At 39.0% G+C, this 72,089-nt stretch overlaps 2 protein-coding genes across 4 annotated transcripts; one reads left to right on the forward strand and one right to left on the reverse strand.

Moving 5' to 3' along the window:
• Positions 1 to 18,627: 18,627 nt before the first annotated feature.
• trhd.S (tumorhead S homeolog) lies at positions 18,628 to 30,900 on the reverse strand. Of its 3 annotated transcripts, none has more exons than XM_018237289.2 (4): positions 30,791 to 30,900; positions 24,708 to 25,081; positions 21,527 to 21,863; positions 18,628 to 19,606 (listed from the first exon to the last, which is right to left on the reverse strand). In XM_018237289.2, the coding sequence occupies exons 2-4, from the start codon at positions 25,062 to 25,064 to the stop codon at positions 18,837 to 18,839; spliced, it is 1,464 nt and encodes a 487-aa protein (XP_018092778.1). In that variant the 5' UTR covers positions 25,065 to 25,081; positions 30,791 to 30,900; the 3' UTR covers positions 18,628 to 18,836.
• Positions 30,901 to 30,953: 53 nt separating this feature from the next.
• Positions 30,954 to 58,420, forward strand: wdr75.S (WD repeat domain 75 S homeolog). Its single transcript, XM_041579107.1, has 21 exons — positions 30,954 to 31,456; positions 33,305 to 33,434; positions 34,165 to 34,230; positions 34,744 to 34,834; positions 35,547 to 35,671; positions 35,966 to 36,036; positions 36,203 to 36,319; positions 37,310 to 37,398; positions 37,868 to 38,026; positions 38,327 to 38,386; positions 39,075 to 39,175; positions 42,712 to 42,893; positions 43,505 to 43,668; positions 45,398 to 45,578; positions 47,316 to 47,410; positions 51,329 to 51,424; positions 51,788 to 51,957; positions 52,522 to 52,581; positions 52,850 to 52,996; positions 54,352 to 54,443; positions 57,829 to 58,420. Exons 1-21 carry the CDS (start codon positions 31,371 to 31,373, stop codon positions 58,028 to 58,030), a joined length of 2,484 nt encoding a protein of 827 aa, XP_041435041.1. The 5' UTR covers positions 30,954 to 31,370; the 3' UTR covers positions 58,031 to 58,420.
• Positions 58,421 to 72,089: the final 13,669 nt, after the last annotated feature.

Consider the following 72,089-nt stretch of genomic DNA (forward strand, 5'->3'; position numbering starts at 1 on the left):
CTGATACTTTTAATACTTATTTGCATGAAATTTCCATTAAGGCATAGTATGTACCAGGAGTGCAAAGCACGATAAGCATCCAAAAGTCTTTGTCATTGTCCTGATAACATATGTCAGCTGGTGACTAGTGATGGACAAATTTATTCGGCAGGCATGGATTCGCAGCGAATTTCGGCACTTCTCCGACTGCAAATGTTTTCGTGCTGCGACAAATTCGCTGCAACAAAAAAATTTGTTACGCATCAAAATTGTTGCACGTCAAAATTATTTTGATGGCCATTAAATTTAATGCATTTGGACAAAAGAGTTGCGCGTTGAAAAAATCGTCACGTGCATAAGAATTGTTGCGCGTCAAAATTATGCGGCGCCCATTGACTTAAATGCATTTGGACAAAAGAGTCACACGTATAAAAAGTGTCTTTCGCATCAATATTGTAGAGCATTAAAATTATTTTGACCCCATTGACTTAAAAGCATTTTGCAAATTTTTCACCCTTCTGCGAATTCTTTTCCGAGATTCAATCATCACTACTGGTGACCCCTTTGTCAAGGTATGCCATAAAGAAAACCCCTTTCTAGCTACAAGACGGGTTGAAACAGATTAAAAAATGTAGTGAAGGTGGTAAGATTGAGAAAAAAAACTGTTGTTTCTTCCTATATTTTATAGTGAAGGTACAGTAAATCAAGATACTTTGCAGCCACTTCTTAGAGCAATGCAGAGAATAAAGGATATAACTATTACTATTACTTAATAAAGAACATGCTAAAACACTTGTCCAGACTGGAAGGGTCTAGGTATGATCCAATCTATAAGCAAATAATATAATTATAAAAAGTTTGCCATGAAAAATGTAAATGTTTATTTTGAAAGTTGCGTTTTTATTAGCATTTAATGGCTTTACATTTGAATTGGGCCCCTCCTGTACATTCCACAAGCAGAGGTCTGCTAAACCATTCGGCGCTCATGCATGATAAGAATTTTACTGCACATTCTAGATCTAAAACAGACCAGCTGGGAAAAGGCCAATGGAAAAGCATTATGTCATCAGGGGGTCTTGCCTGCTCACAATTATATTTCAATTCACTCACAAAGCAAAATTATTCTTAATACACACAGATAAACTCCCAAAATCTGCATTTCAATTCAGAAGAGTTATTAAAGAAAGATGTGGAATGACTGCAATGAAAAAATTTGTGGTTCCCACTCTTTTAGATTAGGGGCAGCGCCACATGCAGGGAGAAATGCATTGAGTATTTAAAATCACTAGGGAGATGGAAATCTGTGGCATACTACCGGTACATATGGCCAGTCATTATTTCCTGCTGTCATTGGAGGTGTGGGTTTTTAAAGGAGAACCAAACCCTTGCTAATAAAACCCTCTACCCCCCTACCCTACATAGACCCCCTTCCTGCTCCCCCCAGCCCAGGTGGTACCTTTGGTAAATGCTCCTAACTCTTTACTCCAGTGCAGATTCAGGGCATTGGAGTTCATGGGAGACATCTTTTTCTCTTCGGTAATCTTCGGATCTTCTTCTGGTATTTTAGTTGTCGCGAAACAGCAGACTGCTCCAACTGCGCATGCGCCGTTAGCACTACCTAGGGATTGGAATAAAGAGCTCTGGGAAAAGGGACATCTCATGTGAACATAACTGTGTTTCCCATCCGGAGTGGAGAGAGACTACTAGTTACTAGACAGGTCTATTGGGGAAAGAAATTTACTAAAGGGTGAAGTGGCTAACACTGGTGAAAATTCGCCAGCGTGACGTCATTTCGGCACTTCGCCGATTTACTAACGGTAGCTGGCGTAATTTCGCTGGCATAAAGAGCGTTACTACGCAAGTTTTTAATTTTACTGACCGTTACCTCTATCTTCAGACTTGCCTTCGCCACTTCAGACCAGGCAAAGTGCAATAGAGTAGATAGGAGTTCCTCAAAAAAAAGTTGAAAATTTTTCTAAGTCCCAAAAAACACTGGTGTTTTTTTCCTATTTAAAGGGTGATAGACTGAAAAAGATTGTATATTTTTTTTTGGGGGTACCCTCCTTCCCCCCTACATTTGCTTACATATGGCACCTAAACTATACTGTGGGCACATATGTAGGGCATTATAACAACTTTATATAATTTTATTAAGGTTCCCTGGCCTTGTGTAGTGTAATGTATTTGCTGCAGCATATACGGCCATTGTACTTTAACTGCATGCTGTATGCTAATTAGCCAACGCTAGCGTAACTTCGAACTGCTGAGCATAATTTCGTTGGTGTCATTTCGCCAGCGTTTGGTACCCAGTGCGCAAATTTGGATCTTCGTCAATTAGCGTTTTCCAGGCAAATTTACGCCTGGTAAAGTGTTGCGATGTGCACAAAAACAGCTCTGGCGAATTATTGGATAAGTTTGCAGTTAGACAGGTTTCATTTAGAAAAAAAGGTTTAACTCAATAAGACATTTATTTTTTTCTATCACTATGTATTACTATGTTACTTGTGTAGCCTTCGAGAATCTCTTTTTTAACTATAGTAATAAGAGTCAGAAGGGCTCACTTACAAATGTAGTGCAAATTGTGCACCTTGGAATGTTTTTTTATCCACAATACAGCATTTCTTCCTATAATTCCCAGCATAACAGCAAACAAAAAAAAAATTAGCAACCACATTTTTGTTAGCTGCTTTAAAAATCTTACAACTCCCCACCTATGGACCAGGCAGCAGCTACAGGTTTCCCACACTGGCCAGGTGATGAATGCTGAAAATTCAATTTACTAGTCTTTAGACTAGTTTGGACAGTGCATTTGCATCAATTTTGTGTGCAACAATTTACAACACTTTTGAGGCATCAGTCTTAAAGGGATTCTGTCATGATTTTTATGATGTAGTTTTTATTTCTAAATTACACTGTTTACACTGCAAATAATTCACTCTACAATATAAAATTTAATTCCTGAACCAGCAATTGTATTTTTTTTAGTTGTAATATTGGTGAGTAGGCAGCCATATCATGGTCATTTTGCCTGGTCATGTGCTTTCAGAAAAAGCCAGCACTTTAGGGTGGAACTGCTTTCTGCCAGTCTGTTGTTTCTCCTACTCAATGTAACTGAATGCATTGCAGTGGGACCTGGATTTTACTATTTTACTACTGAGTGCTGTTCTTATATCTACCAGGCAGCTGTTATCTTGTGTAAGGCTAAGGGCACACTAGGCGATAGCGCCGCGATTTGACTCGCGGCGACTTTTCGCCGCGACTTTTAATCCGCAATCGCTGTGGAAACTTTTGCGCTGGCGTCTATGGGGAATCGCGAGCGTAAAAACACACGCGGCGATCTTTTTTCTATTGTCGCTCGAAATCGCCTCGCTAGGCGATTTCGAGCGACAATAGAAAAAAGATCGCCACGTGTGTTTTTACGCTGGCGATTTGTCGCGATTCCCCATAGACGCCAGCGCCAAAGTTTCCACAGCGATTGCGGATTAAAAGTCGCGGCGAAAAGTCGCCGCGAGTCAAATCGCGGCGCTATCGCCTAGTGTGCCCTTAGCCTTAGGGAGCTGTTTTCTGGTTACCTTCCCATTGTTCTGTTGTTAGGCTGCTGGTGGGGAGGGGATGATATCACTCCAACTTGCAGTACAGCAGTAAAGAGTGACTGAAGTTTATCAGAGCACAAGTCACATGACTGAGGCAGCTGGGAAACTGACAATACGTCTAGCCCCATGTCAGATTTCAAAATTAAATATAAAAAAATCAGTTTGCTCTTTTTAGAAATGGGGTTCAGTGGAGAATTCTGCTGGAACAGCACTATTAACTGATGCGTTTTAAAAAAACATGTTTTCCCATGACAGTATCCCTTATACTTAGGGGAAGATTTATCAAAGGTCGAGTTGAATTTTCGAATGAAAAAAATTAGAATTTCAAGCTATTTTTTGTGTACTTCGACTAGGGAATAGTCCAAATTCGATTCGAATTTGAAAAAAATTATAAAGAAATTTGTCTTTAAAAATCCGACTTCGACCATTCGCCATCTAAAACATGCTGAATTGCTGTTTTAGCCTATGGGGGACCTCCTAGAACCTATTTAGAGTCAATTGGTGGACTTTAAAATCTAAGGTTTTTTTGGGAAAAACTATGAATTGAATTTGATTGAACGCACTATTACTTCGATCCGTACGATTCGAATTCGACCGAATACGGACCTATTCGATCGAAAACTGATCTATTCGATCAAAAAAAACCTTTGACTTAATTTTTGTTGGTCTTTAGGCAATGATGCTGGAATTCTGGGGGAGGGGCACCCTGCTTTGTGGTTAATAACATGATGATTGGTGCAAATTTGCACCGCAGGCAATGCACAAAGAATCAACTATGGGAGTTAATGTCTATATTTTCTAGGTGCAAGTCATACATATCTGCAGATACAACACTTTAGAGGAACCCTGTGATTACTGTCATGTTTAAGCTTACAGAAATACTTTATATGGACTTGAGTACCATTGTCAATTGCATGAGTGTGCACCCAGTTTTGTGCCACTCTTAGCTCTGTGCAGATATGCTTGCTTCTGTAAATGAGTCCTAGGTTAGTAAAAGTGTGGTTGTTAATGATTATAGGAATGGTAAAAAACAGTGGTCTTCAATGACTAACATTTTGTAAATTTTCACCAATGGAACCCGAACTATTGGCAAAAATGTATGCTCATTGTCTTGACTTAAGTGTGAGCTTTGCCTCTAACAAGACCTTTTCCTTACTCTGGCTAGTCACACTTTTCTCTTCCTTTCATCTATTTCAGTCTCCCATTCCACAGTTTCTTTCTATGTTCACTTGTGTGGGTTTCTTCTTGAGATTTATCTGGAATGTGGTTATATTTTGTGATTCAGATTTCAGGATCTGTTAACCTCGTATTTGGGAAGGCTAGCTTGCTATATCCCAATAAGTTATGTTGGACAAGGAAACAGGAAAATTGTATCATACTTACCATGATTTTCCTTTCCTGTACTACTCCATGTCATCAGATTCCCATCCCTTTTTTCAGTAGTTTCTGGAAGTTTTTCTCCAGACGCTAGATGGGGGGTGGGTTTTTAAAGCTTTGGGAAGGGTCCGCAGTGGAGCGGGGCTGTACCCATAAAGTATGACATGGAGTTGTACAGGAAAGGAAAATCCCAGTAAGTATGGATAATACAATTTTCCCTTTTTATTGCATTCACCTTTAGCGACAGGAGTCAGATATCAGTAGATTTTTTTCAGCATTAAAAATCTATATGTCAGAGACGTAATATTGCAACTTTCATTTTTTTTTAGATAAATCTTACAGTCTAAAGCTGCAAATAGGTAGGGAAGAATTATATGGGTAATGTCATGGAAGTGCCACAAATTCCATATTGCAAATATGTTTATTACGCCTCGTAATTTAAAAGGATAGAAATGTGAAAGATGCATCATAAATAATAATAATGACTACAGATTTTTACTTGTGTGTCAAAATATATTGTATTGAATATATTAAGATTTCTATACATTGTATGCCACTGCTTTTAACATGACATAATTCATTTAATATTTATTTTATTACCTTCAGCTAGAACTGTGGGGATTCTGTTCACTGCCAAACAAAGAAGAACAAATTAAATCAGAGAAGTACAAGGCAGAATTGTTCCATGGAAAACAACTGTGTGGGAGCCAGTGATAAATTCACACACTTGGTTCATTATTTTTTATTTTTTGCTTTCTGTCTATATGCAAGTAAGACTAGTCTGTGTTGTCTATTTGTCTGACAGAATAACACCATCACAGGAAAAAAAATTTATTTTCTTCTTTTCATTTGAGTGCATACTCAACAACTCTCAAATTAAGGATAGCCATAATCTTTTATTTCCTTAATAAATACTTTTTATAAATCCATTTTTCACATAATTTTTTAAGGGGTCCTACACACAAAAACTGTTTTTTTACAGTGAAAGGAAAATGTAATTCTAAGCAACTATCCTATATACATTTAATACAAATTATTCAGCAGTTTTAACATTATTTCTAAATATAAACAATATTTAAAGCAATATACAGCTGTGTTTTTACATTGCCTGTTCTCCTGGCTCTGAATCCTTGAACTTTGTTGTGCCAGCTAATTAAAGCTGATTAAAAGACTTAAGGAAAATGAATCATGTTACATTATTTTAAGATAAACATTGCTTTCAGATTTTTTTCTATTTAATGTTGATATCTGACATAGTGTCAATATCCCAAGTGCCCTCAGTCATGTGACTTGTGCTCTGATAGACTTCAGTCACACTTTACTGCTGTGCTGCAAGTTGGAGTGATGTCGTCCCTCCCTTTCCCCTCCAGCAGCCTAACAACAGAACAATGGGAAGGTAACCAGATAACAGTTCTCTAACACAAGATAACAGCTCCCTAGTAGATCTAAGAACAGCACTCAATAGTAAAATCCAGGTCCAACTGTGATTCCTTCAGTTACATTGAGTAGGATAAACAACAACCTGTCTGAAAGCAGTTCCATCATGAAGTGTTGGCTCTTTCTGAAAGCACATGACCAGGCAAAATGACCTGAGATGGCTCCTACACACTAATATAACAAATAAAAAAATACACTTGTTGGGTTAGGAATTAAAGAACCTTATATATTTTAGAATTAAACTTAGAAAATAAAAATACCATTAATATATACAATAATTTAAATGTATAGGAAGTCCCTGAAAATATTATTGACAAAGTAGCAGAAGATGTCTGAGATACAAAGCCTGAAATGCATCATCTAAATATTTAGGGCGGCAAATTGCTGAACAATACGGTCTAGGGTAGAAACATCTCTCATCTTCTTAGAGGCTAATGGTCAAATGAGAAGAGGAGCTCTTTCCTACATTTTCCACTATTTAGGTTCCTGAGGGCAAGAACAGGAGAAAATGCTTGTTATCTTTTATAACACAGTCTCTCACACCAACATGATTCAGTTCTCATTTCTAGGCATTCGGTTGCCTTCTCAAAGAGCTTGGTGTCAAAAGGGGAAGTAAATTTTCCTTTCACGCACAGGGGGGAGCCCAGAGGTGTAGAGAGCACATCTCTTTTACTGTAGGTACAGTCTGTCAACACTATTGCTGTAGAGCAATTACCAGGCTGAGAGAGAAAATTAACACTTTGATTATCAGGCAAACCTCTGCAGAGTATAACATGCACCTGAAATCCACACATTTCTGTTAACTTTTTACACATGCACTGTGATAGCAAAGACTCAAAATCTCAGGAAAATTGAATTTATCATCTTAAAATCATTACTAACAGGAAGATTGGGACATGAGCTTTTTAAGCTAAAAACATAGAAAAGAGGTGGTTTTCATTAAATGTTATTAAACCATTAATTTTAGTGCTTAGGAATTGCTTAGTGCTTAGGAAGCAGAAGAACATCAGAGCAGCCTCTTTCTCTCTCCTGACACTTCCTTGACTACTTGGTGGTCAGACTTGTGGGAAACTGACCAGCAGGTGGAGCTGTTGTAACAAAATTCATAAGCCTCCCCTAGCCTTATAGAAAATCCACCTATGCATTTAGGGGAGATTAGGCGCCCGAAGAAGAGGCGATTTGACGCTTAGTGACTAATCTCCCCCAGTAGCAGTGTGTGCCACTGCCCTAATGGAAAAATACCATGGATCTAAACTTATGGGAAGAGAAAATAATTGTTTCCCTTTACAAAGCAGTATCTAGAATGTACAGTGTAGCTTTGGTATTTGGTATTATAGCTTCATTGTTTTTGGACAGGTGATCTCAGCGGAATCTCACAGACCATCATTCACACAGACCAACCAGAAATGATATTTCTACCTGGCAAATAATTTAATGTATGTGTAGTAGAGTAATAGAAAACCAACCATCCTAACAGTCATGACATGCTGCTGATTCTGTGTAATTGAATCATTAATTGAAGCTTGTTGAGGTCATTTATTCTGTGAAAAAACATGATATGGGGATGTTTCTCATACTATGGTGTTGGGTCTATTTATCACATACCAGGGATCATGGATCGGTTTCAATACATCAAAATACTTGAAGAGGTCATGTTGCCTTATGCCAAAGAGGAAATGCCCTTGAAATGGGTGTTTAAACAAGACAACGACCCAAACACACCAGCGAACAAGCAACATCTTGGTTCCAGACCAACAAGATTTACGTTATGGAGTGACCACTGACCAGCCCAATCCCGCACCTTATGAGCACTGAGGAGGAGACTGAGCACTGGGGAGCTGTGCATGCCACCCCTAATGCTTTGCCGCCCTAAGTCCGGGCCGTTGTGGCCTCACCACAAATCACTGCTATTTGTTGGAACAGTCTAATATTCCCTTTTCTTCACTTTCTGTAAAGGAATAACACAAATTTCATCAAATTTTCTTCATTTTTTGTCCAGTGTTCCCAATGCATTTGTGTGTATGTAAATAAAAAGCTATTATATGATTTGGAGCTTTTTTCACTTTTTAAAACAAACTGCTATTATTCTGAACACAACTGTAAGTAATATGTAATTATTTCAGTTGGAAAATGCTACACATATGTTTTGTCTACAAGGCTGTTTAACCTAGCACCTATTATAAATATACAGACACATCTGGCCATTAATCACTCTTTTCTAATACTTCATGCTCACCTTAACTCCTACAGTAATGCCTATTTGTATCCAAATTAAAAAAAATCCTAATCAATACTAATTATTTTAAATAAAATTGGAAAAATCGATTTAACATGTATGTACAGTCTCTGACACAATAATGTAATATTACTTTTAACCATACTAAGGGGCATATTTATATTAAGGGCCTGTGCCTATAGCAGCATGGTTTTGGCTATTTTTTTACATTTTTCGTTTTTGTTTTAAAATCCTCCTGCCCATTGCCACGGATTCCATAGGAAATCCAGTGACGGAGCTGATGGGGTGAGGGGTAGGGGGGCCCAAGGAATTGCACAGGAGTGATGTCACTAATGCAGTGTGATGTCACATGCACAACGTGCTGACATGACTTACTCGTGTGACGTCATGTGCACGACACGCTGACGTCATGTGCACGACGTAAGGGGCGTGTCTAGGTCTGTTGCCTAGGGCAGCATTGAACCCAAATACAGCCCTGACCATACTGTAAATGAATTTAGATTTTTTTTTTTATTCATTTCGATTTTAATGAAGATAGAGCAAATCAGCATATTTTGTAAATGATATTTAAACCTTGCATGTGGCTTTAAACCTGCAATCAAATGCAAGTTGATACTAGGTCTGGAGAACTTGTTTCTTGGATTCTGTGCACTGTTGAAGAACTGGAAACCACTGTTTATACAATCTGCCATTCCAGCTGGCTTATGTCATAAGAAAAGGTCATGCAAACTGCGTGGAAAGATGCAAGGTATTTTTTGTGTTAAAAAAAAAAAAGAAATACTCTTGACAATACAACCATCTAGTGGTGTTTTTAGGTAGCCTGGTGTATTTACAGATATTTTTCAGAAGAGAGAATTCTGCTTAGATTATCACACAATAGCATTAAATGGGTTGGGCAAAGGAACATAGTCACAGAAACAGGGGTCACAAACTTAGATAACGGTTACCTCAGTGATTGTGTCATTGATATAAAGAAGCTACATTTTGTTATGATTTCATGTAGAACACTTTAGAAGCTACTGTGTTTATCCAACATTCAAGGATTTGGCAGGAAAGAGAGAGAGAGAGAGAGGAGAGAGAGGAGAGAGAGAGAGAGAGAGAGAGAGAGAGAGAGAGAGAGAGAGAGAGATCGAGATCTTGCAGCTTTACAGTTCATTGAAACCTGTCAGGTTCATAGGAAAAGAGGCGATTCACACTAATCTAACTTCCAGCCAACATGATTATGGACATTTAGAAATTCTTATGCAAGTAGTAACACAGTCTACATACCTACATATACAGTATATATATATATAGATATATATAAATGTGTGCTTAAAGCGATACTGTCATGGAAAAACATCTTTTATTCAAAACACATCAGTTAATAGTGCTGCTCCAGCAGAATTCTGCACTGAAATCCATTTCTCAAAAGAGCAAACAGATTTCTTTTTATATTCAATTTTGAAATCTGACATGGGGCTAGACATTTTGTCAGTTTTCCAGCTGCCCCAGTCAAGTGACTTGTGTAAGATAATTGGTGGGAGATGGAGCACTGTGCGGCACGAGGGATAATAGATGTGTTCTGACCATTTGTTTGTTACACTAGAGAAAGGGTCCATGTCATCTGAAACATGTTGTGCAATAATAAATAGCAGCATAATTGTGCATTTTGTGGCTTCCTTCATACTTTATGTTTGATGAATTCTGGGTCTTTGCTGTGTGACCTTTAGAAGATGAGCCTACTACACAATTGATATTGGGGATATACTGAAGAATACCTGTATTTCTGTCTTAGATTATCAGTAATTAGTTTTAATTACTATAAAAGGGGGAGTTAATTTCTTAGAGTGAATTAACTCTAGGAGGCAAATTTACTTACCTCTGAAGTTGCCTACGCCGCATTTCGCCAGGCGTAGATTTGCCAGGGCTGCGCAAATTCACGAAGATCCCAAGTTGCGCACAAGTTACCGATCGTTTGCAAAGTTGCGCTAGCGATGTTACGATCAGCAGTTCGAAGTTACGCTAGCGATCAGAAATTTGCATACGGCGTTCAGCTAAAGTACAATGGCCGTATGTGCAGCAGCAAACACATTACACTACACAAGGCCAGGGAACCTTAATAAATGTTTTCAAATGCCCTATACATGTGCCTACAGTATAGTTTAGGTGCCATATGTTATCAAATGTAGGGGGGAAGGAGGGTACCCTAAAAAAAGATTTTCACTCTTTTTCAGCCTATCACCCTTAAAAAAGTAAAAGATTTAGAAAAAAAATTCTATTTTTTTTTAGCAATCCCAATCTACTCTATTGCACTTCGCCTGGTCTGAGGTGGTGAAGTCTGGCGCAACAGGTAACGTTCACGAAAATCCGCAACTTAGTGAATTAGCGTAGTTACGTCCCTTCGTCAGAGCGCAACTTCGCCTAGCGTAAGGGTACAAAGTAGCCCTACAGTAGGTGCACTTCGCTAGCAAATTTACGCCTGCACCCGTTAGTAAATCGGCGAAGTGGCAAAATGACGTCATGCTGGTGAATTTTCGCTAGCGTTAGCCACTTCCCCCTTTAGTAAATTTGCCCCTAGCTGTCTGTATAGTCGAAACACAGATGATCGGTCATACTACATCATTATTTAATGCTTTAAAGCCTGTGAAGAGAAAAAAAGATAAAATTATACTTTATGTATTTGCTCAATTACGGAATCACATGACTGAAGAAAGTAGATAAGCCCATGTGCCCCAGAAAGTTATTCAGAATTAAAATGTACATTTGTACTGCTCTGAAAGATGAATTAATCATAGTATCCTAATGTATCTTTCTGTAATCATCCGTGACGTTCATCTATATGTTTGGTTCGCATTCATCATCAGAAAGACAAGTAACGATTTCATGAGGCTTGCTTTCTGAAGGGTTACACATAATACTTATTTGTTCTGGTCTCTTCTGAATATTGGTCTGTCTTTTCTTTGGTCGGCGGTACTCTGTAAGGGACATTACAGCTATATAACTCTTTCTTTTCTATTCCAGCTGAGGCATGTTTGGCAGCAGTGTTCTTTTAGACTTCGAGGATGATAGAAACTTTTGTCACAAAACTTGCATGGTTATCACCAGAATGAATTCTCTCCTGTTTAAGAATTTCAGTGACTTGGACAAAATGGTGCCTTTTTAGATGGTCAAAGCGTTTGAAGCCTGCGCCACATATTGGACACTTGAATGGTTTCTCCGCACTGTGAATATATTTGTGCTTGTCTAGATCTGATGGGTATTTGAAAGGTTTGCCGCAGATTGTACAGTTTCCTATATGCCAATTTTTTTTTTTATATTCCGGGAGTATTTGCTGATGACGATTACATTTGTGCCCATCTTTAAATCCCTTCTGGCAAACAGAACACTTGTAAGGCCTTTCCTTTGTATGACTCCGCATATTATGCCTTAAATGGGAGGGCCACTGAAAAACTTTTCCTCAGACAGTACATTTTGGGGCTGATTCACTATGGGTCGAATATCGAGGGTTAATTAACCCTCGATATTCGACTAGGAATTGAAATCCTTTGACTTCTAATATCGAAGTCGAAGGATTTAGTGCAGAAAATTCAATCGGATTATTCCTTCGATTGAACGATTAAATCCTTCGAATCGAACGATTCGAAGGATTTTAATCCAACGATCGAAGGAATATCCTTCGATCAAAAAAACTTAGGCAAGCCTATGGGGACCTTCTCCATAGGCTAACATTGACTTCGGTAGCTTTTATCTGCCGAACTAGGGGGTCGAAGTTTTTTTTAAAGAGACAGTACTTCGACCATCGAATGGTCAAATAGTCGAACGATTTTTACTTCGAATCCTTCGATTCGAAGTCATAGTCGAAGGTCGAAGTAGCCCATTCGATGGTCGAAGTAGGCCAAAAAAAACTTTGAAATTCGAAGTTTTTTTTACTTCGAATCCTTCACTCGAATTTAGTGAATCAGCCCCTTAAAATGCTTTCCTCTCTTGCTAGAATATGTATCATTCCCATTACCATCCATCTTCTTATCTTGCTTATGCAACTACGACAATGGAGTAAAGTGAGGGGGTTGAGTCCCATTGGGTTGCGTATATAGATTATCTGCGTATGCATTACTTCTTAGATCGCCACATTTTTTTGATATTTCACAAACGGAATGTGAATCGTCTCCTTTCTCATTAGCACTGTAAGAAACTCTTCTGCTATCGATCAGTAAGACCTCAGCATTGTCTTCTACACATGGAGCTTTTTTTCCACCCATCCATATTCATTGTTTTCTAGAGTTCAACAGTCAATCTGAATTAATGAAAACCTTCATTCCACTTCATCTAGAGCAGTGATCCCCAACCAGTAGCTCGTGAGCAACATGTTGCTCTCCAACCCCTTGGATGTTGCTCTCAGGGTCCTCAAAGCACATGATTATTTTTGAATTCCAAGCTTGAAAGCAAGTTTTAATTGCATAAAAACTAAGTATAGTGCCAAGTAGAGCCTCTTGTACACTTCCACTCCACATAGGGGCTACCAAATAGCCCATCACATCCATTATTTGGCGCCCCAAGGGACTTTTTCATGCTTGTGTTGCTCCCCAACTCTTTTTATATTTGAATGTGGCTCACGGTTTAAAAAGGTTGGGGACCCCTGGAGTAATCTAGAGCAGAAGACTTGCATTGTGATATGTTTTACCCTATATTTATTTGCATTAACAGGAATTAAATCATCTACTTTACTCACTTCTTCTTCTGCATACTTTTCATATAACAATATATAGTATATTGAAGCAAAATATTACATTGTCTTTAAATCTTTTGTTAAAGGCCTCCTAGACTTATCTTGTTTATCTTAACTTATCAAGTGGATCACAATCAAGCAGATTTACTTTTCATAACATATAGCAATATCTTATTCTTGTTGGTAGGTATTGATAAAACAAGATTTTACTTATTCATTAACTTATTCATTAACAATCACTACTAAAAGGATAAAAATGAAGAGCAATTGAAAAGATGCTTAGAATTAGCCCTTTATGTATCTAAGTGATCTAATTCATGGGAATTATGGGAAGCATGGAATGATTAAAGATGCCAAGGCACCTTCTCTAGCCTTCTACTTTCTCTTTAACAGTGGTCTTGAGATGAAATGAGATACATTATCTAAAATGGCACGAGATAACGCAAACATTGCAGTCATTCCGCAATGTAATGCAACGAGAAGGATAATTATAGTACAGTATATGTTATCTCTGTATTTCCCTTAATAGTAATGTCAGTATAAGCATTGTGACAGAAATATATGAATACATGTGAACATTTGAAATAAAATATATGCAGGCCAATTTCACCCTTAATAGCATTAAGTTACAGTCAATACTTGGATGGAGATGAACCTGGGTGTACTAAACCCAGCTGTAGCAAGCAATGTCAGTCACCAGCAGGAAGGGCCAGCAAGGCATTGTCCTGTTTTAAAAGGGTTATATGTTCTCAGGAGAAGAGGGTTGTACACATTCTTGTCAAAGTATTGGTAATGCTACATCTAGAATATGCAGTGCAGTTTGGTCACCAATCCTTAAAAAGGATTATATAGAAATAGAGTCCAAAGAAGAGCTACTAAGTTGATAAAAGTAACCGGTCTCAGGTATGAGGAAATAAGTTAGGATTGTTTTTGCTGGAGAAGCGGCACCTCTGGGGGTATAACTATATAAAGGGACCATACATTAAACTTTCTGATGCTTCATTCACCAGTAGGTCCTTCAAGTAATTCAAGGCCATCCATTCAGATTAGAGAATAGAAGGCTCCATCTTAAAGGAGAAGGAAACCCCCTGGGCGCAAAAATCCCTCCCCCCTCCCCTGTGTTGCCCCCCCTCCCCCCTAGCCTACCTGTCCCCCCGGGCAAATGCCCCTAACTTGTTAGGGGCATTTGCCCGGTGGGACAGGTAGGCCAGGGGGGAGGAAGGAGGGGGCAACACAGGGGAGGGGGAGGGTTTTTGCACCCAGGGAATTTCCTTCTCCTTTAAGATGCAGAAATTGTTTTTTAGTTAGAACTGTGAGGTTGTTGAATTCCCTCTCTGAGGCTGCTGTACTGGCATATACATTCCAAAGTTTCAAAAAAAGGTTTGGCCTTTTTAGAAAGTGTGGAAATACCAAGTTATTCCAATTAACTCTAGTACGGTGTTGATCCTGGGACTGGTTCAATTTCACTTAGCAGTCAGGAATTTTTCCCCTATAAAACAAATTGAAGAGGCTGCAGATGGGGGGGGGGGGTTGGGGTCCATCTCTAAAGGAAGTAATTAGGCAGGCTGAAAATTGACATTTTTTTAACCTCATCTACTAGTACTACATTACTATATACAGACAATTACTATATAGAGACCTATTAACACACTCGCATACATAAAAATATATCCACACACACCTGCAAATAGCTATTTCTAATGCTTCAAGAGAAAGTTCAAGTCCAAGAAACTTCTAGTTCTTTTCTATATAAAAACATAACCCCACTATGTGTCTATAATGTTCTCTAATGTACTTGTAAAGAATAAACAGATACCTTCTCAAGCGCCTTTTCTCCTGGGAAAGCAACCCCAACTTTCCTCATACTCTTCATAATCTTTCCACATAGTTTAAATATTCTATTACTTTTTACCTATTTAGTGGCACATCTTTTTATTGTTCATTAATATCCTTCTTAATTACTGGGGTCCATACTCAAAGTAAGGCCTTACCAGAGATCTATAAACATACAAAATTATTCTCTTCCTTCAAGTAAATCAAGTAATTCAAGTTTTTATGCATGACATTAGCTTTAGTAGCCACTGACTGACATTAACTAGAGTTTTTTTTTTTTATCAACCATAACCTCAAAATCCTTCTCAATACAAGTATGGGACCTATTATTCAGAATGTTCTGGACCTGGTTTTTTTGGGATAATGGATCTTTCCGTAATATAGATCTTTGTACCTTAAGTCTACTAGAAAATCAAGTAAACATGAAATAAACCCAGTTGGCTAGTTTTGCTTTCAATAAGGATTAATTATATTTTAAGCTGGCCATATACGGGCCGATAAAAGCTGCCGACAGACCGAGTCGGCAGCTTATTGGCCCGTGTATGGGGGCCCCCAACGGGCTTCCCCGATCGAGATCTGGCCGAAAATCGGCCAGATCTCGATCGGATGGGATTAAAAATCCCGTCGGATTGTGGCCGCATCTGTTCATTGATGCGGTCCCGCGATCCGACCGCCAGTTTGCGTTCGCTAGGATCCGATCGTTGGGCCCTAGGGCCCACGATCGGATCAGCCCGATATTGCCCACCTCAAGGTGGGCATATCAGAGGGAGATCCGCTCGTTTGGCGATAAAATGTAAGCTTTTTAACCTTTTACAATCTGACTCCGATCTTACTACTGTGTCCAAGCTTGTGCCAGCCTCCTTTGATGTTTCCTTGTGTTTGCTCCCTTTGCTGAAGGTCTGGGGTGTGTGCACCCGGGCCCACCGTGCATAGCGGTAAGCTCATTTAACAGATTTAAAATATTGCACATACTGGTTACACATTTGCATAGTTTGTCCATTTTCATGGTATAGCTTTTTTTTCTGTGCAACCGTAATGTAAGTAGTGGATATATATTTATGATTGGTAAATACTGTATTGTCTAGGTATTGGCAGGTATTCATTTATAATACACAAAAGCCATGAATATCCTGTAAATTATATCCTTATAAACGGTGAGTTCTGATGTCATCAGTTATAAACGGTGAGTTCTGATGTAATTTCTGTCACATGACTCACTGAAACTTGTGTATTATAATAAATAAAGTACCCCCTGTTGCAAAATATGAGGATATTAGAAGTTACCTCGGAGTTTCATGACCTGTATAAAAACACTCGGCCTTCGGCCTCGTGTTTTTATATGGTCATGAAACTCCTCGGTAACTTATAATATACTTATATTTTACAAGAGGGGGAACTTTATTCACTATATATGCATCAATAAAATTAAGTTCTGTATTCATGTTACATTTAAGGGTTACTTTGTGGAAATTCATTTAAGCATATAAATAGTTATTTATTTTTTGTAGGATTAATTGAATTTATTGCTACTTAATTCTACAGAGAAGTGGTAAAAGTACATAAATCTTCTTCCATTTGCTATACATCAACATGTATATGTATTACCAAGGATTCAGCGCGACCCCCATTACTCATCAGAGACATTTCCGAGTATGAAGCCAAAAAGGAAAAAAAAAATCTGTGAAACAACATGTTATAGTACATTAATTCAGAGTTGTCTAACTGGAGGTTTGTAAATCTAACCTCATATGTCTTTAGTAGGGATGCACCGAATCCACTATTTTGGATTCGGCCAAACCCCCGAATCCTTTGCGAAAGATTCGGCCGAATACCGAACCGAACCCTAATTTGCATATGCAAATTAGGGGTGGGAAGGGGGAAAACATTTTTTACTTCCTTGTTTTCTGACCAAAAAGTCACGGTGCCTGCAAAAAGTCACATTTCTCTCCCCGCCCCTAATTTGCATATGCAAATTAGGATTCAGTTCAGCCTGGCAGAAGGATTCGGCCGAATCCTGCTGAAAAAAGCAGAATCCTGGCCGAAACCTGGATTCGGTGCAGTCTTTAGGCTTATGCAAATTAGGGGTGGGAAGGAGGAAAACATTTTTTACTTTCTTGTTTTCTGACCAAAAAGTCACGGTGCCTGCAAAAAGTCAAATTTCTCTCCCCGCCCCTAATTTGCATATGCAAATTAGGATTCAGTACGGCCTGGCAGAAGGTGCAGTCTTTAGGCTTAAAGTGATATTGACACTAAAAAAATATTATTCAAAATATTAATGTACATCAGAAGTTACCTATAGCTCATGTTAATCGTTTTTCACGCATAGGGCTGCTTTTATAAGTAATTGTTACTTGAAGTTCCTAAAACGGACTGTTTTGCCAACCTGACTCAACATCTCAGAGTTTCTAATGCTAACAGACCACTGAAGCACAAATATGGCAGCCCCCTCAGAGAGGAACATGGGGGATCAGATAGGTAATCTAAAAGCATCTGTAAATACTTTTATGGCAAAATTATAGATAACATGCAAAGACAATATTATGATAGATGTAAAAAAAAGGTTTAATTTCTGGTGTCAGTATCTCTTTAAGTGTCATCATTTTAATAGAATCGATCACAAAAACATGCAGGTTGTCAACCAAATAGCCCAATACAAGGAAAGAGTTGAACATTGCTAGACTAGTTAAATTTTACATATTTCTCTGTATACACCTAATCTTTTAAAGTAGACCTGTCACCTAGACACAAAAAGCTGTATAATAAAAGTCCTTCTTAAATTAAACATTAAATCCAGTTTTTATTTTTTATTAAAGCATTCATAAGCTCATTTAAAAATCTCAGCCGTCAAATATTGCCTGCCCCTCCTCTATGCCTAGGCATAGAGGCGGGGCAGTCAATTACTTTCACTTTCCATTCAGCACTTCCTAGATGTCACTGCTCTCCCCACATTCCCCCGTTCTGTTAACCATTTAATTGTGTAGCCAGGGCATGGGGATGGACATCAGGTCCCCCATTCTGGTGCACAAACAAGATTCTGAGATGATACAAGGCTTGTCTTAATAACAGTGTCCACAAAATGGCTCCTGCCTGCTTGTTATAATTATGAATTCCCAGACTGCAGGAAATAAGATTCAAATAATTTATATAGTGGAATTAAAGTTCATTTTGTTTGACTAATATGATAAAATAGGATTTCCAATATTTTTTTTGGTTGACGGGTCCCCTTTAATTCAGATCATAAGCATTGCTAACTAGAAATTAAAAATTAAGTCCAACATAATTAAAAGCTTAGTTGTTTAAGTAACTATTATTCTTAACTTTTTTTTTCTCAGAAGCTAAAGGCATTTACTGCACATGTAAATATCTATATATTTTTTTTAAGTCCTGGAAAAGCTAACAGAGCAATTTCTGTTTATTATGACTTTTCACCGGTGGCACATTTTCAATAAAAATAATGCTCGGTCTAATGAATTAGCCTTTTTAATACTTGTAATTCAAGAACAAGAAATATATACACTGTGTAGTTAAAACAACTAAGAGTAATACAAATCCTAGAATACCTCAGAGTAACTAGCCATCTGTGTTTCTACTGGCACTGTACAATTAAAAGACCAACTGATGAAGTCATGTTATTGGTCATAATAGTGTAAAGTAAGAAAAACATTTTTTTTTTTTACTTTGCTAGTTTTTTTTTCACTGTGGCTTGTTCTAGACTACTGCTAGGTCTAGATCTTAAGGCTCTTGCAGTATTTGCAGTATGTATCTGCCCCTCATTTATCTGTACGAAGACCCCATTTTCTTCTGATTCAATGTCCCTGGAATCAATAAATTCAGATGGATCGTAGGATTGTGCTCTTCTTTTAACAGGCACCTTTGATATTTTTTGAGAAGCCCCCCTGTCCAAAGTAAACTGTATGGTTGCATTAGGTACTTGTGTGTTGATTTGATCAGAGACATCACAAGTTTCTGTTTCTGAGCTGCTGCAACATGGGTATTTCGGGACTGAGGGATTCCCAGAGGGGGTACGGGAGTCTTTACTAGGACCTGATAATGACTCTGAATTTGGTGCTCTGTTGTGAGAAAGTGTTAACATATTTGTAGCAATCAAACCAAGATGCTTTTCAATAGATGACGCTATATGTCCCAAATGCATATCAATTGATGACGCTATATGAGACAAATGCATGTCAATTGATTGCTGTAGGCCGTGTGCGGATTGGCTCATCTCATTGCGTAACAAACGAATTTCTGATATGAGTTTTTGTTGGGTGATTTGGCTAGCCTTGAAATGGTCTGAGAATTGCTGGTTGTCACCCCTAATCTCTCTGTGAAATGTTGGAAATGTGCTTTGTTGCATTGTTGTTTCTGTCACTTCTGTGCATTGCTTCTCCTGCTCCACAGTGTCATCAATATATTCTTCTGTGTCCTGGGTAGTTGTTATGGCTAAAACATTAAGTAGACAATAAAAGAGTTAGCAATTACAGCAACTACCCGCCATTTGTGAAAAATACAATGAAAGGTGGCACATTATATGAGATGTGGATAAGCACTAAGCCAACATGCTTTACTGCATCTATTCCCTTTAATAAACTGTATATCACACTACACACAAGTTTATAGCCTGTACAATTTTTCAGCAAATGGAACTATGGATTATGTTTAAGTTTAGCTGGTTAAGTCTGCAGGCAAAACAATTGGGTAAGTGGTCTAATATTTTAAATAGCTGATATATATTTTGTTAGTTCTTGTGTGCACATAACTAGTGACAGCGAGGCATTGTCAAGTACTTGCTGTGACTATGAAGATTTTCATAGTCATAGATATAGATTGACCTATACTAGATATACTTGCTGTGCTTAACCTCTAGCTATCTGTGTCAATTATTCTGATATATCAATGAGCAACTACAATGTACTCACATGATAACATGCATGTTATGTAATACACAATGGCTTGCAAGTACAGGTATGGGATCAGTTCCACCGGAAGCCCATTATCCTGAAAGCTCCGAATTACGGAAAGGCCGTCTCCCATAGACTCCATTTTATCCAAAAAATAATTTCCTCTTTCTCTGCAATAATCATGTCCCTTGTACATGATTGAAACTTGGATATAATTGATCCTTATTAGAAGCAAAACCAGCTTATTGTGTTTATGTAATGTCTACATTATTTTCTAGTAGACTTAAGTTATGAAGATCCAAATTTCCTTATCCGGAAAACCCCAGGTCCCCGAGCTTCTGGATGACAGTTACCAAACCTGTACTTGCATTTGTATTTAGATTTGCTGAAATCGTACTATTTGCTGAAATCTGCTTATTTTGTGCTAAGAAATATGACAATATGAACAGTTAAGACAATAAAACAATTATAAAAAAGACAGTTTAATTGCTACAATAGTTGCTAATCTTCCACAGACACTGCTGAGAAATGTATCAACTAAATGTAGCAAATTGTAACAGTTCAGAATCCGCACCTGAATTACTGAGCTGCCAGATTGAAACAAAAAGGGAGAACATTTAACTGTAAACTTCAATTTTGGAAAAAATGGTAAACGGCAAAACATAGAAAGCAATTTATACCCGGTGAACAGTCTGAAAACAACAGAACTGAAAACAATGCACAAATAAATTGTTTACATTTTGCATTTTATATGTAATTAATGCATATCTGCCAGGCCCCCATTCAGAGGACAATTTCATCAGGCCCAGAACAACAGCACCAACTCTCCCCACCCCGTTGGCAGCCTTAATATGAACCTCAAAGGAGCTGTAAGGACTGCTGAATAAGCAAACCATTAAAGTTAAGTATTAAAGTTTATGCTATTCTAAGCATCATTACATTCAGTATTTTACTTTTAAAATGCCAAAATATTATTGGGGTGGTTCACCTTCAAACAACTAGTTGTTTTCAGATAGATCACCAGAAATAAAGACTTTTTCCCAATGACTTTTTATTTTCTGTGTGTGACTGTTTTTCTAATATTGAAGTGTAAAGTGTAATTTTTCACCTTCTGTAGCAGCTCTGGGATGGGGGGTCGCTGACCCTGTATACTGTACTAAATGGATACATTTAGCTGATACATTTCTTATCTTTGTCCCTGCTGAGCAGAATCCCTGAGTTTCATCACAGGCAGCTGTTAGAATTGATACAATAGTTGCTAATACTCCAGAGAAGCTCCTGAGAAATGGATCAACTAAATGTTGCACAATTGTAACAGTTTAGAGTCTGCGCCTGAATTACTGAGCTGCCAGACTCAAACATTCAACTTTAAATGGCTACTAGTCCTAGTGCATTTAAATGATACCCTATATTATATTTCTGCCGATAAAATGAGCTAACATAAAACAAAAGACAGAATTACCAGCATTTGATGTAAATATGGCACTACTTGTGTCCAAATCTGAAATCCCCTGGATCTGATGGGGATGTATAGTCTCCTGTAACAGCCTTTGGTGGTGAGGGGGTTGGAAAACCGGGGACACAGCTTCAAGATGGTGGCCAAATGGTTCAAAGACACTTAACTTCATCTTGGTGCGCCGCCTGAGATCATGCCACCTCTTCTTTATTTCACTAACTGTCCGGGTGGTGACTCCAATGGCATTGACCTTTGCCACAATACCCTCCCAAATTTTGTTTTTGACAGCTGTAGGCGTCTTTACACTGAGCTCGCCAAAGAGTTGGCTCACATTATCATGTACCTAATGGAAAAGAGACAATATTTATATGTTGAGGTTTATTATTTTCTATTCATATTTACACAGAATACAACTATTCCACTTGGGTGTTTTCAAAGCACATCCATGTATTGTGCCCTTCAAGCATAATCTTGTTTTGGAACCAGCTTTCTAAAAGAGCAAATACATTTTCCATATTAAGCTTAAAAAAGCTAGAGATTAGGCAAGCCATTGCAGTCGTCTCCCATGGTTCCATGTGTCGGTAATAGACATGATCCCATATTTTAGCAGAGAAATAATCAAAACTGCCCTATCCTGCCTAAAATTCAAATTAATGGCAGATGGGTTGTTTTGCAACCTGCACTAAACCTCCTCCAGTGCGGGCGACAAAGTGGCATAATTTACATTTCCACCAAGATTAATATACATTGCTGGCTGCTGGAAAAACATACGCATCCCATAGTTGCCAGACGTTGCCTTGCTAAAGGCAAATCTTTGCCTACACTGTTAAAGGAACAGTTTTGTGCAAAAATAAAAACTGGATAAATAGGCTGTGCAAAATAAAAAATAATTCTAATATAGTAAGGCTGAAGTGAACGGATGTCTAATGTAATAGTCAGAACCCAACTTCCTGCTTTTCAGCTCTCTAACTCAGTCAGCGACTTTAAGGGGGGCCAAATGGGACATAACTGTTCAATGAGATTGCAATTGATCCTCTGCATTCAGCTCAGATTCAAAAGCAACAGTTATGACCCATGTGGGCCCCCCCCTCAAGTCTCTGATTGGTTACTGCTGATAACAAATCAGTGGAAACCAAGAGAGCTGCAAAGCAGGAAGTAGTGTTCTGGCTATTATGTTAGACATCCAGTCACTTCAGCCTTTATACGTTCCATTTTTGGCTAATTAACTATATTAGAAACATTTTTTATTTTGCACAGCCTATCTATTTACCCAGTTTTTATTTTTGTACTAAACAATTCCATTAAATATCATCCCTGCACCACCTAGTGGCAGATGTGAGGACTTGCATGATATTGAAATGGCTATTTCTCCCAGCACAGAATAGCCGATAATGAGCTTTGATGACTGACCACACCATTTAAAAGACAAAACAGTTTGAAAATACAACTTTAAAAAGACATTTCCAAGGCAAACTTTGTAATAAAGTACTAACTATGCAATTAACATGTAGTCACAACAGTATACATTTTGCACTAATTACAATTAACAGAGAAACACACCACACAAGAGTGTCAAAAATATGCCCACCATCAGTTTATATTTGGCACAAAAATATCTAGAAATTGTGTTATAAGGGCAATCTGTGCTTTCTTTTTAAAAAGTTATGATCGGGGATATTCCTTGTCCATCTGTGTTACATAAAATGTGTAATGTTGACTTGAGTAACATATACTATAAAGTGGTTCTTTTTCACTCATGAAATTCTCTAGTGGAGAGGTTTCTATATAAGGTTAAAAAATCCCCCCACTTGTCTGATTGAACACAGATGTGTTATTCAAATTACAACATACGATGAGTTAAAATATATAATTTATCTTGCTTTATAATTTAAATTGCATTTAAGTTATAAAATGTTAGTCTGTCACAAGAAGAGCCAGCAATGAACTGAACACTGGGGCTGTATGTAGTGTGTGACCTGCCCCAGACCCTGATGGCACAGTGTGGTCAGAGGACAGTGTGAGAGTGGAAGAAGAATCTCTCAAACATTTTTCAACTTCCTTTGATTTTTAACTTGGCTCCCTAGCCTCCCCAATGGGAAAATGATAAAGGTGCAAGTTCAGGATAAAAATAGGAAGAATGTTACCATATTTGAAAAATGCATTAAAGACTGCATTATTTCTCATGAATAAGCAATGCAAGCTGACTGAGAAAAAACCCCACAGAATTGCATTGAAATCAGCTTTAAAGGGAATTGCTCTGTTCATCATAGACAGGAGTTATCTTGTAGGTATTATGCAAATTAAAAGATTGCACATCTATGGTCGGCCAGTTGTCTCCTGTGTGGATTTAATTTTGTCCCCACTTTCTCTTTTATGGATAGAATAGTGTAAGAGAACATATATACAGCTGATTATTAAGTAAATGTTATAATTTGAAATTATGTATTTATATGGAGAACCACTACACCTCTATTCCACACTGCTATATGTAACAATAATTGGCTAAAAAATAAATTATTGGAGGCTCTCAAAAAAAATTGTTGTACAGAGTTTGAAAATGGTTTTAAATGGTGTATAACTGTTTAGTAAAAGTTATTTTTGCAAATAAAAGGGATGATTATGGGGTCCAAATGTGGCCCTGTTCTACATGCATATCTTTATTGTCCTTATGACGTTTCATATAATACAATGTGCTCCTTCAGGTATTGTTTTATCTACACTTTTTTTTTGTAAGTTGTGGACCACATCACATTGGACCCATCAGCAGTCTGGTCAGAAAACTGGTCTGATTCTTGACATTATGGGTATACTTGGCAAATTCACAAATTGCATTTATTACCTTTTAGTCCTACTTGGGAGTTACAGTAGCCATGTGACCATATTTCACCCTAAATGTGTCCCTAAAAAATACAGCAGTTATATTACTTTCTAGGACAGACATGCAATATATCTTAATTCATGAGCAATTCGATTTTACGTTTGAACATACGAGGTGCCACAGATGACTAGAAGGCTGTGCAGTGTAGTTAAAACTGGCAAAACTGAATAAAAGAATATAAGCAAAAATTAGGTGTGGTAGTAAGAAAGTTAAGTAGAATAAATAAAACCGCTGTACTTATACATATGTTTATGGACTTCAAACCCATTATGTAGGCAATAAAGGACTAGTTTGAAAAGAAAAACTCACCTCTTGTACTAAAACATTTAACTCGTCATCTGAGAAGCGCATCTTCCTTATTCTTGGCAAAGATGTGATTGGGCAGTGAACCCCATCTGTCATAAAGGCATCTTCATGTGCATCAGTTTCCAATTCAGAGGTGTCATCTGTTTCATGTTCAGAGATGTCCTCGATCTCAAATTTGAGTATGTCCTCTCTTGCAAATCTATGTAAATCATCTGAGTCCAGAGGTATTGGGGAATGCTCACATTTAATGGGTTTCTCAATTAGGAGATCTTGGTGGCTGGTATTCATCCTTCTTTTCCCACTATTATTATCAGAAAAAGTAGCAGCAGTGTCTGTAGAGCCAGGAAGTATTCCCACCATTTCTGCTAGGGAGAAGGCTGCAAATGTAAGATACTAGGTCAAAGAATGTTTTTCAGGGGATGTGGATAACACCAGAGTTTCAGGAGCAAAACAAGCAACTATAATGTGGCATTACATTATAGGAAATTTTACACCATATAGTAGCAGAACTAGTAACATCATCTCCAAGACTCAGGTTCAACCTTTGTTTTCTAAATGAGCCTGCTAGTTGATACAGGAGTAGAAGAAACCCCTATCTGAAGCCTCTTCAAAATTAAGAGAGGGAGAAAATGCCTTCCTGTCTCCAAGTAAACAAACCCTGGATCACCTTTGAACAAAGAGTTAATTTCAGTAACCTTGCACTTTTTCACTTTCCATTCTTTTCTTCAAACTATCTAAGGACTCATTGGATGCTATCTTTGTCAAATATATATATATATATATATATATATATATATATATATATAAACCCACATATTCAAAGAACCTGCACTCCCATATAAAACTTCAACAATAAATAATTGAAGTTTTATATGGGAGAGCTGGTTCTTTGAATACGTGGTTATATAAATTTTAACCGTGCACCCCGGCTTTATATGCCAAAATAACGGTTGCCTTTGAGTGCGGATACTCAATGGACTGTGATATTTATCTCAAAACAGCAAGGGATCCGCACTCATAGGTCTTGTGAAAAAAAACAACGTTTAATTCTCAACGTTTCGGCTCTTAAGCTGGCCATAGATGTTGAGCTTTTTAAAAGATCCGATCCTCATCGTGAGACCACGATTTTCTCGGAACGATCGTACAATCGTATTAATTGACCATCAACTAAAAAGACCAATTTGCCAGGAAAACAAAGGGGAGCTGCCTGCTTGGCCCTGAAAACATAGATAGATTGCACTGGGACCGACAAAGATTTTTTGACCTGGCCGATCAATTTCCTGACAGATGAGGGCTGAAAAATCGTAAGATGTACGATCATTCGAATCACACTAACTGTGCAATAATAACAGCCCAGACTATTTCAACATTCACACGTCTATTGTCCAGGGACTCCACAAAAATACACCAGACTATTGATAAAGGACACTCTAACCTGACGAAAATGGAAAAAGAGGCTATTATAATCAGACAAGCTGACAAGGGAGGTGCCATAGTTTTGCTTGACAAGGACTACTATGTGACTGAGATCTTACAGCAACTGGGGGATGCCAATACTTATACTAGACTGTCATACGACCCTACCAATAAGTATAAACAGAAATAAGAAAGTCTGATTTCCATGGGAGTGATGGCCGGGTGGCTATCGCAGAGCACAGGGCAATTAATGGGGACAGATTTTCCCAGAACTCCATTTATATACACTATACCTGAATTTACATAAATCTTTGACAACTCCCCCAGGATGTCCCATTATCTCGGCTACCAGGTCACTATTTGAACCAGTAGCCAAATTTTGGGATTATTTTTTACAGCCAGTGGTCGAACAGGTGGGGTCATATATCAAAGACACTAAACACTTACTGACTTTGTTAAAGGATGTGAAGGCACCATGGATGTCTCTAGTTTGTATACAGTCATTCCACACATTGAAGGCATAGCTGTATGCAAAAAGGCACTGCAGAGGCACCACCAGGGTCCGCCTACGGCGGGTTTTTTGATTTAGCAACTTGACATGGTACTATTGCATAACCATTTCATGTTTCAAGATTCTTTTTTTCTGCAAATGTCAGGCACCATGATGGGTTTGAATGTATGAGACCGAGTACTTACTACCTATGGGTGGTAACAACATAATTTTCTATAAACGCTACATAGACGATCTCTTGTTACTCTGGACTGGCATGACTGATGATCTTATTACCTTCAGTGAGACTTTAAACAGACTTGACTTTCCGATCAAATTGACAATGACTTTTGCCCTACAGAAAATCCACTACCTAGATCTGACGATTTATAAAAATAATGAGGGACTAGGCACTACACTGTATAAAAAACCTACAGACAGAAATAGTATGATTTATGCAAATTCCAACCACCCCCCACACGTCTCGAGGGGTCCTATACTCACAGTTCCTCAGAGTCATTAGGAACAATACTGATCACACAAATGCTGAACTACAACTCTCAGAGCTAGCTGATCAGTTCCGAAACAGGGGATATTCTGCCAACTTTATTGAAGGTCAATTACAGCGTGCTAAGAAACTCACTCAAAGTGACTTATTATAAGACCAAAGGGTTCAAAAACCACAACCAGAGTTGATCTTTACCACACAGTGGACCACGGCAAGGGCACAATTTAAGACTGCCATAACCGGAGATTGTGAATACAGACACTCGTCTTTCTTTTTTGGATAAAAAAAAAAAAGACCCCTACTTGCGTATCGAAGGGGGGAAAATCGAAGTGATCTCTTGGTTGTTAAAGATGTACTGGCAGAACCAAAAAGTGGACACACCTGTTGGATATACCACTGAAAAAGGGTTGCTTGTCATGCAACGGAATGCTACAGGGAACTCACTTCACACACCCTAGAACGGGGCACAAGTACACCATCAACCATAGACTAACGTGCACCACAGACCATGTAGTGTACATGGCACGGTGCCCGTGGCTTACAATACATAGGGACGACCACTACCACTTACCGGTAGAGGATGAACAATCACCGAAGTGCGATTAGATTGGCCCTGTCCTCAGGCAAAGCGGCCCAACCGGTGCCGAAACATTGGCTCAAACACAAGACATACAGTTTCGCCAAATGTTAATAGATCATATACCAGCACCACAGAGGGCTGGAGATAGAGACCTATTATTAATGCAGAGGGAGTCCATGTGGATCTTTATATTGGAAACTCTGGCTCCAAAAGGGTTAAATGAATCCCTTCTGATGTCCCCTTTTTTCTAACCAGGGAACCCACATCATAGAGTGGATGCCAGTCTTGCTTTTTTTTGTCTCTTTTTTTGCTTTTTGAATTGATCATACTTTCTGGAATGAGTGAATATGGCTGTAAATCACCACTTAAGTTGGGTTATACTGATCATTGGTTATAATAAGGGAAGGCCATTCAGTGTGTTTCTCCCCCCCCCCTATTTTATTCCGTCTAGACATAACTTTCAGTCTCCCAACAGGATTGCCCCATGATGGAATTTTAAGGCAAGACAGTAAGGTCAGTAATAAATGGGATAGCATAAGTAAGACATCTACAAGCCATATGGAGTGATGCCTTATTCTTTCACATTTTTTATTTTATTGATTATTTTCTATTTGTTAAAGTTTTTAAATTTCTTCATTTTTCTATTTGTATTGTTTTCATTTCTTACAGTTTCTAAGATTTCATGTGGTTCCTCTGGTTTTTCTTCATTTCTTCAGCAACAGTTGGCTGTTCTTTTGTGGCCTTTGTTACAAAACATTTACATTGTCAAGACATTGAGCAAATTTGCTCCAATACAGTTGTATCTATACAAGGGACTTCCATGATTACAACGATTTCTTTATCTTTATTTGTGTGGAACTATATCAGGCCAAATGCAAGATTACTATAATAGTTGTATTTGTTGGTAATATATATATATATATATATATATATATATATATTGAAAGACATTTTTATACAATATTTCTGTAGCCGTTATTTCAGTGGTTTTTCCCTTCGTCTGCTGGGAGGTCTAGTTCAGCTATATATGATGGCCGGCCCCACACAGGGTCTCGGACTACGTCTGGTGGAACCTGTAATTATGGAAGGTTGGAATATATTAAATCTTGGATGCTGCAACACCCTTTGCAATTTATGTATGATTTGTTGGGCTATATGCGCTGAAAGGCTTCAAGTGTTCTGCTGTAATCCGTGAATATCTCTCCGTACTGTTAGTTCTTAAAATGTACTTCACTTTACCTACTGCTCTGCAGTGTGTGCGGTTGGATACAGAAGCACTAGTTTTAACCCATAGGAATTGTGGTGAGAGGCACCGCTGTGACATATCGTGCACAAAGAAGCCTGTAAGCTACGCGATACGTGAGCGATACTACTTGTTGCCGTAACAGTGCAGATTAGAGTATGGTGATTGGGGTCGTGACAGTGCAGAGGTGTGTATGGGCGATCAGTAGATGGAATGTTTTGCGTCCCTGCAGGTAGCGCTAATACATACGTTTTTCTCCGTGCCTCTAGTGGTGGCGACAGATCTCGATATTTGTAGCCGCATGCAGTCTCCCGGCAGATGACATGTGAAGGTACCTGCCCTGCACACCAACATACCATCAGGGGGTGCCTTTGTTTTTAATTTTATGCTTCTTCCTAATCTTTCACAGTCGTAGGATATTTGTGTAATTTTTCTTATATACACTTATTTCACGCTGAGATGTTTGCCCCTATCAATTATTCATTATGGGGTTATAGTTCACGATTGATTTGATTGGGTGAACTACACATATGATGTAATAGGCTCACACACGCCCACTGCTTAGCATCTTTTGAATCGCATTTGGTGCCTTTTCTGTACACCTATATTTATAAATATGTGTGTTTGTGGTTTGGCTTACACCTCCTGATGACGGCTCATGGCTAAGAGTTTTTTTTTTTTTACAAGACCTATGAGTGCGGATCCCTTGCTGTTTTGATATCATTACTGAGTGAGTGTGTGTGTGTATCGGGCTGACCTGAAACATACGGATCGGGCTGGCTCCTGCACAAAAACCTCGACCTATCACTGCCGGCTATATACTCGCGCGGGTCTACAAATAGAGGGGGAATGGCAGGTCAGGTGTGAGTTGAGAGGGGACAGGTAAGGATTGGGTTGAGAATTTCCGAACTTTTTATCATTTAAAAGATAGGACAAATTTGGTGATTGATGTACAACAAAAAACATAATTAACTTGGGACAAATTGTACAAAGTTTCAAAATCATTTGTTAAAGAAGTGGTAATAGTGGTTATTGTATTAAAAACTGAAAACACAACAATATACTTATTCTTATATAAAAAAAATATATTGTGTTTTGGATATAAGTGTGGGCAAATTCAGCAGAGATCCCTGGTCTGACTTGCACCTGACTAATTAATTAAAAGAAATTAATTAAAAAATCTGCATGGTTGTTTGTATTAGAAACAGAAAAAGGGTTGCTTACATGTTAAGTTTACTAATCTTTGAAGACATTGCTGGTTGTGTTAAGCTTGAAAATGGCAGGCTACTAGAAGCTGTCAACTTGACTTTTCCCCCTTATAATTTTTCACCTTAATATTTATTTTAAGAGGACAGTATAGACCTTTGCAATGGATAGTGCCTAAGCTTGTTGCCATTTTTTTAAAATGGGAAAATATCTATAGTTTTTGTTATTCTGTGCTCTAAACAGGGCAACATTTGAAAATGAAACCAAAACCACATTCTGCTTCCTGATCCCAAAGAGAAATTCCAAACAAAGCAGCCGCAGTCAGTTATTTGTTTAGATAAAGAGCAGCTCATTATACAAAGGCGCCCCAGTTACTACTGGTGTGATGGACTACTGGTATTGATCTCTGGGACCAGTAAGTAGACTGCGGCTTTAGGTTTATTGCTAATTTCAATGGAAATATTACAGTATGTTAACAACAGGTATTCCAAAACCAATTGTCTATTTGACAAATATATAGTGACAAACAAGCCTGGGAATGATCGGCTGCGGCACAAAGGTGACAACACAGTATAAAAACATAAACAAATGCCTCAAAGTGTAAGTGTTGAACCTTGCTAAAGCTCGCCAGCTTGCCACTCACCTAGCTGTTTCACCTTCTAGATATAACATCTCATACCTGGAGAATACAAGCACTCGGCGTCACCTGTAGCCAAAGTCACGTGTTGCTAAGTGACGTCAACTTCCGCCTTTTTTTTTTAATGGAAAGGCCCCCCCCTCTCATTTTGGGGTTTAATGGAAAAATCATACCACAAAATAGGTGCATCTCATGATTGTTTGTAAAGTTTAAGATAATCGTGCGTTTAAAATATAATACAAGCCGCTTTTGTAGTGGAAAGAGTTATAGTCTGTGTGTTCCTCCGATATATATACATCCTTATTTAATAGCTAATGCTTTATCGGTTAAGAGTGATATCCAATACTTTTTTTTTTTTAAACTACTACATATTTTCTTCATTTTGGAAACTATGCCGCCGGGAAAAGTTTTTTTTTTTCATTGTCCAGAAACAAACATGGCGGAATTCTTCCATACCACCAAGTTGGACGCTCTGCACCGCGCATATCTTTCTCTATGGTAGGTCGGCGGTTCCGGCTACGCTGTTTCCCCACGTGTGCTGTACTGGGGATACACGGAGGAGGGTGGAATCACATAGGGGAACATCATGGTGTCCCAGTGTCAGATTCGCGTGGTTCGTTCCGGGGGAAGTAAACTTGATTACAGACGGGCTGTGTTCTCTGCAGATGGCAAGTAAGTTGAAAGATGACAAGTTATTTACTCCACCTTCTGAGTTAATATTCTGTCATGTGTTGCTCACCTTTTGGTGTGAACAGAGTCCAGGAAAGCGTTTGAGCCGAGTTTAACAGCACTTTTAATGCGACTTAATTCTTATCATTAAAAAAATCTAAGACCATAGACTGGAAAACCTTTTTGTTTAGGTTAAACCTTGTGTTGAGAGAGAGCATCGGTTACATTGAACTAAAACACAGGGTTGGGCTATGCTTAGTGGAAGGAATGAAGGGGCAGTTTAGTGGAACTACAGCTCACTTAAATAAAACTGACAGAAGGTTCTTGGAGCAAACAAAACAGAACTGGCTCATGAGCTCCAAAGAGGCAATGAAAATGTAAATGGTAACTATCAGGACAGTCCTAAAACAGAGACAGCTAGGGAAGTTTATTGGTCACCAACTAGGTTGTCTGTGCCTCATGTGCTTTGGATCCCGTACAGTAGAAATGGATCACGGAGAATAATCAAAGCCTGGTTCCCTACACGGTACTGCGTTCTATTCATTTAGGCAAGGAGAGTCTAGGGGGGCGCTGCTCCCTCCTGTTATCAATCATTTTTGGAGCACAGGCTGCTCTTTCTAACTAACACTTATCCGTCTCGGTTTCCTAGAGTGTTATTACATGAAATAAACTGTCACTGACTAAAGCCTTGTTCAGGGGGCTTCACTTCATTAAAGGGGTTGTACCTTATGGCAGAACAGATTTACTAGGGCCTTGTTGATTCCAGGCTCAATGGAGATTTCACCTGGTTCAACACGCCAAAGAGAAATGACCACCCCTTTACAAACACTATATTAAAGTGTGGCAGAAATTAGTCATAAGCCCATGGACCAATGATACAAATGTGTAAATTAGTAAATGGATGCAAGGGCTTTCACCCAATTACTAGGAAATAAATCAGGGTAGGGATTTAAAGCCATAGGGTGGGTACTGCTCATAAAGATCCCTGCAATACTTTAATGGATAACCATATCACCTGACCCATGTCTTATTGTTCTGCATAAACCAACCAATCTATTAATCAGGTCTGAAATCAGTGCTGCCTTGTTGTATTCCTGCATTAAAAATAGAAGCAGTAGAGTGACATTAGAGGGTGCTCCTCAACTTTCCCTATCTCACTGGTTCAAATAAGAAGCATAGAGCCTGAAACATATAGGAGTGGCCAGCACAAATGCATCTGGTTAAAATGACAAACATGGAGATTGGAGTTTTAGGAATATTTTGTTACAAAAAGAAAACATGGCTAGTTAGGCACAGAAAGGGAACACCAGTAACAAGGTTCCATGGAACCTCCTTTCTTGTAATCAAAATGCATGCCCTTGTCTCTGAAGAACCTACTAGTAAATAAAGCATTAGACCGTTCATTATCTATTATATAGTTTGTTTTTATACATAGTAAACAACAACTACAAAATTAAACTAAGGTCTCTAAATACACAAGGGTGTATGCCATCTGATTGTGTACACTCAGAGAAGGTTTTTTATAAATGTATGATGTTGCTATAGCAGAATTTCAGTTGTTTGCTATTCTCTGAATTGCTTTCTCTAGCTGTTGAAACAATGTAGGCAGAAGCCACCCAATTATCTGACCTGTGAAGAAGCCTGCAAAGCATTGTGGTTAGTGGCAGTCACAACCAGCAATGCAGAAAAAGGCAGACATTCTGCTTACTTTAATTACAATTACATTTATAAGCAACATTATTAAAACACTATATATTAAAATGCTGTTTAGAATTACATTTTCTTTCATCCCCTTTGATATTTTGCAACTATTTTTCTGTTGAATGTTGTTTTCTTTCTTTCTTCTCACAGGTACCTCATGTGTGTTTCTGGTGACTTTATTAAAGTTTATAGTACAGCAACTGAAGAATGCATACATGCTTTGCAGGGTCACCATAATCTGGTCACTGGCATTGAACTTAATCCAAAGAACCACCTCCAGGTAGGCTTACAAAATACTCTACTGGTGTAAAAGAACTCTGAAAAGATGCACATTTTTAATAAACAATTATATGGTGATAAAGATACAGCCACCAAACATAAAAGTTAGACTTTGGCCATATAATACAAGAAGACCTATGAGTGTCCCTTTCAATCGACCTTAAAGGAGCAGTAATGTCAAAATATAATGCAGTGTTGCCCTGCACTGGTAAAACTGCTGTGTTTGCTTCAGAAATTGGTGTTACTGTTCCTTTAATGGCATGTTGTGCCTGTTCAATATCATATATATGCTGATAAGGCCTCACACAAAATACACATGTTGTATTCACGCCTATGGTATTTTTGAAGTATATTTGTAAATGGGTGAAAGAGTTCCCTATTTGAGAAATTTGCTTTTAAAAATACCATAGGAATAAATCGAAGGTGAGTTTTTCTGGAGGTTGCCGATTCCTCTACCACCAGGCACCAGGACACGCTGTTTTGGCCTTGTGGGGTGTGCAGTTTCTCCTATTGGCTTGACTCTGCAGTGCATAGCGGCAGTAAATCCTGTTTAACTAGATGGAACAATTTTAGCAGACCAAGGATGATTATTTAGTATTCCATCACATCACTAACCAACTTTCCTTATTTTCACAAATGATTAGAAACCTGTAACTGTCTGTCTGTCTATGCAGCAGTTCTATTCAATATATGGTGTATTTTTGTTTACAATATCTGCTGGTGTTTTTCAGCTTTATTCCTGTTCATTGGATGGCACTATTAAACTTTGGGATTTCATTGATGGCATTTTAATAAAGGTACTGTAAGATATGTCTGTCTTCCAGCTGATGTTGAGTTGACTGCTGTAACCACTGCTACACCCCAACACAATATGCAAATATTTTAAGCACCTACACCACTATTGCAACCATTGGCAATATATCTTCCTTCCAGCTGCCTAGACCCTCTTGTTTGGGGATGTTTCCCCAGTAGTAAGCTGCCCCAAGAGAGTGATAATTATAACTCATTCCCCTTTTTCCCCATCAGTCCCTGTCATTCACATCCAGGCCAGTAAAAAGAGAGGGCTTGTGATGGGTGCCCTGCCAAAGAAAAAAGAAATCTGAGTCATTGCCCTGTAATTGTGAACATCCAGAATCTGGGTTATAGGAGACATACTAATAAACACATTTTCAGTTTAGCAGAACACAATGGCATTTGCTGATTATTTTACAACTATAAGCTGAAGATTGCCTTTTCTACATAATAAGCAATTCATCTACTATCTCACCCTGCACTTGATACAAATTATTCATTTTCTTTTTAAATTACAGACTTTTTTAGTAGGATTCAAATTTATTTCATTATATGCTTCTGCTACGGATGAATTGGTTTTTGCTGTGACTTTGAGAGATAACTCCAGAGGTAAGTTACATATCTTACAAGCTATATTTGTTGTGCTTGAAGTTTTTCTTCCCTTGTTATCATGCAATCACAACCTCTCTTTTCAACATTAGTTGACTTTTCAGAGCGATTTTACTGACAGTTCGTGTAGGGTTTTCTGGATGAAATGAATGAACACAGATCTAAAGTTCTAATGGCTTGATGGTAACTGGTTACAAGGTCCAGGGTGGTTCTTTCACACCCAATCTGCTAATTGTTGTACAGCGCACACTATGTTGTGACTGCACTGGAGGATAGCACAGACAACCCCAGCCTTAGGGCAAGGGCACATGGAGCAGGTCAAAATGCATGCTGAAGAAAGTGGATGATTTACCCTTAGTGCTATAAAGACTTCAGAGATGTACACTGTGAGTTAAGTGCATTGCAGGGTCATTAATCATTCGGGCCAATTGCAAAGCAGCAAAGTAAAACTTAAATGATTTAAAAAGAATGGATGTTAAAAAGGCAATAAACAATCACTTACCTTTGCACCCATGGTGTACAAATTGCACTTTTTTAATGCAATGCCCATGTTTTTTTACACACAGTAATGGCTTTTTTCCCAGACTTTCAGTGGTGTTGTGTTCATTCGGATGAGTCACACTTGACACCATTGTGGACATTTTGTCAAAATTGATGCAGTTGCTCTCTAAAGTCAGTCGAAAGCTATAACATATTTCTATTTATTCTGCAGCCAAGTCACAGCTGGTTTCTGTGAAACTACCCAAGTCAACAAGCCAAGAATGTGAGGCTAAGGAAATCTCTGTGATATTTGACGATGTCAGCCATTTTCCTAAATGCACAGCAGTAGGAAGACAAGTGAGTGTACTTTATTGAAGAAAGTTTTTACTCTCCCAAAATTATATTATCTTCTAGACAAATGTCGTATGGAGAATCATAAAGGCAAATATTTAGTCAAGTCACAGCAACAAATAACAGTTAAAAAACCCATTTGTTGTATATAATATGACCCCTTGGGCCATCAATATGATCATAATAGGCCCTATCCAGGCCTATCACTTGATTCTTTTCATACTGTATGATAATCTTATTTGGAAGACATATGAGTGCAAACAAACACACTTTTCTAAGCAATGTCTTTTTTTCATGCAGTGTCTATATGTTGCCTCAGTCAAAGGAGTACATCTCTCCATCTACTACTTCAAAACAAAAAAGATTTATCGGTGAGCTATATATGTGTACATATGTATATACATTTGCGTTCCATTTTTCAAAAGACATTTCTGGGAAGATATATATATATATATATATATATATATATATATATATATATATATATATATATATATATATATATATATATATACGCCTCTGCCCTTTGTTTTCCAGGTTGTCTTTAAAGGCCACATCCAAGAAGGGAGCTAATAATATTTTTACTGTTGTGGCTTGTCATCCGACAGAGGACTGTATAGCAACTGGTCACATGGATGGCAGAATACGACTCTGGTAGGTATTGGTGCAAAAATCTTCAGAAACCTCGTAATATGAGTAGGTATCTACATTTAAAGATTGAGTGGATTAATATTTATCTGCTGCCAAAGTTTGATCATCTCCCAGTATTTTAAAATCAGACAGTTTATGGCATTATACCCTGTATATACGGGTGTTTTTTTTTTTTTTTTGTAAATATCCAAGGCACCTGAGGCACAAGGCCCACAGCTACTAAATGTATGGTAAACAAAAGAACAAATGTCGGGCACCAAGTGTAGGCTATAAAAATATTTTACAAATTGTATTCATTAAAATACTGCTCACAAGTGGGATTTTAAAAGGGCATATGAGGCAAATGACCTTTTCCTCGGTGTGCAGGTAATAAGCTGCTGGATCCGGTTACCGGTACATTGCATGTGAACATTTATTAGCATACTCATCAGCATTTATCGTAAAGGTGGCCATAGATGCACCAATAATAACTTACGAAACTTTTGTTTCCTATGATACGTGGTGTGTGTGGCTGGAGATATTGGTCGGCTCGTCGATTGGGCTGTCTGAAAAATTTTTTATCGGGTGCCTTTGAAGGCACCCAAACATAGCACACTTAGCGCTGAATCTACAGGTTGAATTCTATTGTTTCTCTATCACATCTGTATCGAAAACAATCTTTCCTGCGACCAGTAGTCACAGAAAAGATCGTAATTGTCACATTTATGGCTTCCTTTAGTCCTGCAAATGTAGCCTATATGTGAGCCTTTCTTCTCCGCTGTGCACCCCTATTTCTTTTGTTCACAGAAGTTACATGCCTGCCACTCCCCCCAAATTTGCACCCTAAGCACGTGCCTCTTCTGCTTCCTGTAGATCTGCCCCTGAATCCTACTAAAGCTTTCAGTGGAGTACAGAATAGTGATTTGCAATGTTATCATAACAATGTAAACAGCTTGGCTTCAGTTGATTTAATGATAATCCATAATTTGCTTTTCTCTTGTTTTTTCTGGCTAGGAGAAATTTCAACCATAAACAAGAATATACCTATTCTTCTCTGCACTGGCATCATGATTCTGTTATGGATTTGGCCTTTTCTGCTCAAGGTCTCCTCTATTTATTTTTTCTGTGTTCATTAAAAATGAGCGTTTTTTTAAGTTTAACTTAATTCCTGTGGTCACATATGTATTAAAGGGCATCTAATGTGTCTGCAATATTTTTAGTTGTGTTGTAATCTTTGGAGCATAGGGCTGCTGTATTGTCTTCACAGGCAGCAATTCCATACAGATTAAGTCACTGCTGTCCAACTCTCACCAAACTTACCTTAATATTGACCAAAAAAAGCAACTAGAGGAATATCTGATATTTAATCTCCACAGGCTGGTAAACTGCTTTAGTATTAAAGGGAAAGGCTGCTAATGGATCTTTTTTTTTTTTTTTTGATCGGTGATTTTTTCCGAGGAAGCTATTGGCTTTCATAATTGTGTTTACCAGTAGGCAACTGCATTTTAATGTGTTTGTAATTTATTACTGTTACGAGTACATGGTTATAGTTTTCTGTGTCCCCTGATGTAGGCACTAAACTTTTAAGTGGGGGTGTTGAATCGGTGCTCGTGCAGTGGCCTTATGGCTCAGAAGAGAAGAAGGAATTCCTACCCCGTTTAGGAGCTGCTATTGAACACATTGCTGTTTCTCCCCATGGAACTTTTTACTGCACATCTCATACAGATAACAGTAAGATCAGACTAATTGCTCTTCTCTACCCTAATTTCTTTAAAGGGAAACTATTATAATTACCTTTTTTTAACAATTCTGTTAATTTCATTACATTTAATATCACAGTCTTATTTTATGTCAAACCGCAGTATTCAAGCATGGTCCGCTTTAGTCATCTGTGTGTGAAATTCCTGTAGGTTATTGCATTTACACTTTGGTTTTAAACAATGTGATTTGATTATTGTTTAAATTATAAGTTCTAGACAATTTTATCAAAAATTAGAAATGAATAATACAAGTTTTATGTTCCATATGCAGAAATCTCAATCATTGATACCAGTTTAAAGGTTTCAGGCATAATCCAGGGCTTACTTAAAGGTATGTTCATCATTCTTTTTTTTTTTTTTTTTTTTTATACATGTAAAGTTTTAAAGGACAAGAAAGCCAATTTTTACTAGGCTGTGCCAAAAGATTATCCCCCCTCCCATTGAAATAAATTAGTCAATTGTTTCTCAGACCTGTGCACTTTTTTGTAAAGCTGGCCATGAGTGTCATGGTCCCATTTTACTTAACATGCCAGGTATCTGTGGTTTGGGCTTGTGCATGCACGCTATAGTAAAATGTTCAGATTTCTCTCTACTTTACATTCACATGTTTTTGTGGACACCTGGTCAATTGTACGAAAATGTCCGTTCACTGCCATAAAGACTTCAAAGGAAGGCGGAATGTTTGCTGTGCTTACCATTAGAAATGTTTACACCTGTACTCCTTGAGTGTAATTTTTCTTGTGTTCATACAAAGTATGATAGTATGACATAATTGTCGCATTCAAACAAACAGTTGTCTGCAGAGATGGCATGTTCATTAATCAAGTGCACCAAAATTCTCTGGAGCAGCAAATATAATCCTAGCTTTAATTTTGTAACTATAAAGAATTTTTGCTTGGGTTCTTTGGGTAACTTCAGTGGTGCCGATTACCTACTATGTTAGTAAATTGTTTTTAAGTGTTTTCAAATGAAAAAGCAACCAACATCATGATATTCATTTTAACTGTTTGTGACTTTAGGAACTGTGGTAAGGACTGGCCTAATTGTAGATCCGAGAAGCAATGGCAAACCAGGTCATCTCCAATTTTATTCCTTGCATAATGACAGGCACCTCTACAATGTAAGTTATTGGCCAACTGACTGCAGCAGAACATGCCATTTATTTATAATTAAAAATGTGATTCTCCCCTGTGATTTATTTTTTTAATTTTTTTTACTCTCTGCTTGAAAAAAGCAAATATCTTGTTACGTATCAATTATTTATTCAGGTTACTGGTTGTGTACTGTTTTGTACAGTGAAAAGGGATGTTTTGTTGGAGGGATTGGGTCGTGAGCATAATAGTACCATTGATAAAAGAAATGGTTGTTTCTTTTTCTAGTTCTTCTTTAAGAAAATAAAATTATTGGTGTCTGTAGGGGGTAGAAAATTATGTATAGAATCTATTTTACATTTGAAGAAATCTGCAAAGTCCTCTTGACTATAGAAATGTGAGTGATTCAATCTGTCAGGGATGTAGACGGTTGTTGAATATAGCTAACCAGTGTCATGGATTGAGTTTATTAAATCTGTGTGTATACTAGTAATCTTGCTTAGAGTGGGAGAGGGCAGAATTGAGGTATGACATTAGCTGTATAGTGGAAGAAGTCTGCTTTTGCAGTTATGACTTTTATTTCAGGGCTGGAGGTTATGGACATAATTGTGATGTGGTTGGAGAGAGGCAGGGCATGGGGGTTAGTAATAGAGGATAGAATGAGTAAATAGGGATTGACCAAAGAATCCGGATCAGAGGAAGATCCCAGTGAGGGTAAGCTAGTAGAGCAGATAAGCCAACAGTGCGAGTGTTGGTAATCTGTACTTTTTTTGCTAAAGGGTTATCTTAATTGGAATTGTGTGAGAGGCTCAAGGACACAATCAGAGAGTGGATGAAAAGTCTAAATTGCATACACCTTACCAGAAAGAAACTGAAATGAGGGAGGTTAAGTGTTGGATTAAAAACAGCAAAATGGGTGGGGGGGGGGGAGAGGAATACAAGCACACCACCATTGCTAGTGGAGTGTTAGGTGTGGAAGAAGGAGAGATCGCCATAAGAGAGTGGCCTCAACTGCATTGTCCTTCGATAGAGCCAGGTATCCATTTAGACCACACAGAGGTAGCAGTATTGTTTATACAGGTGCACAGAGATAGCTTTGTCCATAGCGGAGCTGGCAGTACAAGTGCCTGACACTTTAAGCCTCATGTGTCAAACTCAAGCCAGGACCGGCCCATGAAGGGATTATCTTTGGCCCGCATGATAATTTATAATTATTATTAGATCTGGACCGCCAGTATATTGCCTCACAGTGTAAACTGCTGGCACACAAGCTGCTTGTGACAAGCTGAACAGGGAGTCCACACTATTAGAACTGTAAGTCCCACAATGCACTGCTAGTGCGACACAACGTCAATCAAAGGCACGGCTGTCCCTGTTCCACAACTTGTGTATGAGCATCTTACCTGTGGAGCTAGCGTTACACCTCTCCCTGAAAGCTCAGAGCCTGACCCCAGACATAGATGAACTTGTATCCAAGATGAGACACCTAGGGGGTCATTTACTAAACTCCGAATGCAAAAATCACAAAACATTTGTGATTTTTTTTTTTTTCATAAAATCTGACTTTTAAAAAAAAAAAAAAAAAAACAACGCAAATTTTTCGGAATTTATTAAACCCTGATGATGGAAAAGTCAGAATCTGAAAATTCTGTGTTTCTGGCACTTCCCCAGAGTGTTTGGGTGTAAACTACAAAAAAATCGTGAAAATCGGATGAAAAAGTCAGAACAATTCATGAAAATGAATGTGTATTTGCGTTTGACATACCTGCTTCAAGCTATAACTGGTACATTCTGACATCAGAACAAGTGATTTATAAGAATGAAGTAGTATGCATAATAGTATTACTGCAATGTAGATTAACTTCAGTGGCTGTTCTGCTGCTCTTTAAACCAGGCATCAGCTCCTAAGTGTATGCACCAGTACTATATAATCCACCACGCAAAGCAGGATTGAGTCATTGTAGGCTTTCAAACTGTGTAGGTGTGTGTAATGAATTATTAAAAGTTTGTTTTATTGCAAATTAAGTCACTGTCAAGCAAAGAATGGCTGCTTGAACATATCATTTGGTGGACTGCTGCGGACACTGATCCACTCAGCTTGAACAAAAGCACCCTTAAAGGGATAGTTCCCCTTTAAATTAATGTTTAATATGAAGTAGACGGTAATATTCTAACAATATTTTGTTCACCTTTAGAATTATATATATTTTTGTTCAACTCTCCAGTTTGGACGTTGCGTTATGGTTCAGTTTATTGAATCAACCAAGCAGTGGTTTCAGATGATTTGTAGATAGCATGAATAGAAAGATAAGCAATTAAAAGTAAACAATAAAATTGTAGTCTTATAATATTTTTGGCCACTATCTGTAACACCCCTTTCATTAGAGTAACATGGTCTCATTTTAATTTGTAGAATCCATTATGTTTGTATAAGGGCAAAATATTTTCCTGGCAGTTTAGCTAGCTGAATGAGCTACTTTAAAAAAAGAGGTACATTTTCCTTTTAATTGGGTAAAAATAATACTTAAAATTAAAGACTGCCCATTGAATCTTGCAGCTTTTTCCGGTCTGACAAGTAGTCCTTTGTGAAAGTCTACTGTATATGTATCTGCTGTATTCTGCCATATTTATAATGTTGGTTCCTTATCCTGGCCCCCTTTAAAGGGGTACTCTGGCTTCCAAACATGCCTTGGGCATAGAGGCAGGCAGATAATTACTTTAACTTTCCATTCAGCACTTCCTAGATGTCACTGCTCTCCACACATTCCCCAGTTCACCATTTAATTGTGTAGCCAGTGCATGGGGATGGACATTGGGTCCCCCATTCTGGTGCACAAACAAGATTCTGAGATGATGCAAAGCTTGTCTTAATAAGTGTCCACAAAATGGCTCCTGCCTGCTTGCTATAATTATGAGTTCCCAGACTGAAGGAAACAAAATTCAAATTTATATAGTGTAAGTTAAGTACATTTTGCTTGACTAATGTGATAAAATAGGGTTTTGTACAATTGTTATGTGTGACTGGTCCCCTTTAGCAGTTCTTCTCTTTCTGCATCATTTGAAATCCTGGCAGGGAAGGAGGGACTAAACACTGATGTTACAAATTGTAACAACTTCCCCACAGCTTACAGACAACATGCAGGAACTACATAACCCAAAATGCATTGTAATGTTCTGTTCCTTATTGAAATCACATGTGCAGGGAATTGTGGGGTTTGGAGGATGCAGGTTGAGGACAGATGGCTGTTAATACAAAGTAAGAGTAGTCAGACAGATCAGCAGGGGGCTAGGCTTAGGGAAATATCAGAAACCATTAAAAATCATGAAAAGTCTGCATATTTTTTAAATGATGTATATTGCAAAAGTTGTTTGAAATTATGTTTACTTTTCAAAAAGCTTAAGTTATGTTTTTGTAGAGTTCCCCTTTAAGTTTTGAACTTGACTTGTCCCCCCTACTACATTAATTTCAAATGATGATGTTTTCAACATCTTTTGAATAAATCAATTGTAAAGATATTCATTTTTTTTTTTTTTTTTTTTTTTTTTTTTTGGTCTTTGTCTCCAGCTTGACATAGTGCAACAAGAGTTCATCCATCAGGCAGGGCTGCAGTACATGGATTTGGTAAAAGCTGCATTCAGCAGCACAGGAAGATGGTTAGCAACAGTGGAAGAGTTACAAGGGGGAGAAGATTCAGTAGACCTTGAGATTCAGATGAAACTCTGGGAGTACCAGGACAAGTCCCAGAGGTAACTACTTGTTTTGTTTGTTTTTGGATGCATCTGAGACCTGGTAGGGGCAATCTTAGGCAATCGCAATACTGAGGAGTCCTGAATATGGGACTGAATTTTTATCAAGGGATTCCTGTGGAAAGGGATACAGTGTCTAAAAACATGGATGTGTCAAAGGCTGTGGATTTTGAATATTTAAATATATAAGGACTAAGGAATTAGATGCCGCATTGTCGCTGACATCCTTGGATAAGGGAAGTGCATGGCATTTGGAACCCTTAGTTCAAGGATTATCCAGCCTGCCTAGTAATTTGTCTAGGCATTCTTGCTAGCTCCCTCCATATATGAGATGGATGGGTGGAAGAAGAGTATCTGAAGATTCCTGAACTTGGGGAGGGACATTCATTAGAACAGGCAGTTCAAATTGGTTACTTGTAGGCTAGGAGAGGAATTTGCAGCAGGTTGTTAAGCTAAAATGGATTTAGTAAAACAAAAACACCCTCAGTCACAGTGGAGGTAGTCTATGTACCTGGTACGATCCTTTCAGGAATGCTTATTTATACATTTTGTAAGAACATACTTATTAATTTATTATTGCTTACCTAGATTTTGCTTTTGTTTTTTAAAAGTTTTATCCTGAACACCATAATTAGCAGACCACATGAAGATCATATCACATCTTTATGCTTTCGGGATGAGGGCAGTTCAGAGAAAGAGGCTCCAACATTGGTAACAACTGGGAAAGATGCCCTATTTAAAGTCTGGATACTGAATAATAACTATGACATATACAGTAAGTTATCACCTATAAGATCACAACTTTATCAAAATGGTCTAAATCCTCACCTCCACCACCACAGAAGAGAAGAAGAATGAGTGTGGTGCTCATTCTTCTTCTCTTCTGTTCAGGCATGCTTTCCAAACAGTGTTTCCTACAAGGCCACTAGAACTCATTGAAACTGCCTTAGTGGTGTATTTTTATAGCCGAGACCTTGGCAAGTAACTCTCTTGGTTCTTTTTTATATTGTGGCAAACCAACACTAAACCTTGGCTATAGTGAGTGCAAAGTGGCAGAGCAACATCCCACTCATGGATGAGGAAATGTGGACTGATGCCCTTGAGCAAGTTCCTAAAATGTAATATTTCACCTAGAGATCAATGATCTATGCCCTAAATGTAACATATAGGTGGGTTCAGCTGAGTCATGAATTCCATGCATGACTGATTATAATGTCTTCGGGGCAGGGACCTCATTCTGTGTATTGAAATTCCTAGCACTTTTGTGTTAGTTCGCACTGTTTATAATAAATGGTGCTGCTGTTTGTCTTGTAAAGCACTATTGGTACTATATAATACTATACAATAAAAATTAGGTATTCACCGAATCCAGGATTCAGTTCGGGATTCTGCCTTTTTAAGCAGGATTCGGCCGAATCATTCTGCCTGGCCGAACTAAATCCTGATTTGCATATGCAAATTAGGGGCAGGGAGGGAAATTGTGTGACATTTTGTCACAAAACAAGGAAGTAAGTGTTCCCATTCCCACCCCAAATTAGAATTTGGTTCGGTATTCGGCCGAATCTTTTGCAAAGGATTCAGGGATTTGGCCGAATTCAAAATAGTGGATTCAGTGCATCTCTAATAAAAAATACAGTATATAAAAAAAAAAATATGCTGTCTGTTTAGTTGCAAAATTCCATGGCAGCCATTCCTGAATGACAGTGAAATCTAAGTTTTGTTTTTTTTTTTTTTTTTTTTTTTTTTATAAAGTCCTCCGACTTTGTTTGCCTGTATTTTACCTTGTTTTTTTGGTCCCACCAATTTGCAAATGGATGCCTATTCCTGGTTTTGCTTGCTTTTCCCAGATATTAAATAAAACATGTTTTAATGTCCCCAAAATGGCTCAATGCCTATTATTATTGGTGAAGTAAAGAGGTTTAAAATACTATCCAGATGCATATTTTGCCATGGTTTTGTCTGTATATAGTCAATTCCAATTAGTCTGGAGTCATGCGCAAATCATTGCTTTCGGATGTGCATGTGACTGTCAGAGAGTCATTATGCCCTTATAGGGTTACATTTATGCTGCGCTGATTAACCCTTGTTATTAACACAGTAAATATTGCATTTAAAAGTAGACTCCTCTGATTATATTATTTAAGTACTTGAAGAATAATCTTTGTGGCTGGCTTCACTAAAACAAGAAGGAGGTGCTTCAGCCTGTATTCTAGTTAGGCATAAGATTTTTGGAAAATGCCTACAGATAAATGCACCTGGCAGCCCAGTTTGAGCGTCAGTTAAGGTGATATTTGGGTTGAGAACTTTTTCCTGCCCTATATATTACTGGAACTGTGGCTGAATGATTTATTCACCCATATTTTCCTGTTGTTTGCTAAGGGGCCCTGACCCAAAGTTGGCTTCCAGGAGGTTTTAGTGAAAGTCTGTCAACCACTGGCTTAGGGGAAACATTGTTCATTCCTAGCTATGAAAAAACTAACCACATTTTTATTTTATTTGTACAGAGCAAAGTAGCAGCTGGTGCTGTGATTTTGTTGGCAGCTACCACAAAAACCAAGCCACAAATTGCTGTTTTTCTGAGGATGGTTCTCTATTGGCAGTTAGCTTTGATGAGATCATCACTGTTTGGGAGTCTAACACATGGGATCTCAAACAAACATTCTGCCAGCCACCTGGAAAAATAAGGTAGGCAACTGTCTCTTATCCTGTTTAAAACTAATGCAGACACCACAGGACACAATAACTATGTCCATGTACCTGTTTTTCTATTAAGGGCAAAGAAACTCATGGGCTAATGTCACCGTGTAGCTTAGGGCTTTTCCTTCACCTAAAAATGTGTCATTAAAACATCTGAAATTGACCCTCCCTCTGCAGCCTATACAAAAAAGGCTGTAATATTTATGTTATAATAGGGTTGATGTTCGTTACGATCCCTGAATTTAAGGAAGGGGTAAAAGTCCCAGAAGCGTTGTGTGTGTCATAAGTCTTCTAAATGGATTTCTAAGTAAAAAAAAAAAAGCAATTTCTTATTGATTGTGCATTTTAAATATGGCCAGTGTGTGAGAAAAGGCAAGTGACCTGTTTCCCCAGTTGCAGTAACCCATAGCAACCAATAAAATGTTTATTTTAAACAGGTGAGCAGTAAATGCTGATGGGTGCCAACACCTGGGCCTACTGCCTTTTATTACTCTGCCTGTTAACAGTTTTGCTGTAGGTCAGAAATGCTGTAAGCAAATATTTCTAAGTACAGAAAATAAAGTGCTAGAATCCTCAAAAATTCATTGAGGAGGGGGATTTAACAGAAAGAATAAAATATAGTATAGTATTTTTTAAAAAAAATTTTTTGTTTGTTTTTTTAAAAAATTGTTAACACCCACCGTGATTATTAACAGTGATAATAGTGTTCTTTTATTTAACTTAGAAGAAGAGAGCCCAAAAAAGTGAAAGTTGTGAAATTATGGATGAAAAATAACAAAAAAAGAATAAAAAATAAAAATAAAATTAAAAAATTAAAAAGAGTGAAAAAGTGAATAGTTCAGTGAATTAATAGATACCAACGATTTCTCTCCAAGTGATAGTGAATGCAGTATTATTCGTTACTTAAAACACATTCAATTGTGCAGTAGGTGAATATTAATGTGATTAAAGAATATTTAGTGTGGGTTCAACTTCCCCTTAGATTTTTCTCGTTTTAAGATCCACACTCTATGGATTAGAGGAAAGGTAACATAGAATACTTTGCCACAATTCCGGTACAACCGGTTGTGCAGCTCACTCACCAAATGTGAGTTAAGGGAGAGCGTCTGATAGGTCCTGTTCGCGCTGTTTCCACTCTTTTTCTGCTATCCAGGTTGTTGTAAGAGGGATAAAAATAGAGAGGGGCATGTGCAGGGATCACTTTAAAACAGTTTAATAGAATAAAAATACACTCACAAACACGATCGGTAAAACTGCAAAAGGATTGGTAAAAGTCCCGCGAAAGTCGCTGTGTCTCCTTGGCGTCCCTCGGAAGATACAGACGTCTCTCTGGATCGGTTACTCCTGCAAAAGGTTAGCGTGGTCCTTTTCGCTTACGCGTTTCGCCTGGCTGGCTTCTTCTTCGGTGTCCGGATCAGTTTTAAATCTGAACAATTTCGAGTTGGCAACCAGGGTTAAAAAAGCAATAACAAATAAAACCTAGAAAGTGTGTTTTTTTTTTTTGGTTTTTTTTTGGAGTTACTGTATGTTTTATGAAGGCACACTGTGCTTTAATTAAGTAAAATTGTAAAACTTGTAAAGCAACAATCCCATCAAACAACCAACATGTATAAAGGCTGTGATTGCACAATTGCCTATTTTAGCTGCTATACTAGTGCTATATGTCCGTTATGTGTTGTTCATTGTTGGATGAAGATTGAAATTCCTTTTTGCTTTGATTGGCAGGAACCTATGCTTTGGAAGAAAGAGTTGCTCTAAGTATCTTGTTGCTTCCACAAATGATGGCTTTATATGCTGCTGGAACCTGCTTACATGCTCATGTAAGAAATATTATTTGTTTCTCTTTTGATAAGTATATCCTTTCTTAATTATTGGCCAGAGACTCTCCTGGTACCCATGATAGTTGCCTTTTACTGTCAAGCAAAATAGAAAGCTCCCCTTTTGAATGTTTATTGCATGCTGTGAGCTTTTTAAAGGAGAACTAAACCCCTCCTCCTAAAGAGAGTCCCCATCTAATAGCCTCATTCACACCCTCCACACTTCCTCCCTGCATAGTCTACTATTTAGAAAAGTGCAGAGTAGCAAAGTGGAGCTCACGGTATCTTTGGATATGTTCATTCTGCCTGCACTACATTTTTTCACGCATGCACAGTTGGAGCTGTTTGGTATATGCACCTACTGCGCATACATCGGAAAACTCCATAAACAGCTGAAGGGAAATAGAGGATCCGAAGATACCAAAGATGGCGCCTGTGAGCTCTGCCGAGCTACTCTGCATGGAGAGGTCTGGGACACTTTTCCAAATAGTGGAGGGGACGAATGGGGCTATTAGATGGGGGCTTTATTTTGGAGGGTAGTTTAGTTCTCCAAGTGCACAGCATTCAATAAACATACACATACATGGGGACTCTCTTTTGGAGCGAGGTTTAGTTCTCCGCACAGTATGCAGTAAACATACACAAACTGTTTTAGCATACTAGTTAAATTGTTATTCCTACTGATATATTGGCTGTAGTTCTATGGGAAACCAGTTGCCTCTGACCAAGTTTAATTCAAAGTTTGAAATCAATAGATGTTAATGTATATAAGATTAGCTGGTGCTTTCTAGCTCCGTAGCATCTGAGTCTAATATGCTGAGCATACTGGTAAAATGTTTTAGGGTTTCCTTTTATTTTTCTTGTTAAAATAAAAAATAGTGCCAATAACAGGTGCTAGATGAACAGCACCTGATTTTTTGATGTTACAGATCCTTTAGATGCACTCTTATGATTAACTTAAAATGTTTACTATATTTTCTTATATTACCGTTTATGAATATATTGTTTTAATGTGTGAAGCAGCTGTACTAGTGTAATCTCAACCTTTGAATAACACAAGTTACTGCAGAACACTTACATGACTTTATGAAGCAATATAATCTGAACAGTCATTTTTGTCAAAAAAAAAAAAAGCCATGCTTAACCTTTCCAAAGGCCAATCTTAAGCCTCCCTCATCACCTTACAGTAGGCTTCCCTTCTGGATTGTGGCAGTGTGGGTTTCCTTGAAAGAGTTGGTTGTTTTGGCAAATATTCCTATTAGTCTGGCATTTCTGAAACTTTCTGTAGTACACAATAATTGTAAAACTGCTGTTTTTGTTAATGGAGTACTTGTTTGCTTTCTTAAAAGGCGGCGTAGCCAACGTTTTCAGTCGTGCTGCCCTTACCTCTAATTTTGTAGATTTGTGCTTTGCAGTGTACACATTTGTAACAAGCTTGCATATACACGATCTTGGTGCTGGATTTAATGTTTTTTCCTGCCAGAATTGAAAACTATTAGATTTCACTGTTTTTTTTTTTTTGTAGTTACTTATGTTGTCTGCTTTTTTTAGTTCCCTTCATCTGCATCCAAAGTAATCATGTGCATTTTCTCTGCTAGTTATGGCAAAGTAGGCAACTCCAGCTTGCCTTCATATTTACCCTAACCTGCTAACAGCCTTTCCACATGAAATAAGTAGGCTTTGTTATTGTTGGGAACCTCTGAAAGGGAGGTAAAGCCGGATGAAGGAAAGGTGTGGACATTTTAGAAAAGTATAACAGTGTTCTCTCAGAAATCAGGTTTTCACTTCCAGATGTGATGGTTATTTATTGGATACCACAGCAGTTTCCTGTTAGAAGTTCAAACTTATTGGAGGTACAACAAGGTGATGCTCAGTAATCCTGCAAAAATAATGGCAAAATGGAAAGGTATACTAACCACTCACTTAATGAACTCCAACTTGCCTTCATATTTATGTATATTTTCCCCAAACCCATACCTAATCTGCCAACAGCCTCCCCACTTGAAACAGAGAAACTGTTATTATTGGGAGCCTTTGAAAGGGAGGAAAACACAGACGAAGGAAAGGTGTGGATGGAAAAGTAGACCAGAGTGCTCTGTTTGGTTTTATATTTTATTTTTTATTGGATTCTGCATAGAACTTGTTGAAGGTACAGCAAGGAGATGGCCAGGTGGGAAATAATGACCCATTATGGATATAAATGTATTTGTTCTTCCACATCCTCTCATACTTTAAAATGACAGTTTTTACTAATTTAATAGGACTGCACCGCTGTATTTGGTTTTGTATAAAAGTTTTTCTTGGCACTCAGTGCACTGACATCATAATCTGGCAGTGGGGGAAAACCCCAAAATCTGGGGAGCACACTGAAAAGCAAAATAGAAAGGTAAACTAGCCATATTCTTATGTTTGTGGAGCAGCAGTGGGGATTTTCAATTGTTATAGTGCAGTAAATTCAAAACAAAGCGGTACACCAAAATTATTCTAGTTTTTAAACTGCAGCCTGCTGCCATTTAATTTTTTTTTCGTCTTCCCGTTGATTCTCTGCTTTTCTGAACAGGCACAATATAGAGGTCCTTCTGTTATTTTTGTACTGCCTACAACTTCTTTAGTGTGAGGGATTATTGACACCAGTGCTCTGCAGTGTTAGTGTAGAATACAATATGCTATCATATTCTAAAGGCCATTGTGATTATAAATATAAACTGATGCAATGTAAAGGTTATGTTTGGTAAAACTATGTTCCCACCACCAGATTCGTGTGGCTAAATCCATCAGGGTGGGGAGTACCATGCTCTTCTGAGATCAGCAAATGTGTAGGTCTGTCTGTGCGTGACCCCATCGCCAATCATGGGAAGGGTCAGGCAAAGGTCTGGTACTTAGGCCATAGCCAGACCTAAATTGTTGCTTTTGGTTACTACAATAATTACCTGGTACAATTGCTGCTGTCTCTACTGGAGTCTATTCTTTTTTTTTATCTTCGTTTATATAACTATTGTTATCTTTGATTCACATTCTCTTTTTAGTGAAGATGCTGATTCCTAACTGAATTATCAAAGCAAATGCAATTGTATCTTGCAGCCTGACTAATTCTACTGTAGTAGTTTCTTGCATGTTTGGCATGAAAGCTATCTTGTCTGAGAGTGCTGGGCATTCTTTTGCATAATCTTTATATCAAACCGTGATACCAGAAACTGGTCACTGAGCAAGTTGTTTGTCTATTTAACATTGGGTTTCAAATGTTAAAATGTTGGAATTCTGCTAAGCCAAGGTCAAAGGCAGTCCAGAAAACCTGGATGTGATGTGAAAATTAGGGATGCACCGAATCCAGGATTCGGTTTGGGATTTGGCCAGGATTCTGCCTTTTTCAGCAGGATTCGGCCGAATCCTTGTTCGTAGCCGATCCGAATACTAATTTGAATATGTTAATTAGGGGCATGTAGGGAAATAACGTGATTTTCTTCACAAAAGAGGAATTTTTTTCCCACTTTTTCCTTTCCTTTTCCGATTCGGATTCAGTTCGGTATTCGGCAGAATCTTTCACCAAGGATTCGGGGATTCGGCCGAATCCCAAATAGTGGATTCTGTGCATCCCTAGTGAAAATAGACCAAAGGTTTTTGGATAGACGGCGGACGAGAATTCCAATTGACGTCATTTTGCATACCATAGCACCCCTGAAAATGGCATTGTCAAATACAAAATAATTGTGCGTGTCTGAACATGAATGTAGTGGGTTGTAGTACAGGAATGTTTTTAGCTTCCTGAATGCAATATAAGATTATTTTCCTCCGAATTTCTGGTAAAATGCCTGTATTTAATACCATAAAGTTGCGTTGAAGCATGCAGTTTACAGAATTTACAGATGCAGAAACTCGCACGAAAGCAAAACGTTGATATATTTGAATATAAATCTTTTTCAGTGGAATGGAGAGCCCAGTTAGATGCTGCAGTTCTGCAACCTGACCCTCTTTCAGAAAACATTGCTGTGATTTCATGTCCTAAAGGAAGGTCAAACTGTAAGTCGCAAGCAGTTGAATGTCTATAAAGGTTTTCATTCATATATTATGTGTGTGTGTGTGTGTGTGTGTGTGTGTGTGTGTGTATATATATATATATATATATATATATATATATATATAATTCATATGTTTTATTATAGAGAATTTTAAACAAAGGGGTTCAAGGGTAGCAATCAGGAATCAACATATCGGTATGGCACCTATTATCCTGAATGCATGGGACCTTGTGTGTGTTTTTTTGTTTTTTCAGATAATGGTTCTTTCTGTGATGTTTGTGTATGGAAACAAGGGGTTTAAAATGCAAAGAAGTTAGTAGAGAATATTGGACTGCTTTTATTTATAATTATTTTTTCTCTTCAGTGTTTCTGTTTCAGCCCTCTGAGCCCAGACCATTTTATGCACAAAAGAATATTTGCCGGGCAGCGGTCAAATGGGCTGTGTTTGTGCCAAAGGAGATGCCAGAATTTGTAAAATCAGAAAGCCACCAATGGCTGAACAAATCCCAACTTTATTTCCTCACAGAAGACCAGGTAAATTGTTTTGTAAATTTTGAATTATCCCTTCACTAGACCCTGCTCATGAGTTCTTCAGGCCATAACATTATGAACCGATATTATTAATGACATTAAATATTCAGACTGTTTTAAAGCTATGAAACCTTGGTAAGCTGCAGACTTCAAGTGTCCACCTGTATAGGTATGGGGCTTGTTATCCAGAATTCTTGGGACCTGGGGTCTTCTAGATAACTGATCTTTCTGTAATTTGGATCTTCATACCTTAAGTCTACCAGAAAATCATGTAAACATTAAATAAAAAGCAATAGGCTGGTTTTGCTTTCAATAAGGATTAATTATATCTTTGGATAACGTACAAGGGACTGTTTTATTTTTACAGAGAAAATGGAAATCATTTTTTAAAAATCTGGATTATTTGATTATAATGGATTCTGTGGGCGATAGCCTTGCTGTAATTTTGAGCTTTCTGGATAACTGGTTTCTGGGGTAATGGACCCCATACCTGTATTAAGAAATCACCCACTGTAATCTTGCATTTAGAATACTGTATAATAACAAGGTGATATTTTGTCTTTTAAGGATCTGATGACGTTCAGCTCAAAATCTACAGAAGAAAGGCTGACACCTTTAAGCAAACAGGTAATAATACTTTATGCAGCTATGGGCTTATAAAGTTTGAGCTTTCACCTAAAATGATTGCTTTTTTTTTTTTTTTTCTGTCAAACACATTCTGCCGACTAAATCACTTGTCAAGTCAAGAACATCTTGTAAAAAATGTAATAAAAAGTGATGTTCTGCCTTTGATTTTACTGCTTTTTCTTGACCTTTCCGTTTCCCAGTACTAGACTCAAGATATATACTCTGTAAACGATTCTAAAAAATTTATATTCTGTCTCTTTCGCTTCAGTTGGCGGTGGAAGAAAGTTTGCCTGTCACACCTTTTCACCTACTACTTGGTAAAAAAAGGCAGGAGGAACGAGAGAAGCTGGGTGCGCAATCAGTGAGAACACCCCCCAGCCTTCATAGAGTTTATCAAGATTCTGCAATAAGAGAGGTAAGTGTTCTTAAAGGTATATGTTCACCTTTAAGTTACTTTTTGTATGTTATAGAATAGCTGCTTCTAAGCAACTTTTCAATTGGACTTCATTTATTTGTTTGCCTTCTTCTGACTTTCCAGCTTTCAAAAAGGCCAAAAAACAAATGCTGTCTAAGGCTGCAAATGCACTGTTGTTGCTACTCTATTTCTTTATTACGACCTCTCCTATTCATATTCCAGGCTCTTATTCATACCAATGTATGGTTGCTGGGTTATTTTGGCCATAGCAACCAGATTGCTGAAATCGCAAACTGGAGAGCTGCAAAATAACTCAAAAACCATATATAATAAATAAATAATTGTCTGAGAATATCACCATCTACATCATACTAAAAGTGAATTTAAATGTGAACAGCCCCTTTAATTAAGTGTGTTTGTATTTTGTATCAAGTCAATACAAGTCTGCTTTAGCTCACTATTTTTGGCTGCAAGTGTGTGGTGAGTGCTATATGCCAGAATTAATTTTTTCATCTTAATATTATTCAGAAACCCCATTAAGCTACAAGCATTGAACATTGTTGTACTTCTGACTCTTTTTTCACATGTCTCTGCCCATAATGCCTTATGTGAGAGTTAAAGGAGAACTAAAGCTTAACTAAAGAAGTAGACTAAAAATGTTGTACGTCATGTTTTGGGCTTCTGTACCAGCCCAAGGCAATCACAGCCCTTTAGCAGGGAATATCTGTGTCTCCAAAGATGCCCCTGTAGCTCCCGTCTTCTTTTCTGCTGATTCACTGCACATGCTCTGTGCTGCTGTCACTTACTGGGCTTAGGGACCCACTCACAATATACAGTACACATAGAATAGAAATGGCACAATATAAGGCTGATTCGTAATTAATACAGATAATTACTACATGGCAGCACAGAAACCAGTGCAACTAGCATCAGGATTTAATAATTAGCCCTAATAATAGCAGCTTATATTACAGACCAACCTCTTTTTCTGCTTGATAATTTGTGACAACCCCTAAGCTTAGTTTCTCAACAGCTGCTCAGAGCGAACTGAGCATGCGAGTGTCACAGACACTTTCCAAGATGGTGACCCCCTGTGACAAGTTTGAAGTCCTGGATCATTGCTGCTATTGACAAGCTGAAACTTTAGGCTGGTGCAATAAGTTCAGTATATAAAATGTAATTTTAACCACATTCATTTTTAGGGGTTAGTTCTCCTTTAAACTCTAATTTTGTGTATTAAGACAGTGCTATGTATATGGCACAATGCAAGTAAATACCTTCTGTTGTCAGAAAGCTTTACACTGTATGACTCTCTATAAATTGAAAAGCTGATTTTATTTTCTGTTTTCATTCAGGTTCTTCATACACCAGCTCACGTTTTGCCACCAGCATCAGTATTGTGCGCTGTATTTGTAAACTCTTTACTTATCTCCAAAAAAAGCCAAAGGTACTTTTTGCCATCTATGACTTCTATGTAGCCAAAAATGCTCCATGTACATCTAATTAGAATTTAATGCGAACTTGTAATTGTAATGTTTTGTTTCTGTTTCTGAAATGCTAATAACATGTAACAAGTGTTAGAATTCTTAGCTTCATACACACCAACAAGAAAGTGCTTAAAAAGCGAGAGAGCTCACAAGGGAACACTCCCATAGTGTATCATCAATGGTATAATTACAAGGATTCAAAATCCTGTTACCAATTATCTGGGAATGTGAGTAAAGTGTATCAGGTAAGGGGCCAACACAGTGCTCCCCCTCCTGCCTATATACTCACAAACACAATGTTAAGAGTCTCTTCTCAAAAGATAATTTGATCCTTCAGTGTTTTAGCAATTGCATCCCATTCAATTAATGTTTAGCAAAAAAAAAAAGATACAATCGTGCATTAAAACTTCTAATGATGTATAGAAAGTAAAAACAGATGTCTACCCACAAAATGGATAAAAGTACAAGCAGTAAAAATATCAAAAGAGAAGACGCTGACTGCTCCTGGCTTCCAGGGCGTTTCATGAGGCTCTGACCCTCTTGATCAGGGAATAGGCATGTCAGCGTATGCACCGGCTTTCAAGCACAAACCGTTACCCCCTGACCCTGGCAACCACTTGATATATAACAATAAAAGTGCACACTTTCATAGAAGTGCAAATGGTTGATAGAAACTTACCCCCAGCAACCCCTGTAAATGTATTCCATGTACAATAGTGACACATAAATGTGAAAACTAAAACCAAATTGTGTATACTCAGAGCCAAAGCTCTCCAACATTGCTATCCTAGCATACCTGTCAATACCAAAAGATAAAAAAAATGTAATGTAGTTAAAAACAGTTAAATTAAAGGGATACTGTCATGGGAAAAAAAAAATTTTCAAAATGAATCAGTTAATAGTGCTGCTCCAGCAGAATTCTGCACTGAAATCCATTTATCAAAAGAGCAAACAGATTTTTTTTTTATATTCAATTTTGAAATCTGACATGGGGCTAGACATTTTGGCAATTTCCCAGCTGCCCCTGGTCATGTGACTTGTGCCTGCACTTTAGGAGAGAAATGCTTTTTGGCAGTTTATACCTTCTCAATGTAACTGAATGTGTCTCAGTGAGACATGGGTTTTTACTATTGAGTGTTGTTCTTAGATCTACCAGGCAGCTGTTATCTTGTGTTAGGGAGCTGATATCTGGTTACTTTCCCATTGTTCTTTTGTTTGGCTGCTGGGGAAAAAAAGGGAGGGGGTTGATATCACTCCAACTTGCAGTACAGCAGTAAAGAGTGATTGAAGTTTATCAGAGCACAAGTCACATGACTTGGGCAGCTGGGAAATTGACAATATGTCTAGCCCCAAGTCAGATTTCAAAATTGAATACAAAAAAATCTGTTTGCTCTTTTGAGAAATGGATTTCATGGCAGAATTCTGCTGGAGCAGCACTATTAACTGATTCATTTTAAAAAAAAAAAAATTTCCCATGACAGTATCCCTTTAAGTTCCCTATTAAGACCACCAGTTACTAAACAATCAAACTCAAGTCCCATTAAAAAAAAACAGGCCCGTTGGATCACCAGAATGGTGTTCTACAACATGTAGGGGTCACACTGTTTTAACATGCAGTTCTATCCGTCCAACATATTTTAATCCACAGGGACAAATTAACAAGTAGACCACATATGTGGTCTTACAATAAATAAAATGTTTTGCTGTAGGCAAATCATACTCCTCATAAACCCTATTAGGTGCAACTCATTTACAAGTTCCACATCTGCATTACCAAAGCAGAGAGTGGGCCATTTTGTATTATAAAACCACAAAAAAAATACTCCTGTCTGTTACCTAAGCTCAAGTAAATGACTGCAGCCCAGATGTGTTATCCTTGGGCTGGTACAGAATCTAAAAAGATAATGTAAAGCATTTCAAGACCCTTCTTTATTAAGCTTTAGTTATTCTTTAAAGGCGTTAATAGAATCAACCATTATCACCTTGCAGGGTATTCTGCAACCTTACTGCCCTCCAAATAAAATGTCAGCTCCTCCAGTCTAAGGGGGCTGCCACTTGTTCTTTGATCTTTCTTATTTAATTCCCTTACCAGTTTAGCTATACATTTCTGCACTCCATTCTTTTAAAGGAGACATATAGGATAATTGAAAAAAACCTAATTTTTGTAGGCAATTATAAGTAATATATGGTGTTGCTTTTACATGGTGCTAAGAATTAATATCTTTAAAAATAGCCCCTTTATTTGAGCGCCCTATAGATGTTCTCTGATCCCTGTCTGTGTTTCAAATGAGGTGTGGGAGTGTCCTAATGGTCCCTGCCAGAAGTACAGTAGGAGGGGGACAGCCAATCACAGCCCTGCAGTCACACAAGCACAGACAGGCTTCAGTTCCCTATCAGATCCTGCCAGCTGCTGATTGGTTCCTGTCCTACAGTGCAGCCTGGGAATTCAGGGAGCAGGAAGTGGAAGAGAAGGGAGGGATTATTAAGGTTTTTGCAGAAATATTCAATTAATCAGCCTGAAACCCTACTTTTTTTTAAGCACAGTTCTTCTATATCGAAATGAGTATAATGCACTGATACATTGTCACAATATGTCTCCTTTAAGTTGTCCATGTTTTATACGCTTTAGTAACCACCAGTGAAACTGCCTGCAGGTTGTTATCCATAAAATTACCCAAATCCTCATCAATAATAAAGCAGTGTCCCATCATAATTTGAGAGTCTATGGAGAGACTGGAGAGACCTTGTGGCTGGGTTTAGACCGCTTGGCTACTGCTTAAGCAAGTACGCCCCACCAAAAATGAAAAAAAGGCATAGCTATAATCAGAATAAGAGGGCTTTTGAAATGTATGTTTACACTTTTGTCTGCTAAACCTGTGACTCAACAGCATTGAAATAGCAGTTTCTGTGGTAACAGTAGGATCCTGTGTTAGACCAAGCTTGCTGCTGTTAAAAGTAATATGTAAATACGACATTGGATAAAAGCAAAAGGGTCTTTGGTCAAAGTGATCCATGGCCTTTAAATAAGATAGAATTACACATGTAGCCTATGTACTTGGGGTGAGGGGGTTGTAGGTTGGGGGAGATGGAATAAGTGTAGTAATCACGGGTTTTAGAGGACAAAAGAATGTCCTGTGGGGATAGAAGAGAATGAAATATGGAAAGAGAGTTAAAGGAAGTGAGGATAGGACTTTTGGTGGTGAAGGGGAAAAAAATATATAGAGTGAGAAAAGAGCTTGGTTAATGGGAAAAGTTATAAGAGATCAACTTTGCCTTAGATGCACAAAAGCTTTGAGAAGTTAACATTTAATATCTTCCATTATTTGTTCCTTTTTTCCACTACAGTCCAGAGGAATCCAAAGAAGACGAGGAAATGGAAAGTGAACACTCAGAAGTTGACTCCTCAGATGAAACCGAGGAAATGGAAAGCCATAAAACATTTCCCTCAGCATTTTCAGTAGATGTCCCTGCCCTGTTGCCTAAATTCCAAGAAAAGGAGTTGAGAAGAATACGAAGGACTGATTACAGCTGGATATCTTCCTTGTAGGGCAGTCACATTGCAACTTGGACTTTGCTTTTATATTGTTCTTCATAACGCAGAGCTTTGTAATCATTGCAAATATACCCCTAAAAACATTTGTTTTTATCTGACGCTCTCAGTGGTTTCTTTACTCGTGCCTTTCTGCCCACTGAGAAACCACTGATTCTTCTGCTTTCCACCCCATATTCTGTGCATTAGTCTTAAATGTGAGGCTTTGGCTTTATAGCTGTTGGTGTTCTTGTCCAGAAAACAGTCAAGATGAACAAGTAGTGCAGAGAATCAGAGGCAAGTCTTGCCGCAAAATGGACACACTCCCTACAGCAATAACCTCGTTTATTACTAGATCCTACTATACATAAAGTAAGGGAAAAACATTAAAACTGTTACCATCACTAACCTTTGACCCTGGGCCAGTTCTTTTCCCAAAAACTAGCTGGTCATGTATCTATTTATTTGTATCGTCCACTAATCCAAATCTTTTATGAAGCATAGTCTTCATAGTCATCCTGCGACTTGATTGTTGGTCTTTCATTTGTGGAAGTTGTCTTGGGACTACTTGTAAGTGATCAACTTTAATAAGTTTAATTAGCAATGGAAGTCTGAAGCACCAAGAGTTTTCGCAAGGTCTGTAGTTTTTTTTTTCACCTGCAAATGACCTACAAATAAGGACCCAAGTGACAGTTGGGTTATACTTATTCTAAGTCAACTCTTTTTGTAAGGACATTATAGCAAAAAAAAAAAAAAAAGGATTCTTGGAAAAAAAAAACTTGCGACATGACAAAAAATTTGCAAATGCATTGAAGTAAATTTTTTTCGCTCAACCATTTTTTCTCGCTCTAAATTCATTAACGTCAATGGGTGTTTTCCTTTTGTGGTGACTTTCTGTCTCTGCGGCTTTTTTGTCCAAATGCAATGGGTGGTTTTTTTTGTTTTTTTCTTATGGCAACTTTTTTTTGTCACAGCAAAAATTTGCAGTTGGCAAAATGCTGAATTTCTCCATAAATCCATGCCTCACTCATCACTAGTCATGGTAGAGACTGTTTTGGTTGTCCTGCCCTTATCAGACAATAGAGCTGTGTTCAGAATAATAGCAGTGTGTTTAAAAAAATGAGTAAAGCTCAAACTCCATATAATAGCAATTGCATTGGGAACACTGCACATTCTATTTCAACTAAAAACATGAACACTTAGCGAATTTGTGTTATTCTTTTACAGAAATTGAAGAAAAGGGAATATTGGACTGTCCCAAAAAATAGCATTGGCTGCATTTTTCTTTACAAACTCAAACATTCACTGTATAAACTGAAACATGTTTCAAGATTTTGCTTTCCTTTGAATCACTGAACTAATATTTAGTTGTATAATCAGTGTTTCTGAGAACTGCTGCACATCTGTGTTTCATGGAGTCAACCAACTTCTGGCACCTGTTACATTCCACAATTCTTCTGCATTTCTTGGTTTTGCCTCAGAAACAGCATTTTTGATGTCACCCACAAGTTTTCTATTGGATTAAGGTTTGGGGATTGGGCTGGTCACTCCATAACGTCAATCTTGTTGTCTGGAACCAAGATGTTGCTCATTGACTGGTGTGTTTGTCTTCTTGAAAATGTCTTCTCATTTCAAGGGCATTTCCTCTTCAAATATTTTGATGTATTAAAACTGATCCATGATCCCTGGTATGTGATAAATAGGCCCAACACCATAGTATGAGAAACATTCCCATATCATGATGCTTGTGCCACCATGCTTCACTGTCTTCACACTGTACTGTGGCTTGAATTCAGTGTTTTGGGGTCGTCTGACAAATTGTCTGCGGCCCCTAGACCTGAAAAGAACAATCTTGTTTTCATCAATCCACATAATGTTGTGCCATTTCTCTTTAGGCCAGTCAATGTGTTCTTTGGCAAACTGTATATACTTCAGCACGTCTTTTTTTTCACTAATGGGACTTTGCCGGGGCTTCTTGCTGATAGCTTGGCTTCATATAGGCACCTTCTAATTGTAAGAGTAAGAGTACTCACAGGTAACTTTACACCTTCTTTGAAATTCTTGGATCTAATTATTGGCTGAGTCTTTGCTACTTTGGCTATTCTATCCATATTTTCCATTTTCTTCCATGTCTTTCAGTTTTTGGTTGCCATTAAAAAGCATTTGAGATCATTTTAGCTGAGCAGCCTATCCTTTTTTGCACATCTTTGTTTTTCCCTCCCCAATCAACTTTTTAATTAAAGTACGCTGTTCCTCTGAACAATGTCTGGAATGAGAGATGCGCTATAACCAGCTGGCGAATAACCTCACTAATTGAACACAACACTATTTTCTCATACGTCCTGGGGGACACAGGAACCATGGGGTTAAATCCCCTCCCATCAGGAGGCAGGACACAAAGAAAAGAAGAGGAGGAGGGATCCTCCCCTCTATATAGCTTGCCTCCACCTACTCAGTTTTTTATGTGTCCTCGCAGTCAGGAGGTTTGGAAAGGCCCCAGGGGGGCCCATCTCAAGGATACTTCGGCCTCGGATTAGCCTAGGCACCCGGGGCGATACCTGAGTCAGTGAATACTGCACTCGTTGAGTTAACCCCCGCCGCGGGACCCTCACCGGAATGGATGGCCAGTTCCGTCACTCCACGGACAAGCGGTGAGGCAAGCAGGCTGCTTGAGCGTGAGGTCTTCCTCTAGCCTCTATTGGATGCAGACAGGCGCAGCAGCGGGCATGCTCCAGTCCCACAGGTACCGCTGGGCTAGGCGGCTCGAGGTAAGTTAGTGGGTCGGCGCTATGGCCGGTAGGGAACCGGAGCTTGGGGCGGGGCGTCTGAGGCTTCGCGCCTCGTTTTGGTTTCTATGCTGGTCGCGGGCGCCATTTTCTCCAGCGCGCAACAGCAGCTCACTACCTTCCTGCGCTCCAGGCAGTACCACGCTCTACCTGTCGGCAGCATCCACTGCACCCTCCTCTCTATTAGCCTTCCTCCATCCCAGGTATTAGGGAACCAGGGTGGGAGCGCTCACCATCGAGTAGCACCTACACATCTCCTCTATTGGGAGTATCATGGCTGAGGGGATAGGAGATGCCATATTTACTAGAGCGAGCAAGCAGGCAGCCAAGGTAAGCTTCCTGGCATGCGCTCATTGCAAGAAAAAATTTAAGTGTGGCCAATCTGGCTCACTTTGCTCCTCCTGCACACCTGCCATGCAGTCAGAGCATACAGTACCCACACCCAATGCGGCAGCTTTGGATGGACATGTAGCAGTGGCATCCACTTCTGCTGGCATAGTAACGGTTGGGGGACAGGAGACACCTGCTTGGGCCGTCTCTCTTTCCCAGTCCCTTTCCTCGCTTCAGGGTATTCCACTCCTGGCAGCACTGGCTGCCCCAGTGTCCTCCCAGAGACCACTTAAGCGAAGGGCATCTAGATCTTCCGATCTTCTGGGGCATTCCTCTCCTGTGTCACACTCCTCTCCTGATTCCTCTGATCAGGACTCTCTCAGTGAAGGGGAATTATCACCATCGGATAATGAGGGTGATGAATCTACTTTTTCTCCAGACCATTCTGCTAGGGTAGATGACCTTATTACGGCAGTTATTGAGGTGCTCAAGATTGAGGAATCTCCTTCACAGGGCAAGAAGTCCAAGGGGTTGTTTCGCAGACATTCGGAACGTGCTGTGGTTTTTCCCGCTCATGAGCATTTGCAGAGTATTGTCCAAGGCGAATGGGACAATCCGGAACACAAATTTCAGGTTACTAAGAAATTTGCAAAGTTGTATCCTTTTCCTAAGGATGCTTTAGAAAAATGGAGCACGCCTCCTTTAGTGGATGCTACAGTGTCTCGCCTCTCAAAGACAACCGCACTTCCCGTGCCTGACGCGTCAGCCTTTAAGGATGCCACCGACAAGAAACTTGAAGGTTTTCTGAAAGCAATTTTTTCTTCTGCGGGTTCAGCCTTTAGACCCATTCTGGCCTCAGCTTGGGTCAGTAGGGCGCTTGAAGCATGGTCAGATATGCTTCTCTCCGGCATCAGAGATGACCTGCCCACGGAGGAGCTCGAATCTATCGCTGTCAAGATCCAGGAGGCTAGCTCCTTCCTTTGTGATGCATCGTTAGACACTCTGAAGATTGTAGCTCGGACCTCTGCTTTGTCTGTATCCGCCAGACGCGCCTTATGGCTTCGGTTGTGGTCGGCTGACCTAAGCTCTAAGAAGACTCTCACGGTACTTCCTTTCAAGGGCTTGCGACTGTTCGGCGAGGAACTGGAGAGAATTATCTCTCAGGCAACAGGGGGCAAAAGCACGCTATTGCCTCAGACAAGACCCAAAGGGTTTTCGCAGAGACGTTCACGTCCTTTTCGTGGCCGAGGATTTCGTTCCTCCAGAGGTTCATCCCCACCCAGACAGTTTTCCTCTAAGGGCCGCTATTCTTCAAAAGGAAAATCCACATGGCAAACTAGGAAGACCAATACCAAGTCTAGCAATGACAAGCAAACGTCTGCATGACTGGACGGCTCAGTCACAGCCAGATCTTCCAGTGGGGGGAAAATTGAGACATTTTGCAGAGCAGTGGGCACGAGATGTGGACGATCTATGGGCAGTCGAGGCCATAACATCTGGCTACCGTCTCGAGTTCCGGCGACTACCACCTCCAAGATTCTTCATATCCAGGGTTCCTCTGGACCCTCTAAAAGGGCTGGCTTTCCTTTCAAGCGTCGAAGATTTGGTGCGTTCAGAGGTTGTCGTACCCGTTCCTACTTCCCAACGGTTCAAGGGATTTTATTCTAATCTATTTGTCGTACCCAAAAAGAACGGGTCTTTCCGACCGGTCTTGGACCTGAAGCGCCTCAACCGATGGATTACTTATCGTCGTTTCAAGATGGAATCAGTCAAATCAGTCATACGGGCCATGGAGTCAGGAGAGTTCCTAGCTTCCCTGGATATCAAGGATGCTTATCTGCACGTCCCAATATTTCCTCCACACCAACAATTTCTCCGTTTCGCCTTTCAGGAGCACCATTTCCAGTTTGTGGCGCTACCGTTCGGGCTGTCGTCAGCTCCCAGGATTTTTACCAAGATTATGGCATCCATGACAGCCATCCTCCGAGTCCAAGGAGTATCTATTACTCCATACTTGGACGACCTTCTAGTCAAGGCACAGTCAGCTCACTTAGCCGAGAAGTCTTTGAACCTCGCGATCCAGACTCTCCAACAGTTCGGTTGGACGATCAACAGAGAAAAATCTTGTCCGACACCGTCACAGCGAATGACTTTTCTGGGACTGGTTTTCGACACATCTCAGGGGAAGGTCTTTCTTCCCGAGGAGAAGATTCAAAGGGTGTCAGAGTTAGTGCACAGGCTTTATTCAATGGGAAGACCGTCGATTCGGTTTTGCATGAGAGTCCTGGGGGTAATGGTGTCATCGACCGAAGCCATACCCTTTGCTCAGTTTCATCTGAGACCATTACAGAAGTGCATAATATCTGCTTGGCGGACCAAGGAGTGCCTCAACCAGAGGATATGCCTTTCAGCCTCAGCCCGGGGCTCTCTGCCGTGGTGGATGGACCGGACACACCTGGGTCAGGGAAGGTCATTCCTAGAACCAGTATGGCAGGTGATTTCCACGGATGCCAGTCTGTTGGGCTGGGGGGCAACCTTCTCGAATCAGACCGCTCAGGGACTATGGACGCAGGCAGAAAGCAGGCTCCCCATAAACATCCTAGAGATCAAGGCAGTACTCAAAGCACTTCTGCATTGGGAACCGCTATTGGTCGGCCTGGACATCCGAATCCAGTCAGACAACATCACGACAGTAACCTATCTCAACCGTCAGGGAGGCACACGCAGTTTGGCCGCTGCACACGAAATCAGCAAGATTTTTTGTTGGGCAGAGGTCAGAATTCCTCAAATATCGGCGGTGCACATTCCAGGAGTGTGCAACGAAGAGGCAGATTTTCTGAGCCGTCGTCAGCTAGACCCGACAGAATGGGAACTGAACGACGAAGTATTCAGCTCCATAGTCAGTCAATGGGGACAACCAGATCTAGACATCATGGCTTCCCGTCACAACAGGAAAGTAGACCGCTTTATCGCGCGAACGAGAGACCCTCTAGCAGTAGGAGTGGACGCGATGACAGCAGAATGGGAAACGTCCCTAGCTTATGTGTTTCCTCCTCTCGCGATGCTTCCGAGGATTATCAAACGGATAAAGAGGGAACGGAACACATTTATTGTGATCGCACCGCATTGGCCAAGACGATCGTGGTTCACGGATCTGATGGACATCTCATCAAACCACCACTGCCACTTCCGCTCAGAGCAGATCTCTTGCGGCAGGGTCCCATTTGCCATCACAATCCGGGAATGTTCAATTTGATGGCATGGCTATTGAGGCCTCGATTCTAACACAAAAGGGTTTCTCCGAGAGGGTGGTTCAGACAATGCTAAAAGCTCGGAAGGCCGCTTCTTCGAAGTCTTATCATAGGATTTGGAAGATTTTCATCTCCTGGTGCTCAGATCAGGGAATATCGTATGAGGATGCAGACGTGCCAGTTCTACTAGATTTTCTTCAGGACGGTTTGGCGAAAGGACTGAGCTTAGGATCAATCAAGGTCCAAATCTCAGCACTGTCAGTTCTCCTTCAAAAGCGACTCGCCTTGCAGAAGGATGTACGCCTTTTCTTGCAGGGGGTGGCACATATTGCACCACCGTTCCGCTCTCCCATACCTCCATGGGATCTCAATATGGTACTATCGGCGATGCTGGCACCCCCCTTTGAGCCCATCTCAGTTATCGAGATGGCATGGCTTACCTGGAAGGTTGTTTTTCTGGTGGCCATCGTTTCAGCCCGACGGGTGTCTGAACTTGGAGCATTGGCCTGTTCACCACCATATTTGATTTTTCATGAAGAAAAAGCGGTTTTGCGTACGGTGCCATCTTTTCTTCCCAAGGTGATTTCGGCCTTTCACCTAAACGAGGAGATTGTCATTACTTCTTTTTGCAGCTCTCCTAAGAATGCTAAGGAGGCGAGGTTCAACAAGTTGGATGTGGTCCGTGCACTCCGTACTTATGTGGAGCGCACAGCTATATTCCGAAAGTCGGACTCCCTTTTCGTGGTCCCCTCGGGAAGTCTGAAGGGTCTCCGGGCCTCAAAGCTACTATTGCCAGATGGATTAAGGAAGCAATCCGCAGGGCTTACATCTCCATCCAACAGCCTGTTCCGTTAGGCATAAAGGCTCATTCCACACGGGCGCTCAGCACTTCATGGGCATGCAGAAACATGGCCTCGGCTGAGCAGGTGTGCAAAGCAGCAACGTGGTCCTCGGCCCACACTTTCACAAAATTTTACCATTTTGATACTTATGCGTCAGCCCAAGCGGGGTTTGGACGCAAAGTTCTTCAATCTGTTGTGTCCTAAATTTTGGAAGGTTCTTGGTTACCTGTTTGCTCCCTCCCTCACATGGGACAGCTTTGGTATGTCCCCATGGTTCCTGTGTCCCCCAGGACGTATGAGAAAAAGGGATTTATTACTTACCGTTAAATCCTTTTCTCTCTAGTCCTATGGGGGACACAGGACTTCCCACCCAAAACAGGTATACCTTCCCTTCAGCCATTTATAGATGTGTGTTTTTTTCCTATTATATACACTTATGTCAGTTGGGTGTTTTTTTTGGCTGCTCGGTTTTTCTTGGTACATAACTGAGTAGGTGGAGGCGGAGGTAAGCTATATAGAGGGGAGGATCCCTCCTCCTCTTCTTTTCTTTGTGTCCTGCCTCCTGATGGGAGGGGATTTAACCCCATGGTTCCTGTGTCCCCCATAGGACTAGAGAGAAAAGGATTTAACGGTAAGTAATAAATCCCTTTATTTGGAACAAGCTATTATTATTATTTTGAACACTGTTGTTATTTCAAACCAGCCTCAATAATTCCATTTCACAGAATCAGCAATTTGCATGTCATGACTGTTGGGTCTGTTGGTTTTCTATTACGCTACTACATCTACTAGTAAAATATTTGCCATCTAGAAATATAATTTCTACCAAAAACAGTGACTGATCAGGTTAGTGATGTCATACTGCTATTATTCTGAACACAACTGTAGCTATGGTGAAAAAATTCCTTGCAGTGCCCAAACTGTGCAATGGTGATTAATGGTGGTAATAATTGAACAGTCAGTATTGGTAGTATCAAAGCACTGAGATGAAATGCATGATTATTATAACAATATATTTGCAAATCACAAGTAATCATAGTCAAACTTAAAAAGAGGTGATTATACAACTAAATATTAGTTCAGTGGTTCAAAAAAAAGCAAAATCTTGAAACATTTTTCAGTTTGTACAGTGAATGTTTGAGTTTGTAAAGAAGAATGCAAGAAGACACTGCAAATGTATATTGTACATGGATAAATAGTTAAGAGCAGTTGATTTCTATGTGAAAGATGTATTTTGCCATTGGAGCGATCAATAATGAAATTGTGACCATCTCTTGAAAGTATAATAACCCTTAGCGTGGGTTGCACAGATATTTAGGCTGCTATGTGCTCCGTATTTTGTAAGATGTCCCTTATTAAAGATGGTTCTTAATAAAGTTGCCAGTCACAACATATATACTGACAGAAATTGTCACTCCATTTGTTTTTGTTTTTTATTATGAACTCACGATACACATTGTATTAAAATGCAGTTTAAAGTGTGTGTTCACTTTAACAAAATGCAGGTGTATGTATAAAAGCCACTAGGTGGAGGTATCATACAAACGTTTACAAGAACCCCAAAGGCTCATTTACAAATGTATATGCAAATTAAAAACAAAATTAGATTTGCATGTACTTACCTGACCTGCAATGAGCACTTCTTCCAGAATTCCAGTGTAATTGCAGATGCAAGCTCAATTGCTCCTACCGTTCTTTTCACATGATTATAGAGGCAAATTCGCTTGGTAAACTTCATTTGTTTGAATGTCTCATGGCTTTTAACTGCATTAGCATCTGATTCAATCAGTACATGTTAGTTACAGCCATTGATGCCAGTGCTTAGGGAACACTACACATATACCGTAGGTCCAGGTTGGCGTTTATTTCAGGGTTCAGTTCTGTGAATGAGTGTTGTTGCACATAGTTCAGCAAGCTGTATGGGTGCACTGGAGCTCGGCACAGGTTGCTTAGGGAGAATGTATAGAAGTTCCTTAGCTTTCTACTGCTTCCATTCTCTCTACTATTGCAAAGTGCCTTTGTCCTGTGCTAGCATGTAGGCAACACAGAAGGTCATAGAATGCAACCCAAAAAGCAAGAATAGTGTTCCAAAAATATTTTTAAGGGTCCGAAGATCTTGCATTGAAAATGTCACATAATGTTTGTAGTAATGTGGGGAACATTGTATTATGGTGCTAACAGACTGGGCTGGAAAGATACTGGGACAAAACACAGTGGGCCCCACTGATCTAGACCTGCTCTCTACCCTGGGTGCTGCACCCTTACCAACCCCCGCTGCCCCCAATAGTGGCCCAACAAGATTAAAGGTGGCCATACACAGGCAGATTAAAGCTGCCGATATCTGTCCTTTAGACAGATTCTGCAGTTTACCTGCCCATGTGTAGGACTTCCAACGAGGCTCTCCGAACGATATTAGGCCAAAAATCATATTCTTGGTTGGCTAGTTGATGCAACCTGTTGGCTCCTTCATTTCCTTCATTATAATCCGATCATTTGGCCCTAGGGCCGAACGATCGGATTGACCCGATATCTTCCTGCCTTTGGTGGGCATATCGGGTTTAGATCTGCTCGTTTGGCAACCTTATTAAACGTGCGGATCTTCTAGTGTATGGCCACCTTAACAAAGGTATGTACAAGGAGCGGGGGGATGCTGCTGGGGCAGGTGTGCAGGTCCGGACCCCCCAGTCTGACACTGGGTGTTAATAAGCTTTGACCCACCACCTCATCAACCCCCTCTGGAAACAGTCAAACTTTTTTTTGTTAAAATAAAATGGGGTGTATGTGTATCATACAGTACTAGGGATTTTATAGCTATTGATACAGAGATGATTAAACCACTCTTTTCATGTTGACCTTTAGTGCTTAGGAATAAACTCATCATTGCACAACACATTTTTATCCTGTCTCTTCTTTGTCCCACGTGGAGAAATGTGTATCGAATAATGAACTTTTATGTAGATGACACTTTCTAAATGCTGTATATGCTAAAAGTAGAATTTTTTTAAACTTCTATTTTATATTTTTCAACTGTTTAAAAGGTACACCAAGTAGTACAGCATTGTTTTCGTAGGTTTTATTGAGTCTGTATTTGCAAGCACGCTGTTTGCAGGCTGTGGGCAGTGTTTGAAAAAGGAAATGGAAAGGAATTTTTACTGACCAAACTGTAATAGGTGAAAGTTGAAGCTGGAAAAATGTGCATAATGCCTATTGCTTTTAACCTATGCATTCACGTAGTCATTGTTCATTTATTTTTTCACAGTGCCACGTGTTTGTTTGTTTTTATAAAATGTACAGTATGTAATATATTAATTTCCTACTTTAAGCAAATTAGATTTATTCGTTTATTCTCTATGACATATATAACCAATAAAACATTTCAGTATAAAAAAAAATTGTTAAGGAAAGAATTTATGTAACTTCCTCAAAAACAGCTTAGAAATTTACGGAACCTGCCTGGAAACTTATGTAACTTGAGTATCATGCAAAAGACAGAGAAGCTTGACAGGAGCAGGCAGGGACAAACTCCACTGACCTCCAATGAATTAATAAACTTTAGATAATTTCCACTGCTCCCCAATGTACTGAATTAGTAGGACATTAAGGTGCAGATTTATCAAGGGTCTAATTTCAAAGTTGAAAATACTTCGAAATTCGACCATCGAATTGAATTACTTCAACTTCGAATATCGAAGTCAAAGGTTTTTTATCATCGAATTTGGCCATTGCGGTCGAAGTAAAATTGTTCACATCGAAGGATTTCAGCGATCAATCGAACAATTTTTCTTCAACTTCCAAAAACTTAGAAAACTGCTCTAGAAGGTCCCCATAGGCTAACATAGCACTTCAGCAGGTTTAATTTGGCGAAGTATTGAAGTTGAAGTTTTTCAAAGAGACAGTACTTCGATTATCGAATGGTCGAATATTCAAACTATTTTACTTCGAATCGAAGTCGTAGTATCCTATTCGATGGTCGAAGTATCCAAAAAATTACTTCGAATTTTGAATTTATTTACTTCGCAAATTCCCTCTAATTCACTTCGACCCTTGATAAATCTGCCCCTAATTATTCATTTTTACTATTTATAGGAACTGTTGATTATAGAGTAACATCAGCCATTTATTTTGGGATCTAATTACTGAATGATTATGAGCGTCGCCTACATAAACTTTTTAGCAGTGGAAGGACATGTTATTGGGCCCCACATCAACATCATTGAACCCCCTACACATATGTCATTTATGTAACTTATACTTTCAGAGAAACATACGTAATTTAGATATCAAGCAATGACAAGTTAGAGCAGCCTGACATGGGTGAAACTCCACTGACCCCCAATGAATTTAAAAACTTTCCTTAAACTCCATCGACCCCCCCATTTAAAAGACTGACTTATTAGCACATTAATGAGTTCTATTTATATGAACTACTGCTAACTAGTTATTGACCCCTAAGATTATTGGGGCCCTAAACTGTTGCAATTTAAAACTTATTTAATAACCTCCATAATTTTCATATCAAGCAGTGACAACATGGAGCAGGGGTAGGATGTAATGGAGGGTTTAAACTAGGGCATCTTCTACTGCAGCCAAATGTACTTCCTATTGTAAAATATAAGGATATTGGATATTTTTACAGGGATACTTCTTTTATTTTTATAAACATAAATGTTGATGTCATATTATACAAATTTTACCACTAAGCTCTCTTTATAAGAAAATATTTTTCAGTATATGCATGTAGTGGCAGAACAAAATCAAAACAAAATAAATCAATGGCCCAGGAGCTATCTCTGCAAGCACAATTCATAAAGAGCACTCATGAGAACCCAGAGAATCTTTCTCAAGACCAAGAGGCATGGAAAGCTTGTAAGAACATTTGCTTTTTGTGAGTCCCATATAATGGGGTTTTTTTTATCATGCGTGCCGTGTCCAATGCTGTGGCCTCTCTCTGAAACTGTTGTGGTACAGATATTGTACATTGGAAAGTTACAAGAAAGGATTGGTTGTCTTCTAGAAAGTGACTAGCAAAAGGACAGATCTAGTTGCCCTCAGTAAAGAATTATATTTCTCCTCTGAGGCAAATTGAAGAGGCTTAACATGGGGGTTTTTGCCTTCCCCTGGATCAACTGGCTGTTGGGCAGGTTTGACTGCACAAAAGTTGAACTTGATGGACGTGTGTGTTTTTTTTTTTTTAAACCTCATTTACAACATTACTATGTATTGTTTGCAGCTTAAACTGGGTCAGCCACATGCCCTAAGCTGCAGGGCCAAATAACATTCCTTTAAGGTTATTTTCAGTTTTTAAAACCAATAATTATATAAGTAATTATGGCTCCTACAGTATTACCTAACGTTACATATTCTTACAGAGTTATCTTGGTTTACATGAGACTGATTAACTCTCTGTTGAGCATTATTTTTTTTGCATAGCATTTTGTCCGAATAACTTATATCTATAAATTGTGTTCCTGACAATTGGGAATTATAGCTTCACTAATGAATCTTGTGATCCTGGTTACATTGCTGACAGAAATAGATATTTTTAACATATGATGGATTATTTCTCCTAGTGCAAGATTATGTTGCTGTAAGGGCCACTCACCCTGGTGGTCTAGTGGCCGGCGGGAGACTCCCGCCGTGTGGTTCCTTGCTCCTCTAGCACCGTATCTCCGATGTCGCACGAGGGTTTATCCACCAGCGTGATGACGTCACTTCGCTTTGGCACAAGATTCAAACGTATTTAAAGAGACTTCTGTTGCTCTGTTGCCTTCCATTCAATATCCCTGGTAAAACGAGTGTGCCCCTTTGCTTGGCTTCTCTTTAATTAAGAGCTGGTGGCATCCAATTAGCGGAGGGCTCCTCCTGAAGTGAAAGGCGGCTGTTAAAGCCAGAAGCAAGAGCCAAGACCAGGGAGCCTAGAACTGGTCCTGGATATATGGTGCTGAACGTGACAGTTGCACTCTGTGTTAATGTATAATGAGATACAAGTATATACAGTAGGGATGCACCGAATCCACTATTTTGGATTCGGCCGAACCCCCGAATCCTTCACGAAAGATTCGGCTGAGAACCGAATCCTAATTTGCATATTGAAATTAGGGGTGGGAAGGGGAAAACATTTTTTACTTCTATTAGGATTCAGAATAAGTTAAGACTGGCAGAAGGATTCGGCCGAATCCTGGTGAAAAGGAGGGTTGGGCCACATTTCAAGGGTCCAGTAACCTGTATACATATTAAGACATCACATAAAAGAATACATAGAGAGTCTTGATCCAATATCGAGCTTAGGTATTCTGTAACGCGAGAGAGCTCTTATATGAGACCACCGCACACACATACTATTTCACCTTCTTCCAATTCATCTGCCTCACATTTTAAATATTTTAAGCAGCTAGTGCACTCCATGACTGCTTCTTCCAGGATCGGGCTGTTCATATGTTTCAGCAAAGATTTTTTCTGAATTCCTGCCCCAACACTTACAGAGTGGGAGAGCTTGTTACTCCTACTAGTTACATAAATGGATTACAGTCACTTGTAGAAGAAACAAGCTCTTCTACTCTATGAGTGTCAGAGTGTAAGTTCAAAGTGAATAATTCTGAACTAGTATGCTATATGGTCTATGGTATTTGGACATACCCCTGTCCAACAAGTCATTCTGAAACTCTGTGTATTAATATGAAGTTTGTATGCCTTCTGCTGTTATACCCATCTATAGACAGTTTTCCACTATATGTTTAAACGTTGTTGTTGGAATTATAACCCAATTCATCCCAAAATTGTTTGTTTGGGTTGTGATCAGGGCTCTGTGCAGGACAGTTACCTAAATTCTTTGTCCATGGGGCTTTTCTCATGCTAAAACAGGAAAGAG

This window comes from Xenopus laevis, chromosome 9_10S (genome assembly GCF_017654675.1).
Source record: "Xenopus laevis strain J_2021 chromosome 9_10S, Xenopus_laevis_v10.1, whole genome shotgun sequence".
NCBI lineage: Eukaryota > Metazoa > Chordata > Amphibia > Anura > Pipidae > Xenopus > Xenopus laevis.

Bases quoted from the DNA above. Each gene is read 5' to 3' on its own strand.
- trhd.S (XM_018237289.2), bottom strand. From the start codon at position 25,064: ATGGTGGGAATACTTCCTGGCTCTACAGACACTGCTGCTACTTTTTCT. The intron at 21,864-24,707 runs GTGAGTTTTTCT...CTTTTCCATTAG, and splicing joins TAAATGTTTTAGTACAAGAG to GTACATGATAATGTGAGCCA. The intron at 19,607-21,526 runs GTAATTCTGTCT...TTAATGTTTTAG, and splicing joins CATATTTACATCAAATGCTG to CCATAACAACTACCCAGGAC.
- wdr75.S (XM_041579107.1), top strand. From the start codon at position 31,371: ATGGTGTCCCAGTGTCAGATTCGCGTGGTTCGTTCCGGGGGAAGTAAA. The intron at 38,027-38,326 runs GTAAGATCAGAC...TTCCATATGCAG, and splicing joins CACATCTCATACAGATAACA to AAATCTCAATCATTGATACC. The intron at 39,176-42,711 runs GTAAGTTATTGG...CTTTGTCTCCAG, and splicing joins ATGACAGGCACCTCTACAAT to CTTGACATAGTGCAACAAGA.